This window comes from Haliotis rubra, unplaced genomic scaffold (assembly GCF_003918875.1).
Source record: "Haliotis rubra isolate DU_JTF1 unplaced genomic scaffold, ASM391887v1 Scf1876, whole genome shotgun sequence".
In the NCBI taxonomy this organism is placed as follows: domain Eukaryota; kingdom Metazoa; phylum Mollusca; class Gastropoda; order Lepetellida; family Haliotidae; genus Haliotis; species Haliotis rubra.
This window is the reverse complement of record NW_025765865.1, coordinates 20,871-92,959: the sequence shown is the minus strand read 5'-3', so window position 1 is coordinate 92,959 and position 72,089 is coordinate 20,871. Positions and strand designations below refer to the sequence as shown.

At 41.8% G+C, this 72,089-nt stretch overlaps 4 protein-coding genes and 3 long non-coding RNA genes across 7 annotated transcripts in view; 2 read left to right on the top strand and 5 right to left on the bottom strand.

Annotated features, from left to right (window-relative positions):
- Nucleotides 1-4,740: 4,740 nt before the first annotated feature.
- LOC124274093 lies at nucleotides 4,741-8,323 on the bottom strand. Its single transcript, XR_006897856.1, has 3 exons — nucleotides 8,309-8,323; nucleotides 7,687-7,710; nucleotides 4,741-5,047 (listed from the first exon to the last, which is right to left on the bottom strand). It is a non-coding gene; the product is annotated as an uncharacterized LOC124274093 (long non-coding RNA).
- A 9,957-nt stretch (nucleotides 8,324-18,280) lies between these two features.
- Nucleotides 18,281-19,466, top strand: LOC124274096 (protein ANTAGONIST OF LIKE HETEROCHROMATIN PROTEIN 1-like). Its single transcript, XM_046709412.1, has 2 exons — nucleotides 18,281-18,338; nucleotides 19,096-19,466. The coding sequence occupies exons 1-2, from the start codon at nucleotides 18,281-18,283 to the stop codon at nucleotides 19,464-19,466; spliced, it is 429 nt and encodes a 142-aa protein (XP_046565368.1).
- Nucleotides 19,467-30,991: 11,525 nt separating this feature from the next.
- Nucleotides 30,992-34,332, top strand: LOC124274095 (BTB/POZ domain-containing protein 6-like). Its single transcript, XM_046709411.1, has 2 exons — nucleotides 30,992-31,026; nucleotides 33,735-34,332. Exons 1-2 carry the CDS (start codon nucleotides 30,992-30,994, stop codon nucleotides 34,330-34,332), a joined length of 633 nt encoding a protein of 210 aa, XP_046565367.1.
- A 799-nt stretch (nucleotides 34,333-35,131) lies between these two features.
- LOC124274092 (alkaline phosphatase, tissue-nonspecific isozyme-like) lies at nucleotides 35,132-47,043 on the bottom strand. The gene is made up of 10 exons (XM_046709408.1): nucleotides 46,873-47,043; nucleotides 44,330-44,550; nucleotides 43,273-43,447; nucleotides 41,622-41,791; nucleotides 40,667-40,783; nucleotides 40,060-40,162; nucleotides 39,148-39,288; nucleotides 37,700-37,891; nucleotides 35,691-35,804; nucleotides 35,132-35,316 (listed from the first exon to the last, which is right to left on the bottom strand). The coding sequence occupies exons 2-10, from the start codon at nucleotides 44,495-44,497 to the stop codon at nucleotides 35,270-35,272; spliced, it is 1,227 nt and encodes a 408-aa protein (XP_046565364.1). The 5' UTR covers nucleotides 44,498-44,550; nucleotides 46,873-47,043; the 3' UTR covers nucleotides 35,132-35,269.
- A 6,694-nt stretch (nucleotides 47,044-53,737) lies between these two features.
- On the bottom strand, nucleotides 53,738-56,556 carry LOC124274091. Its single transcript, XR_006897855.1, has 2 exons — nucleotides 56,442-56,556; nucleotides 53,738-54,138 (listed from the first exon to the last, which is right to left on the bottom strand). It is a non-coding gene; the product is annotated as an uncharacterized LOC124274091 (long non-coding RNA).
- A 4,378-nt stretch (nucleotides 56,557-60,934) lies between these two features.
- LOC124274090 lies at nucleotides 60,935-62,171 on the bottom strand. The gene is made up of 2 exons (XR_006897854.1): nucleotides 61,971-62,171; nucleotides 60,935-61,270 (listed from the first exon to the last, which is right to left on the bottom strand). It is a non-coding gene; the product is annotated as an uncharacterized LOC124274090 (long non-coding RNA).
- An 8,300-nt stretch (nucleotides 62,172-70,471) lies between these two features.
- Nucleotides 70,472-72,089, bottom strand: part of LOC124274094 (toll-like receptor 4) — a 2,603-nt gene continuing 985 nt past the window's right edge. Inside the window, exon 1 of the mRNA XM_046709409.1 lies at nucleotides 70,472-72,089. This exon is cut by the window's right edge and continues 985 nt beyond it. Coding sequence (XP_046565365.1) covers nucleotides 70,472-72,089 — 1,618 coding nt within the window.

The following is a 72,089-nucleotide window of genomic DNA, read 5'->3' as shown; positions in this document are numbered from 1 at the left end:
GACACATAGATAGCGCACTGCAGTGGGCCGGCTTGATTATCTTTCTATTTTATGAGCTGACAAAACCAAGTGGGTGATCAATAGATACGAGCTGTCACGATCATGCATTGTGCGAAATGAGCTGACGCCTTTTCTGTTACTTCGTGTTATCTTTTCAATACTTCTTATTTAAAGGTGGGGTTGTCAGAGGCATTCAGGACAGGGTCAGCAAAGAATGACAGCATCTAGGGGTGTTTTATTTTTTTTAAAAACAAAACAAATAACCCATATGTTCTTGAAGCTTCCAGAAAACACCCGATCTAGTTGCTAACAAAAATGTGCTAGTTCCGGTAATACTTCCTGGATCGGGTGCATGAACAATATTTAAAAGGACACGAGGAAGAAAATAAAACACATCACAAAAATGTGGAGGGCATTATTGTCAGATTATCAGAATATAAATAACTAATTCAGAGACACCACCAAGCGAATATCAAAAACAAAATATGTCTATGCTGGCGTTGCTTTATACTGGATATTCCGTTTAATAAATATGTTGGTCAGAACAACACTACTTTACTGTCAATATATAATACCTCACAATCAGTAAATAAATCTCACTGTCACTATATACTACCTCACTATCACTATATACTACCTCACTATCACTTTATACCACCCCACTATCAGTATATACTACCTCACTATAAGTATACACTACCTCACCATCACTATATACCACCTCACTATCAGTATATACTGTCTTACATTCAGTAAATAAACCTCACTAACCGAGAAAGTGGTCCATGTAAGCGAGGAAGTGGTCCATGTAACCGAGAGAAGTGGTCCATGTAACCATGGAAGAGGTCCATATATTCAACGAAGTGGTCCATGTAACCGAGAAAGTGGTGCATGTAAGCTAGGAAGCAGTCCATATAACCTTGGAAGTGGTCTGTGTAAGCTGGGAAGTGCTCCATGTAACCAAGGAAGTGGTCCATGTAACCTAGGAAGTGGTCCATGTAACCGGGGAAAGAGGTCAATGTAACCGAGGAAGTGGTCCATGTAACCAAAGAAGTGGTCCATGTAACCAAGGAGGTAATCCATGTGACCAAGGAAGTGGCCCATATAACCGAGAAAGTGGTCCATTTAACCTAGGAAGTAGTCCATGTAAGCTAGGAAGTGGTCCGTGTAATTTAAGAAGTGGTCCATGTAACCAAGGAAGTGGTCCATGTAACTAAGAAAGTGGTCCATGTAACCATGGAAATGGTCCATATATTCAATTTAGTGATCCATGTAACCTAGGAAACGGTCCATGTAACCTTGGAAGTGGTCTGTGTAACCTAGGAAGCGGTCCATGTAACCTTGGAAGTGGTCTGTGTAACCTAAGAAGTGGTCCATGTAACCGAGGAAGTGCTCCATGTAACCAAGGAAGTGGTCCATGTAACCGAGGAAGTGATCCATGTAACCAAGGAAGTGGTCCATGTAGCCTAGGAAGTGGTCTGTGTAACCTAGAAAGTGGTCCATGTAACCAAGGAAGTGGTCCGTGTAACCGAGAAAGTGGTCAATGTAACCAAGGAAGTGGTCCATGTAGCCTAGGAAGTGGTCTGTGTAACCTATGAAGTGGTCCATGTAACCAAGGAAGTGGTCCTGTAACCTAGGAAGTGGTCCATGTAGCACAGGAAGTGGTCCATGTAACCAAGGAAGTGGTCCGTATAACCTAGGAAGTGGTCCATGTAACTAAGGAAGTGGTCAGTGAATGACAATTTTTTTCACAAAAATGCCTCTGATCACACAGCAGTTAATGGGTACCCAGTAGCATCAGATGTTAAGGTGACTATTGGGACCTTGTAGTGCATCACAAGACAGATAATGTATAGTATATACCCTTATGGATGGACTTGGCTCTCCACAATTCACATTAGTATTAGGTATATATGTATTAGGTATGTGGGGCGCGGTGGGCGAGCTGGATGAAACATCAGGCTAGTGATCCAGCGAGCTTAAGGTGACGGGATCGAGCCCACCTGTGACCGGGTGTAAAAACCTTGGAGTCAACTTTGTGTGCAGACACTTTCCGTGTTGTCACAGCCCCTAGTGTACAGTACACAACCCTGTGCACTTAAAAGAACCCATGAATACGTTGGTATATGAAGAGATGGTGGCCACATGAATACGTGCAAACACCTAGTTACGGGTACAGCTTGGACAAAGTACTGTGACTATGTGTCCCCGTCCACCCAGCTGTGAATGGGTACATCGTTAGGATGAGAAGCCACAATAAACTCGGTGCGCCTAGAGGCAGCAAGAGTTGTATACTCCCAAGGGAGTTGAGATTGACATCCAAAGATCGTGGAACAAAATACCAGCGCCTCGAGCAAGCACTAAGGATGGATAAATGTATATTACTTTAACAAACATGTAAACACAGGAATGATAAGGGTTACTTAAATAAATGAAACTGAAACAAATCATCACGTGACAATCGCGTCATTAATCAATCTGATTGGCTAATACAAGCTAACAAATTACCATCCAGTAATTGGACCTCTCCTGCAAAAATATACGGAGAAACCACAAAGCAACATATTCTTTCATTTCATTTGTTTCAAGCTGTCAGGAAAATATACCTTAAGGTTGAATTTTCAATGACACATGTCTGCAGAGTTAAAAAGAACCCACTAATGCCTTAGTATATGACCAGATGGTGGCCACATGAATAGGTGCAAACACCAGCAACGTGCAACGTGAACTTGGACAAAATACTGTGACTATGTGTCCCAGTCCACCCAGCCTAGAGGCAGCAAGAGTTGTATACCAGGAAAACAATACCAGCACCTAGAGCAAGCACTAGTTGCGTGGATTCGTGCGCTATATAAATATCCTATAATATAATAATTTTATAAAGCTGAAGATTGATCAGGACCAAGCATTTGGAGACATCATAACCACACGCTTTCTACCAATGCCTTTGGGCTATGACCTTTCCATTAAAAGGGCCCTTCAGAAGAAAACCATGGAAGACTGGACAATATATGATGTTAACAAACTTTCTGTAGTAGACATTAAAAAAATTAGTTATCTATTACAAACAAAACTGTAATGCAGTATCTATATTTAAGTATATGTAAAGACATCAAGTGTATATATTTCTACATATATTTTCACTTGTGTTACATACAGTATGATACAGCAGTGTTCAAGCTGTGTGATCTGAACATTCAAGTAATCACCTGACAAACCCTTGACTTATGTTATATTCATGAGTGATGAGCTGGATAAGTAGTGGTTTCTCTGGCACTAACTGAGGTATTACACAAAATACAAAGAACGTGTAAGCATATGTTAATAAACATAAACAAATGTATAAATAGCAACAATACAGTGTAAAGTAGAAACAAACAGATATTTCAGGAATACTATTTTGGATCAGTGGGGGTGTATTCACATACTTATAATAGTGAGTGGGTGAGTGAGTGAGTTTAGTGTTACGCCGCACTCAGCAATATTCCAGCTATATGGCGGCGGTATGTAAATAATGGAGTATGGACCAGACAATCTGGTGATCAACAGCATGAGCATCGATCTGCGCAATTGGGATACGATGACATGTGTCTACCAAGCCAGCGAGCCTGACCACCCGATTCCGTTAGTGGCCTCCTACGACAAGCATGGGTTACTGAAGACAAATTTTAACCCGGGCATTCTTGTGTCTACTTATAATAGACAGGTACTAACGTGTGTTTGGGAATGCCAAGATACAGCTTTGATTTATGTTTTTACTCACCTATATCATTCAGATGGGTGTCTAACTGTATTAGCACAAGTCTTTGAACAGCATTTAGAAGTCATACACTGTTGATCATCAAGTTGTCAAACTAATGGCTCAATGCCAGATATCTTCAGCTATGAAACGGTTAGAATTTGAGAAAGAAAAATAGAATAAAATACATGCACAGTTCATATTTTCATTAAAAACTCGACATGTGACAGCCCTAAGTATGTGTACACAGTTATTGCAACTGTCAGGCTCCTCCACTATACACTTAAGAACATGTCATATATGTAATAAGTGTTTGTGGGTGATTCTTCTTATAGATAGTCAAAAAATATTAAAATGACAAATTCTTTCAAACTTGAGAGGCAGAAATTCTGTTTTTCCCAATAAAATAACTATGTGATCAACTGAATTGCAAACCATACCAAAGCTGTGTTAGTACAAACTTTCAAGGAACAAATTGTTACTTTATTATTGCACCTTCCTCGAGGTTGGCAGCTTAAGAAATATGAATAAGCATTTGGGCCGGCCACATATTTGGCTGATTGGCTCGGTTTGGGACTACCACCTCTTCTGTCCCTGGCCCTTCGGTTTCCAATCCAAATCTGGAATTGATCGGCACGATTGTTTTATGAATAATATTCAGTAAAGCAATATTTTTGGATTTTAGCTCTGTGCTAGTTCACAGATATGTTTGAATTGACCTAAAACCCTAAATGATGGCCTATGACATAAGCTAAATATAGTGGAAACTTTTAAATTGATTACGCACAAAATTTGTAAAATAGGAAAAAATACATTCAAGGGGTATTGAGCCCAAGATCTGAATATAGAGCAAACTTTTAAATTAGTAACACATAATAATTGCAAAATAGGAAAGTAACATTTATGTGATAATACACAAACAAATATGGAAAATTACTTCATTGTAGAATCTGAATAAATGTATTGAGCAAACCTTAATGAGAAAAAATAAAACCTCACAATTTGTAATGTAAAACAATAGTTTGGACAGATGTTTTCAGAACTTTTGAAAATGTACAATTTGACACAAAATAATGGATGTGCTTGAATAAAAAGGTATCTGTAACAAATTATGATTAACAAATACCCATAAACATTACCTGAACCCAACAATATACTTGCTTTGATTCTGTCTTCAGACAGTCCTGTCTGAAGACTTAATTCTTTAAACCCATTCTGAAACTTTCTTCCAGCTGAAATTAAACCTTCAGAGAAAGCTGTTTCAAGAACAGTAACTTGCTGTTCATTTAGATCTTTTCTTTGTCGTTTCTGAAACATAGGAAAGTGTCCATGTGACCGAAACTAAAACATGACATAATTTAACACTTGGTTAACTTATATTTAATATACGGGAGTTAATGACAGATCAGCTTTTGAAAGCATCCAAAGCATCAAAGAGTTATTTCCTAATACTGGGTATTTACCATATAAAACACAAAATGGCTTGTTTACCACATAAGGTGATTATTCAGTTGTATAATGAAAATACTTCTTTTTCATCACAAACTTTATCTAGATTTAGGCATGATGGTATAATGTCACCATGTCGGCAAATATTGAGAACAATCTGAAACTGTGGTGTAAAGTATACAATAAAGACAAAAAGAACATTTCCTCTCATAATCCTTTAATCCACCCAGAGTAATTTCACTTTATCAAAAGAATGTTACTTCAGACTGTGAAATGACACAGTTGTTTATAATTTGCCTGTACTATAATATTGTTTCTTAGCAGGCTTAAAAAATGCAGTCAGATGTGTGACAAACTTACAAGAGTGGCTTAAAATATGGATAATACACAGATGTATGGGGAGTAAACCTCGCCCATAAAAAATGAAAGAAAAAAGTTTAGGTTGAATTGCACCAGACTAAGGAACAACAGGAAACCATAAACAAAGACTTGATAATCAATAAGTACCCCCAAAGTAACCAATATTCATATTTCTTATTTCCCCATGAACGAATTCTTCAACCATTTCTACCTAACAAATATATTTGATTTCTTGGGTGACATTGGTTTCCAAGATGAAGATTCATAGCACTTTCGATATTTGTAATATACCAATTTATTGACATAAAATATGAACATATACTCTGCAAAAAAAGAAACGCACAGGTGATAATGAAATTTAAAATTAACTTTATTTTATTTCTATGCAAACAAAACCCGGTTACTTTAACCAAACATAATGTATACTTGTTCATATCCATTAAGTATCGCTCAAACACACCATTTCATGAAATATTGTTGTTTGATGATGGTTTTTGAAAATATCATGAAATTTTCACGTGTAAATGACACTTCGAACGATATGCACGTGAAAGTTGCTTCACCTATGCACCAGTGTGTAGGGTATATGAGGAAGGCAGTTTAACGTGTTCAATTCACTTTCAACGCCAGTTTACTGACGAATTCAACATGCCACGACTTAGCGAAGCTGACCGGAACATCGCCATCGGACGTCTTGAGGCTGGCGAATCTCAGTCATCAGTTGCAAGACACTTCAACGTGCATCACACAACAATTTCCCGTTTATGGAGGCGCTACAATCAACTGGGCTCGACCCGCGACCGACCTCGGAGTGGTAGACCACGGGTAACCAATGCTGCACAGGACCGCTACATCCGGGTGTTTCATTTACGTAACCGGCCGTCCCAGCAACACAAACAGCAGAGAACGTCCCCAGGTCTTCGCCGCGTCTCCGCCCAGACCATCAGAAATCGCCTCAGACAGCACGGGATACGCCCTCGACGACCTCACGTAGGATGCACACTACGACTATCATCGCCTGCATGCACGTGTTCGATGGTGCAGGAACGTCCAGAGATGGAATTGGAGACATTGGCAGCGAATTTGGTTCAGCGACGAATCTCGTTTCCAACTTCAAAGACACGATGGTAGGACGAGGGTCTATAGACGGAGAAACGAACGTTACGCCCGTAATTGTAGTTGGAAGCGGACAGATTTGGAGGGGAAGTGATGGTATGGGGGGCCATTTCTTACAACGGAGAAGTGACTTGGTGCACGTCCGTGGTAACCTGACTGCAATTCGTTACAGGGATGAAATTCTGCAACGTCATCTTTTACCTGTCATCAACCCTCAACGTCCACGTTTTCCAACAGGACAACGCCAGACCGCACGTGGCTCGCATCACGATGGACTACCTGACGAATCAGAACATCACAGTTCTTCCTGGCCTTCAAAATCCCCGATTTGAACCCAATAGAGCATTTGTGGGACCAGCTTGGGAAACGCGTTCGACGTCGTCAGCCTCAACCCCAAACGTTGCAACAACTGTCTCAAGCCTTGCAGGAGGAATGGAGGAGGATCCCCCAAGCACGGATTCAAAGACTGATCATGTCCATGGACAGGAGGTGCCAAGCTGTGTTGCAAGCTCGAGGTGGTCACAACAGGTACTGACCTCCACGCCATCTGTACGCCCGGTGCAATGGTTTCAGAGACAAATGATAGCTGCATGTTGTAAAGCTGACTCTTGACAACATCCATGTGAAATTTTACGTTCGTGCGATCATTAGTTAAAGTTTTATTTGGAAACAAAATAAAGTGTTTACATTCCTGAGTTTTCACCTGTGCGTTTCTTTTTTTGCAGAGTATATCTTACTGGCCTGAACAAACAAAATAACATTGTGTTAATCAGCTACACATTACTGTTTTAGATACCGAATTCTTGTAGTGTGTGAGAAAAATACCTGAGATTGTTTTGTTTGTTGGTGTTATGTTTGTGTGTTTGTGTGTGTGTTTTTGTGTGTGTGTGTGTGTGTGTGTGTGTGTGTGTGTGTGTGTGTGTGTGTGTGTGTGTGTGTGTGTGTGTGTGTGTGTGTGTGTGTGTGTGTGTGTGTGTGTGCCAATTTCATTAAAAACCAAAGGCAGAGCAAAAGGAACTCACCTGAGTAGTGATGCCCATACTGACCTGTAAAAAGGTAGAAGAAATGGCAACACAAAGTGGGTTAGAATATATTATCTTTCATGAGAGGGAGGAGTGGTTAATAGCCTTACAAATTTTCCTTCCAACAATATAGAGTTACTAAAATAGCAAACACTTCCGTCCTATTTATACCACAAGATGATTATTATCGATACCTTTTCCCAGAGAAGCGAAGTTTTCAGTTTTATTAAATTTTAAAGAAGTGCTTCCTCACTCAGGTAGATAGTTACAAGACTGTTATGATGGAATACAAAATGGGTTGACTGAGTGAGAAAATATGCACAAGGTATAATTGACTTCATGATTTGACAACTTAAGAGATGATAAAGAGTAAAATATATTGAGCGGGATGTTTAACAATGGAGGCACGTTGTAAGATAGACTAGTTCTAAATACTGAGTTCTTAGGCCTCAATTATCCTACCAAGCTTAGGTAGAATGTTGATCAAAGACATTGCAATGATCTGCACAAGCAAGTGATACCAGTCAGAAACACAAATATACATATATCAACAAAAATCAAACTCGATAAGGCACTGTGCTTCATGATTTGTAAACTACGGTTAAATAACTACACAACCTACCGTGTGTTTCCTCGGCCCAATATGGCGTGCTTTGCATGCGAAATATAACGATGCCTAATATGGTCATAATATTTCATGTAGTGTCTGTTAGCTAGTAGTAGCAGTAATTGTTAGTCTCCAGGGGTGGAAAGGCTGTCTTTGTAACTGCTAGTAGCAGCTAACAGTTGCTAACAAAGACCTGCTAGTAGTAGGTAATATTTCCTGGATCGGGTGATAATTCACATTGGATGAAACGATAAAAAGCAACATCAGGAATTCCAAAGACTGACTGACTGACTGAGTTTGGTTTTACGCCGCTTTTAGCAATATTCCAGCAACATCACGGCGGGGGACACCAGAAAGGAATTCCAAAGAATACATGAATCTGAACAATACCGGATTTAATAAAAACAACAACACACAAACAAATAAAAGGATATTTAAATACTCATAACACATACACATTCGTGGAACATTATAGCTCTCGGAAATGGAACGTCTGTTGCAAAACTAAGAAATGCAGAAACTGAGGCAATTGCGAATCGTTTTATTTAGGTTTCGTAATAGCAAGCATAGGGGCGTGTCGCGCTTAAAAACAGCGTTAGTAAGACACATAGGTATATAGACCCTACCCTAGTAGTATCTAGTACTATATACAAGGAAAGGGGTGTAACGACGAAACCACCCCCTCCTCGATCAAAGTTATATTTCACCACGTAAAATATTTTAAGGCCCGCCGAGGCCTACGGATCGAAAGCTAGATGATTTCCCTACAAAATGATCTATAAATGGTCACAATCGGATCATTATTTCAAAAGTTATACGCCTCGACTCACCGAAAACAGCTATCTCCGCAATTCAACGCCAAAATCATGGTTCATCCAAGGCAGCAAAAAATCACCTTTTAAATTCGTTTACTAATTCCAGGCACGTTGACAGCACCCTTGTAGTACTAGATTCGAATGTGTGCTGGTGCTGTTTTCACTCATATGACGACTTTCAAGGCTTTGTGGACCGCGAAAGACGGATCCGGTATTTCAGAGTGGGTGCAATGTTGGGTTTGACCAATCACACGCAAAGACGTAAACCTTTTCCTTAACCGATTATACGCTCCCGACATATAAGCTGTCTGAAAGAGGGGTGTTGCCAGAACATCTAGCGTCAGAACCAGAGAGCAACCAGTCTCGATTACCCGAAGATAAGAGATTCCGAGTTCAGCCGTAACTGACTTAATAGTGATAATATTATATATGTGAATGCAAAATGGATGATCAGTGAAGACACCCGGTGTTGGCCTACATGAAACAGTTGCCCTTACCTTCCACGAAGAGGAAGTATCCCTTGGGGTTTTTCCTGAGTATCCGTATGGCCTTATCTGTCATTGCAGCTAAAGATGGCTCCTTGTTTGGATTCTGCTGCCTCTCAGCCTCAAACTGCATGTGGTCCTGGTTGAACAACCCTACAACAGCAATCACGTTACTATGATATTGCTGGAATATTGCTAAAAGTGACGTTTAACCACACACACCCATTCACCTCCTGACATCCTTTTTATGTACGACCACCCAAACCTGTAGCAGAACACCCACATCTTAACTCACAATGGCCATGAATATTAACTACGGTCATATGATCGGATATTGAGCATTATATATCAAAAGTTTCATTTCATGGGGGGTCGGTTGACAGACTTGTGGTTAAAGCGTTCGCTCGTCACACCGAAGACCCGGGCTCGATTCCCCACATGGGTACAATGTGTGAAGCCCTTTTCTCGTGTCACCCGCCGTGATATTGCTGTAATATTGCTAAAAACGGCGTAAAACCTCAAACACTCACTGACTCATTCACTCATTCATTCAATCAATAAACCTAACCTATTTATTACTCATTTATGGCAAAAATGTACACCCGCCTGGATCGGTTGACCAGGTCAACATGAATACATTAATGTCAGTCGGCCAGTGGCCATCCTATGTCATGCTGACCCAGATAACTGTCATGTCCGTGCGCTTGTCTGTTTCATAATCGTAACCCACTGCATTCGTGTCCAACTCGTGTTATACCGGGACAAGCCGAATAGCAGAGTTTACGGAAAGGGGCGAGTGGTGACGAATGGCCGAATGATGCTTCTTGGAGGTTACGGAAAGGAGCGAGTGGTGACGAATGTTTCCGTGAAAGTTCATTCGGCTGGTTTCGGTTAGTCCAAGCGCATCAGCGGGCAAGTTCAAGGCTGATTGTCGCGACACACATAATATCAATCTGCTTGGAAGGTAACAGTCACATTAAATTGTGCGATCAACTAAAGAATATTACAGGTGTCGCCATTCAGCTAAAGATCAGAGTGAAATGCGAGATACCCAGGTGCTTATTTGACGTGTTTATGTTTACTTTAACACTGTTGCATGACCCGTCTGGTATATACAAAACAAGTCATAATACTGACACGTTTCGACCATGCTAGCTGTACGATACATTGCAGGGTCAACGACTTTTGCTGTGTTTTAAAGACGCCCTGACACAAAGTGTTCAATAAGGCAGAATAAGTATCGGAAGGTGAAAATCTTGGGCGCAGTGTGGGAAACCGGAGCCACTGACAGTTCGCTTTGCACGCAGGTCTCGTGCGGAATGTGCCCACGTGCAGCGCGTGGTGTACGATTCCCTACAACCGTGCTTCTGTCAGACGACAATTGCCGCTGTGCGGATTATCTCAGACATACAGAGCAACTTGTTACAGATTCCGAATTCTGTGGACGGTGGGGGTAGCCCAGTAGTTAAAGCGTCCGCTCGTCACGCCGCATACCCGTGTTCGATTCCACATGGGTTCACTGTTAAGCCCACGTCTGGTGTCCCACGCCGTGATATTGCTGGAATATTGCTAGAAGAGGCGTAAAACCATACTCACTCACTCACTCACTGAATACTGGCATCTGGATATAAATTCCGCCAATTCACCAGAAATGAATATTGTTTTGCATAATATTGTTCTATGAATAATCATCCGCGATTATGGCGGATATTATACAAAACTGCGACAAACCCACAACAAATTCGGAGCTCGACAATCAAATGTGTTCATAACACCCGTATCGCTCAGCCATTTCTTTCCTTATTCCTGTAAGCGCGATCTCCCGTTATTCAATCAGTTTCCAAATGACGGGACAAGCTGTTATGACCGAATGGCCTTCATTCTTCAGCTCTCATTCGCCGTCAGTTATCAGCTTGTATATTTTGATTTCTTGATATATTTCAGTATAATATCCGCGTAAATTTGCAATAAGAGGTGATAAATACAGCCACGAGCATAACAATATATCACTTATGAACTATTATGTTAAATATTGCGCTTACATTTCACTTCATTGGGATATTGGCGCTCCAACAAATCAATATATTCAATATATCATCAAACATCGAAGGCAGATATCCTAAAGCGTTTATGACTTGAAATGGGTTTGAAATGAAGGGATTGTGTTTATGCATTTGTCTTTGTGCTATATACGCCGTGTCACAGGTAACACAACCTCATTATTACGAGGGGCGGTGGGGTAGCCTAATGGTTAAAGCATTGGCTCGTCACGCCGAAGACCCGGGTTTGAATCCCTACATGGGTACAATGTGTGAAGCCCATTTCTGGTGTCCCCCGCCGTGATGTTGCTGGAATATTGCTAAAAGCGGCGTAAAACCAAACTCAGTCAGTCAGGAAATTCATTTCTCAAGTTTACAGGTTTCCATGATGTTTACTGATTTCCATGATGTTTACTGATTTGAAATGACATAATTGTTGTGATTTTTAACACAACCTCATTATTCCGAACCCTCACATTTCGAATCCTGAATATTTCCTGCTAATGTCAGATTTCTTTTTCACAATATCGCCATCAATGATGACAGAATTGGTTCATGGGGGGAAATAATTAAATCTAAAAGCTTAAGACAGCTAAACTGGTTGATAATGTGTGTATAGATGTGTAGTTAAACATGCTACTTGATTGTTGAATCCGTTAATCCTCACCTTTTGTTTGGTAGCACGTTTATGAGCATGACTTTTAATTGCGCGAATCAAGTTTTCAGTTGCAAGAACCAGCTTTGACAGTTCGAGACAAAAGGGTTAGTTTGTACTTATAATGGCTTTTGGGGACCCTAAAATGAGTTCGAAACAACCACTATTCGACACATCCAGTACGAGACATCAGCGTAGCAATATAATAAATATAAGGAAATCGGCAAGGACCGAGAGATGAGTTTGACACAACCGAGAATTCGTCTCAACCGATTTCGAGACATAGGGGTTCGAATGTGCTTTAACTGGTCTTGTTTTAACAAATACTAACCTGTATTTGGACTTACTATCTTTATAGTTATGTATCGTTTTTATTGCCTATGCAAGGGGTGTGGGATCACATTTTAGGTTAATAAATGTCAGGGAACTTTGAAGAAGTTAATCTACACTCAACTGACATATTTTTCTTAAAACCATAAGTTTCGAAGAGGTTTCGAGTGCTTCTGTTATGTTTATTACTTTTGAAAATAAACAAAGAAACTGATCGTTTTTGTCTGAAGAATTTCTGGCCTTCAGGCGCCAATATGAAATCCTTCTGGAGGGGAACGAGTCGCTATTCAAATGTTCTGGAATATCATGAGTTGGTCATGAATGGTCGCAGAATAACACGAGGTGGTTACGAATGGTCCCGCTAACACGAATGGGCCACGAATGGCGTTATTCTGGAACCCGTCGCTCCACTTTCGTGGCCGTTTTGGGACTGGGTTGCGTCTCAGCGCAAATGGGCTTAGCTAAAATAATTGTCGTGGGACAACTTTTAACATGTCTGCACATACATTTGTACATATTTTTAACCACAGACGCTATCTAAAGCACTCTGGACGCCGAAGACCCGGGTTCGATTCCTAACCTGGGTACAATGTGTGAAGCCCATTCTGGTAGGCCGGAATGTTGCTGGAACATTACTAAAAGATACGTAAAACCAAACTGGCACACACACTGACTGGTTTGTGGTAATTTATAGGGGGTGGGCGATAATACCGGTTAACCGGTATATTGCAATTCGAACTTCACATTACGATATATTGCGGTACACTTTTCGCGAACCGGTTCACCCGATACGATCGGCAATTTCCGTAATGTAGTACAAAATACTACTAACATCCATTCGTGACCCACTCGTGTTATTCCGGGACAAGCCGTCTTGGAGGTTACGGAAAGGGGCGAGTGGTGACGAATGCTAACATTTGTGTTTCCTCTATATTATTATCCTTGAATAGTTTGGAGAATGTTTGTTGGTCATATAATTGCAGTTGCGTGACTTTAAACCATATAGATAAAAAGAAAATAGATTGGCACGGCACTCGTAGGGATAAACAAACCGAAACGCCACTGCATACGCGTTTTCTCCAGTTCCAAAGCGAAGTCTTCAGTTTGGAAACAGTTTCAATTGATCTCTTGTACAAACGCATCTGAGTTCTGACAATGGCCAGTGGCATTGTTTCAAAAGAAAGGAAGCCATGTGAACATTACACTTTCACAATATATTGCAATACGCCAACTCATGTCCCAATATAGGGCAATACGAAACAATTTTCAATACCTAACCCTAGTAATTTAACACACAGCTTCCTTCGACAGAGGGTGTTGATGTATTAGGACAACTCCTCCAACAAGATATAGTCAGTGTGGAGGAGGGTCAGGTAGTGGGAGTTGCAGCTGGCACAGGCTATGCAAGAATCGTGATATTGACCGCGCGTGTTCACGTCGAACGACCACAGTTCGATTGGTATATTTGCTTCTATGAATTAACTACAGGTTATATTTTCTTTTTGCGTTTAGATTTGCCATTTGATTATTCCTTTAGGGTCAATATATCCAGATGGTAATTTAAATTTGGGTTTAGGTGAGTATCTTTGCTATGGGTAATGGTAATATTACTTTGAATAAATGGGGTGTTGCGATACATTTTTCCATGTGTATATATACACATACCACACCACATCACAACACAACAGTATCACACAGATACTACATGACACCACAACACAACACGGACAAACCACACCACACCACACACATATCACATCACAGACAAGCCACACCACAACACACACATACCACACCACACCACAGACAAACCAAACCACAACACACACATGCCATACAACACCACATCACACACATACCACACAACACACATACCACACCACACACATACCACACCACACCACACACATGCCACACCACACACATACCACACCACACCACACACATGCCACACCACACCAAAGACAGGCCACTCCAGACCACACCCATACCGCATCACAACACCGCACCACACATACTACACCAAACACACACCACACCACACATACCACACCACACCACACCACACCACACACATACCACACCATACACATACCATACAACACATACCACACCACACCAAAGACGAGCCACTCCATACCACACACATACCACACCACACCACACCACACACATACAATAAAACACACATACCACACCACACCACATCACACACATACCACACCACACCAAAGACGAGCCACTCTACACCACACACATACCACACCACACCACACACATACCACACCACACAAATACAATAAAACAGACATATCACACCACACCAAAGACAAGCCACTCCACACCACACACATACCACACCACACACATACCACACCACACACATACAATAAAACACACATACCACACCACACAAATACAATAAAACAGACATACCACACCACACCAAAGACAAGCCACTCCACACCACACACATACCACATCACACCCACTCCACACCACACCACGCGTCATACCAAAAAGACGTTAAAATATGGTACTTCTTGGTCCCTTCCTGGCGCTCGGTACAACAAGGACTGGTCGGCTCGGAGTCAGTATAATGTGTCTGAGTGGGGTATTCATGCTTCACTGTGGCATGGTTTCTCAGTGGGCTAGCACTATAAAACCAGCTTAAGTCTGGGCTAGTACAAGCAGCCGCACATACACATACACATGCATGCACGTCGTCATATGAGCGAAATATTCTCAAGCACGACGTAAAAGCCAATTTCACCTCACCTCACACCACACCACACACATGCCATACAACACCACATCACACACATACCACACCACACACATTCCACACCACACACATACCACACCACACCACACACATACCACATCACACCACACACATACCGCACCACACATCACACCACACACATACCACACCACACACATACCACACCACACCACACACATACCACACCAAAGACAAGCCACACTACACCACACCACACATACCACATCACAGCACACCACACCACACACATACCACACCACACACATACCACACCACACCAAAGACAAGCCACACTACACCACACCACATCCATACCACATCACAGCACACCACATCACACAAATACCACACCACACCAAACACATACCACACCACACCACACACATACCACACCACACCAAAGACAAGCCACACTACACCACACCACACCACACCACACACATACCACACCACACCACGCGTCATACCAAAAAGACGTTAAAATATGGTACTTCTTGGTCCCTTCCTGGCGCTCGGTACAACAAGGACTGGTCGGCTCGGAGTCAGTATAATGTGTCTGAGTGGGGTATTCATGCTTCACTGTGGCATGGTTTCTCAGTGGGCTAGCACTATAAAACCAGCTTAAGTCTGGGCAAGTACAAGCAGCCGCACATACACATACACATGTACATGCACGTCGTCATTATAAGGAGCGAAATATTCTCAAGCACGACGTAAAAGCCAATTTCACCTCACCTCACACCACACCACACACATGCCATACAACACCACATCACACACATACCACACCACACACATTCCACACCACACACATACCACACCACACCACACACATACCACATCACACCACACACATACCGCACCACACATCACACCACACACATACCACAGCACACCACACACATACCACACCAAAGACAAGCCACACTACACCACACCACACATACCACATCACAGCACACCACACCACACACATACCACACCACACCAAAGACAAGCCACACTACACCACACCACATCCATACCACATCACAGCACACCACATCACACAAATACCACACCACACCACACACATACCACACCACACATATACCACACCACACCAAAGACAAGCCACACCACACCACACCACACCACACCACACACATACCACACCACACCACACACATACCACACCACACACATATCACACACATACCACTCCACACACATACCACACCACACACATATCACACACATACCACACCACATCACACACATACCACACCACACACATACCACACCACAGCAGAGCACAGACAAGCCACACCGTATCACACACATGCCACACACCCACCACACCACACCATACACATACCACAACATACCACACAAAAACCACAACACATCACTCACATGCCACACCACACCGCATCACACACATACAAGAACACATCAAACACACACCACAACACATCATCACACCATATTACTCACACACCACAACACATCAAACACACACCACAACACATCATCACACCATATTACTCACACACCACAGCACATCACACACATACCACACCACACAACCTCTCATACATACCACAACACACAGACACCACTCCACACCACATGCACACTTACTCTATTATTTACAGACCGCTACCATTTATCTGGTCTTTATCAACCCAGGCTTGTCGTAAGAGGCGACTAACGGGATCGTGTGGTCAGGCTCGCTGACTTGGTTGACCCATGTCATCGTATCCCAGTTACGTAGATCGATGAACATGTTGTTGATCACTGGATTGTCTGGTCTAGTCTCGATTATTTACAGACCGCCGCCATTCAGCTGAAATATTGCTGAGTGCGGCGCAAACTAAAACTCACTCACATGCACATGCTATACGGACCACATCACATCACACACGCCAAACCATACCACACAAAACACAAAGCTGTGTTAAATCCGATCATCGGACTCATTACTTCTTCTGCCTTTTTAATCTATCGGATTTACTTCTGTTTTTTCAGTTCATCCCACAGAAGACTGAACTTTCAAAATGGGTATTGGAGGCTTATGGACCTACTGCAGACAACCTTCATTCTTGTGGACAGAGAGTTGACTTGGTCCAAGTTGCCACGCAACGTGGTGGAATTATTCTCCTGGTGACAATCACTGGATTGTCTGGTCCAAACTCGATTTGTTTACAAACATCGTACAGTTGAAAAACTGCTGAAATAAATATATACTCATGATATAGTCACAACTGTACAATCGACTCTGCTTTTAGCAGAGATTTCTTATGGATGTGGAAAGGGTTTTGTCGCTTCTATTGTCTTGTATGGACTCGTGTGTTACCAAACCCGCGTCATATTGCTGAATAAAGGGCACTGCCAGGTAATTTTATGGATAATGAGGGGACGTTTACGCCGCGTTTAACAGTATTTCCGTAATAGTACGACATGTCCTCACTAACTCACTCACATTTGCCAAGAAGATGTGCAGGGGAACCTTCAACACTTTGAGCGATTTATTACCCATCAAAGAGATGTTAAAGTAGAGAAAGGTTACAAGAGAGAAGACTTCCTGTATATCTGAACAATATTTTACTAATCGCGGTTCCCATGTAAGGGTGGCAGTAGAAAAGGCTCCCTATATTTGTGAACAATGTTTTACTAATCGTTGTGTATCGCTGTTTATCAAAACCCATTTTTCTCTTCAGCCACCAAGTCCTGGTTTGAGCGCTATGGAAGGAGAACAGGCTTTCTGTGCCACATCCTGTTAGGCTGGATTTACACTACGTCCGCATTTTGTGACGCATGCGTTACCGAGTGCGTTTTTTTCCAATACACTAGGTGCGATCATCTGCGATATAAGCCAGTGCGTTTTGACTCTGTGATGGCGTCAAAGATTGCTTTTAAGCTACTAATAGATGAGGAGGAGGAGGAAGAAGAAGGTAAGTTAAGGTATGTTCAGGGCTTTTCACTGTTCCTTAAAAAGTAACAACTATATATATCGAATTTAAGAGCTCTTTAATTGTTACATTGGTACATAAAACGTAACAATTCAAATTAAACATCACCAACCTTTGATGTGTTTTCGAAACATTGAACTAAAAATAAGTAGAAAATATTCATTTTCATACCAACGTGTTATCATATACGGTACTTCCGTGCTAATTGTTCTCTCACACATTCAGGCATTACAAATTCCACATAGAATTTGAGCAGTACTGATTTCCCTGGGGAACATAGTTATAATCCTGAGGGTTCTGTTGACATGAACCAAATTGAGCATCATGAAATATTTGGGCAATTTTAATTTTTACAAGACTTTTGGAAGCATCTGGAAGTAGCTTTAAATCTTTTGCATAAGACATCATGAACATTTCATCACTGTCGTGCTCCTTGTGTAGTGCTGCCAAAGACTCTGCTAAGACCTTGTCTCTCGCCTCCTGTCTTGAACGGTTCCTCTCTCTTGTCTCCTCAAGAACACCAATTAATTTAGAACTGTTGTCCTCTGATTTCCGTGGTCTCTTTTTCGGTACGGGGACAACAGGTGAGACACATTTTGAGGTCGAAGGTGAAGGAGATACTTGACGTGAGGTCTGTCTGCAAGGCGCAAATATGCTTATTAAGTTATTGTTCATTTCAAAGAAAATTAATCAAATATATTAACAATAACTGTTTTACTTTTTAGGTTTTTGGCTACAGGAGAATCGTTTCAGTCACTGTCCTACACCTACAGAATAGCTGCCTGGACTATTGGAGCTATAGTCAAAGAGGTGTGCTCTGTGATTTGGGAAACACTGCAACCAGAAGTTATGAAAGTTCCTAATGCACACGAGGAGTGGAAACAGATTGCTGAGAGTTTTGAAGACACATGGCAATTTCCAAATTGCTGTGGGGCCATTGATGGCAAGCATATTGTGATGAAGGCACCAGCTAGGTCAGGTTCTGTATACTACAATTACAAAGGGACTTTTTCAATTGTGCTACTGGCTGTGGTTGATGCTTGCTACAAGTTTGTGATGATTGACGTGGGATCATATGGGATAAACAATGACTCAGGAGTCAGGCTTTGAGAAATGGTAATTTGTCCCTTCCATCGGACAGAACACTCCCACGAGCAGAGGAGTTTGGACCCCTCCAAAATGTGTTCATCACAGATGAAGGTTTGCCGCTCTTGAGAAATCTAATGAGACCTTATGGTGGACGGGGACGGAATGAAGAAGCGAGAATCTTCAACTATCGCCTCAGTCGGGCGAGGAGAATAGTTGAGAGCACCTTTGGCATTCTCGCCGCAAGATGGAGAGTTTTTCATTCCAGAATAGCAGTGGAGCCTGAAACGGGTAAACGCCTCGTTAAAGCAGCATGTGTACTCCACAATTATCTCCAGAGCTCTACGACACCAACACAGCAGAGACGTTCTGGTGAATCTGGTGAGTGTTCTCAAGAATGTGCAACATGGTCCAGTCTCCCTAGGCACAACAGGCGCGTTAGCCGAGAGGCAGAAAGTGTGAGGGATGCATTCAGACAATATGTTAACAACCAGGGCCAAGTACCATGGCAGACCGATGTTGTTAGGAGAGGACTGTTTCCAAACTAGATAAGTTGTCTTCTTACCTGCTGTTTCCTTCAGAACATCCACGGTCAACACTGTCTTCAGGGTTCACGTCATCGTCCTCCCGACCTTCCTCTGTGTCACTTGGCATGTTGCTCACTGTGCTGTATACGTAGAAAACAAGTGTTTGTTTTAAACATTAAAACCTTTTTCTTGATATCAAATAGCCAACCATTGCATGAAAAACACAATTGTTTGTTTTTCACAAATCATGTTGTTTGATATTTTGGAAGTAGAATAGGAACTTACTAGTCATCTTCCATGTATTCATCTAGAAAGCCCAACATTTTATACCAAGGCCATTTTGGTTCCTTAATATCATCTCTTCCTGAGCCACTTTTTTTGCTTTCTCTTAGTTCCCTTCGTTTTCTTATGTACGTGTCTTTAATGCTCCTCCAACGAGTCCTGGCTACAATTAAAGCACACGGAGTTGATAGACAATAAAAGAGCATAAACAAACACAATTTGTTTGTGATTATTTTACAATGTCTTTTACAATAAATCATAATATGATACGTATCTGCAACCTATAACATCATGCGAGAATATTGAGAGCTTTCCAAGTTTTTAGGGTTTTTCTTTAATACTAACACAAACCTGAGGAAAATAAGTTAACTTCTGAAACGCTGACACCAAGGGTCTTGGATATAGATGTCCAAATGTTATTGATTACATCCACATCTCTGTAGTTTCTGGATCTCTTATCGTACAGCGTGCTGTTTTGTTCAACAAGGGATATTAATTGTTCCGTATCGACGGAAGTGCGTTGACCTCTTTTTCCTGTCATTATGCTTGTTCTTAGAATGAAATAATTATCAAATATTTGTCATATTATTGCATGTTATATACAGACAGGCGCAGAAACACATTGTAGATAATATCTCATCAGAAACACAGCTTCTCTTCCGTTGGAATCGCGTATTTTTATCGAAAGATGAGGAAATAACCTTACCTGATTACCCACATGTTGGGGAAATACCTTATTGGAATGACGTCATCAGGGGAATTCCTCATGCGAGTTCATTTGCGTTGCGTCAAAAATAGGAGGCCTACCTATCTAAATAGCATCGGATCGCAACGCATGCAATATTCGCACCTAGTGTATTGCGTAAATGAAAAAAGTACTGCTTGCGATTTTTCCGACGCAACGCATGACGCAACGCAGAGAAAATCGGACGTAGTGTAAATCCAGCATTAGATTGGAAAACGCAGAAATGCGGGTTCCTTTTTATTGCTTTAAAAGACATTGACGGGTTACATTCCTCGCAGGTTGAACTCAAGTTAGTAAATCATACCTTACATTCTTCTGAACCGAGTCCATTGAGTGATTTTAATATATAATGAGCATGTGTCTGATACCAGGTGGTCTGGGAACAGTATTCTGCTCTACCGGTAACACGCATCACAAATACGTGCAAAGACAGGTCAATTATTAACCGAACATAATTTGTTTCACTGATACGTGAAATTTTGAAATGTCGTTCATAAAACATTTCAAGATTTTCCGAACCATTAAATGCTGTAACCGACTGTAAAGTCGTATAGCTACTGGTCAGAATATGTAACACTCTTGAATGTTTTGAAGAATAGTGTTAGAAGCTGGCAGGAATGGGATGTTTCATAATAGCTGTTTGTGCGAAAGGTCAGAATGTGTATCACTGTGGAATGTCTTGAAGAATAGTATTAGAAGCTGGTAGGAATGGGATGTTTCATAATAGCTGTTTGTGCGAAAGGTCAGAATATGTATCACTGTGGAATGTCTTGAAGAATAGTGTTAGAAGCTGGCAGGAATTGGATGTTTCATAATAGCTGTTTGTGCGAAAGGTCAGAATGTGTATCACAGTGGAATGTCTCGAAGAATAGTGTTAGAAACTGGTAGGAATTGGACGTTTCATAATAGCTGTTTGTGCGAAAGGTCAGAATGTGTATCACTGTGGAATGTCTTTGAAGAATAGTTTTAGAAGCTGGCAGGAATTGGATGTTTCATACTAGCTGTTTGTGCGAAAGGTCAGAATATGTATCGCTGTGGAATGTCTTGAAGAATAGTGTTAGAAGCTGGCAGGAATGGGCTGTTTGTGCGAAAGGTCAGAATGTGTATCACTGTGGAATGTCTTGAAGAATAGTGTTAGAAGCTGGCAGGAATGGGATGTTTCATAATAGCTGTTTGTGGGAAGGTCAGAATATGTATCACTGTGGAATGTCTTGAAGAATAGTGTTAGAAGCTGGTAGGAATGGGGTGTTTCATACTAGCTGTTTGTGCGAAAGGTCAGAATATGTATCACTGTGGAATGTCTTGAAGAATAGTGTTAGAAGCTGGCAGGAATTGGCTGTTTCATAATAGCGGTTTGTGCGAAAGGTCAGAATATGTTTCACTGTGGAATGTCTTTAAAGAGGCATTCACTGTTCTCGAAACAAAATAGTATAACAGCTGAGGGGAACTGGGTGTTTCATAGCAACTCTTTGTGCGAATCGCCAGTATATGTATCGCTGTTGAATGTCTTGAAAGAGGCATTCACTGTTCTTGCAAGAAGAATAGCATAACTGCCGACGGGAATTGGGTGTTTCCAAACAGCTGTCCACATACACATATCAACACAATCACGCGAGACTGAAAATCATATGTAGGCAACAGGTGGGCTCTGGGGTATAGTTTACTATTCTTCAAGATATGCGATCTGAGAAGTCAGATCAGTATACATGTGACAGATTTATGACCAGTATCTCCTATAGTTTGATGGATATATTAATATTTGTCTGAAATGCGATCAACCAATTGGCCTTTCTGGTCCAAATTATCAGTAGTATGGAAACTACTTGGAATATGAGCTGAAAAACATGTACAGTGTTGGGGTACAGAATACCGACTCCCAGTGTTTAACATATGGAATCTGTGGGGTTTGGTACTCTCCAAAACAAGTGATCTTCTATAAGACTAATCCATACTAAATACAACATTTACTCCAAAATAGAAGCGACAAAACGCTTTCCACACCGAAAACAAATCTCTGCTAAAAGTAGAGTCCATTGTGCCATTCTGATTATATCCTGTGTATGTATTTGTTTCCGTAGCATTACAGCTGTGCGATCCATCCGTGTGTGTTTGGCAGTTCTCTGCATATAAACCTTGGTGATGCTAAACGACAAGTTTAAGAAAACTGTTCTTTGTGTTCTCTTGTGTTCTCATCAGTCTTTCCCGTTGTCGTATATTAATCTTGACCCGTGAAGGCAAGACACATTCCACAACAATCTCAGCTTGTGCAACTGACCACAACAAAGGGACACTTTCTGTTAGTTTTATCAATATTGGGTCGTCGTTAATAATACATTGCAGTAGTGCTTTGTATAAACCACAGTCGTGAAAGTTTCAAACCTCCAAATTGAGTAATCTCCATGGAATCAATATGTTCAGACACACATAACCACTGTGGTGACTATGTGTTTCTGTGATTCAGGAAGGTTCTTGGCAGTATCACACTGAATGTGTCCGAGATCGAAACAATGTGTCTGAAGTTTCTAGAATCTAGATATTTGATGATGTGAACACTGGGATTTGATTAAATTAAGACCAACCTCCTGTCAGCACTTACTGTGTGCTTTAACCCTCGGGTCTTAGTTTTACAAAAGTGAAGAAAATATGGTCAGATGAAGCTTTTGCCACTCCAATTTACTGCTTCAAGGTATTAAACAACTATTAACATTAGTATACAAAGAGTAATGCTTCTTTAAACCTTCAAACTCCTTTGAAAGGGCCCTGAACAGAGCAAACAAAATACAACCTAAGTATTACCTGTCCTGTTTTGACAGATAACAGGGACTGAATATTCTCTGGATTTGATATTTTGCGCTACGTCTGATTTGGCTGTGGACAAGAACATGAAACACCATTGGCCAACATGTTCACGTGATCAGCAGCAGCTGTATAAAAAACGACTGATTTCACTCATAAATACGAGCACAAATGTGCGAGTCGACACTTCAGCGCTACCTTCTGACAAGGCATTCGAAGATCAGATCGACTTATCAAACTTGCATGATGCTTTGCAAATACCTCCTTCTCATTGCCGTTCTTCTCGTCGTTGTCGACAGCCGCAGACGAATTCAAAACACGGGTACCACCAGTAAGTATTTTCTTTTCGCGATTTTCCGTGAGCTATTCACAGACTTTTCACGTCTAATCTTCCCTTTACACCAAACGGAAGTTGCTTCTGATGATAGTCAAGACGGGGATTCTTTTGCTCTGACGTTCTGTATTTTGAAAATGTGCTATGTCAGAAAGAATCAACATGTCTGCATGGCAAGACGGATGACTATTCAGTTGTCAACTTTCCTATCACCGCCCGACATCAAGGATAAGTTGGGTATAAAATAGTTGAATTCATTCCTTTTATCATACAGTCTTATGGAGAGTGTTTTTTCATCTTCAAAATGTAAGCATTGATAAGTATAACATACATGAGACGGTCTCATCGGCCTTAAGTATTTCTAGTTAGGCGGGTGAATCAGTGGATGGGAATTAGCTGGTTGACCATCACTGACGACATCACATCACCGATATACCTGAAGCTTTATGTGTTTCTAGTTAGGTGGGTGAATCAGTGGATGGGAATTAGCTGGTTGACCATCACTGACGACATCTCATCATCGATATACCTGAAGCTTTATGTGTTTCTAGTTAGGTGGGTGAATCAGTGGAAGGGAATTAGCTGGTTGATCATCACTGACGACATCACATCATCGATATACTTGAAGCTTTAAGTATTTCTAGTTAGGTGGGAGAATCAGTGGCAGGGAATTAGCTGGTTGATCATCACTGACGACATCACATCATCGATACACTTGAAGCTTTAAGTATTTCTAGTTAGGTGGGAGATCAGTGGAAGGGAATTGGCTGGTTGATCATCACTGACGACATCACATCATCGATATACTTGAAGCTTTATGTGTTTCTAGTTAGGTGGGAGAATCAGTGGCAGGGAATTAGCTGTTTGATCATAACTGACGACATGACATCACCGATATACCTGAAGCTATATGTGTTTCTAGTTAGGTGGGTGAATCAGTGGATGGGAATTAGCTGGTTGATAATAACTGACGACATCTCATCATCGATATACCTGAAGCTTTATGTGTTTCTAGTTAGGTGGGTGAATCAGTGGCAGGGAATTAGCTGGTTGACCATCACTGACGACATCTCATCATCGATATACCTGAAGCTTTATGTGTTTCTAGTTAGGTGGGTGAATCAGTGGATGGGAATTAGCTGGTTGATCATCACTGACGACATCACATCATCGATACACTTGAAGCTTTAAGTATTTCTAGTTAGGTGGGAGATCAGTGGAAGGGAATTGGCTGGTTGACCATCACTGACGACATCACATCATCGATATACTTGAAGCTTTATGTGTTTCTAGTTAGGTGGGAGAATCAGTGGCAGGGAATTAGCTGGTTGATCATCACTGACGACATCACATCATCGATACACTTGAAGCTTTATGTGTTTCTAGTTAGGTGGGAGATCAGTGGAAGGGAATTAGCTGGTTGATCATCACTGACGACATGACATCATCGATATACTTGAAGCTTTAAGTATTTCTAGTTAGGCGGGTGAATCAGTGGAAGAGAATTAGCTGGTTGACCATCACTGACGACATGACATCATCGATATACTTGAAGCTTTATGTGTTTCTAGTTAGGCGGGTGAATCAGTGGAAGAGAATTAGCTGGTTGACCATCACTGACGACATGACATCATCGATATACTTGAAGCTTTAAGTATTTCTAGTTAGGCGGGTGAATCAGTGGAAGAGAATTAGCTGGTTGACCATCACTGACGACATCACATCATCGATATACTTGAAGCTTTAAGTATTTCTAGTTAGGCGGGTGAATCAGTGGAAGAGAATTAGCTGGTTGACCATCACTGACGACATGACATCATCGATATACTTGAAGCTTTATGTGTTTCTAGTTAGGCGGGTGAATCAGTGGAAGGGAATTAGCTGGTTGACCATCACTGACGACATCACATCATCGATATACTTGAAGCTTTAAGTATTTCTAGTTAGGCGGGTGAATCAGTGGAAGAGAATTAGCTGGTTGACCATCACTGACGACATGACATCATCGATATACTTGAAGCTTTATGTGTTTCTAGTTAGGTGGGAGAATCAGTGGCAGGGAATTAGCTGTTTGATCATAACTGACGACATGACATCACCGATATACTTGAAGCTTTATGTGTTTCTAGTTAGGTGGGAGAATCAGTGGCAGGGAATTAGCTGTTTGATCATAACTGACGACATGACATCACCGATATACCTGAAGCTTTATGTGTTTCTAGTTAGGTGGGAGAATCAGTGGCAGGGAATTAGCTGTTTGATCATAACTGACGACATGACATCGCCAATATACCAAAAGCTTCATGTGTTTCTAGTTAGGTTAGCTGTTTGATCATCACTGACGACATCTCATCATCGATAAAGTTGTGAAACAGCTGTGCCGCTAGTAGTATTGCATACTTTGATCATTCATGAGACACCTGTGAAAGTTTCAACACCTCACAACAAACATTATTAATATTGTGATGATTATGTTGTACGTGCCACATTGCACCGGGCTTGTACTCATGTTGTATGTTGTACATATTTGCAGTATCCTGCCGAAATGCTGGGGGAACATGCGCGAGGACATACCGTTGTGCGGTATTTTCTCAGTCCAGTTCAGCTAACTGCCCTCAATTTGGCTTGAAGTGCTGCTTGAAGCTAAAGAATTGATCTTACATCCACGTGTGACGCCACCTGGCTCTTCCCTGCACTACGTGTAGTCTGTCATGACTGATTAAATAATTTGACTGTTTCCTGTGTTGTGTTAAATTCATATTATTGCACTGATATCAGTATATCGTGTTCCCCAGATTTTATGAGCGCTTTAGTTTGTGCGCCTTGTCACTACTAGGGGTGGGAGTTATCTCCCCTGTCGGAAAACACGCCTGATGACCAACTTTCAATCACATACACGCGCGCACGCACGCACGCACGCACGCACACACACACACACACACATACACATACACACACTGATGTGTTGTGATTGATGTACGAATGTTGGCAAAGTTGCGGGTACAGATGTAACAGTTGATGAAGCATTATTCAGAAATGTGGCAACCAGTGAGCATGCAGTTCGTTCAGCCTTTTATACTCCCCTTTTATATGGAAAGGGTTTTGTCACTTTTGTCTGCATTTTGAAGTATAATATGTTTGTCAAACATAACATAGTATGCGAAGGCGGCCTGACGAATAAGGCAGCAGGAATGTCTTGTTTGCGTGACGTGGTTCTCAAGTACCGCGTAATGATTGCGGTCCTTTGATAAAAATAATCCCGAGTACGTCAATCGTTTATGACATTATGTCATTGTTTAAAAAATGAAACATTGGAATCAAACAGGGATAGAGTTATCGTTCTTGTTTAAAGTAGTTCTGATGTTCATGCGCCAATATGAAATCCATCGAGAGGGGCACGAGTCGCTATTCGGCTTGTCCAGGAATAACACGAGTGGGTCACGAATGATATGAGAAATCAGTTTATTGACGCAATAGGAGCGAAATACATGTGCCATTTTAGATCTCTGTGTGCCAATGCCGTAAGAGCACGTTCCAGGACATTTGACCATGAATCCTGAAACCTTTTCTACATGTTCTTTGCATTAGCATCATGTTCTGCGCCATTCGTCACCACTCGCCCCTTTCCGTAACCTGCAAGAAGACGGGCATTCGTCACCACTCGCCCCTTTCCGTAACCTCGCTATTCGGCTTGTCCCGGAATAACACGAGTGGGTCACGAATGGAAGAAGGGTTGTCCCGGAAAAACACGAGTTAGTCACGAATGAATCTGCGGTGCATGTTATTATGTCTTACTTCCTCATATTGTCTAATATGGAAGGAAAACTTTACATGTATCCATTTTCTATGTCCTTAGGGTTGAACCTTGAAAGTTGCTCGCAAGAGTTGATCTTCAGCAGCCCATGCTTGTTGTAAGAGGCGACTTACAGGATTGGGTGGTTACGCTGAGAGGTCACTGTATCCATTTGCGTAGATTAATGCTCATGTTGTTGATCACTGGATTGTCTTGTTCAGACTCGATTATTTACAGACCACAGCGAAATAGCTTGGACAATGCTGAGTGCTGTGTTAAACAACAAAGAAAAAAACAAAACAAAACCTTAGCATTGTCTGGAGTATCTGTCTGGAGAGTAAAAAGTTGGTACTTTGATCCCCAGCTGCACCATACAAAATAATGCACTTGTCACCCAGCCTGGCACTTAGATAAATAGAGATTATTAACCGAGTGTGTTTCCGTATCATTAATATCATATATTAGGACTAAAAATTGTATTATGCGAGCCTTTGTTACATGATCACACAATCCACACCGACCAATCAGCGCCTTGGTCTGTCACGCACATCTCTCGTGATTACAGTCCATTTCAAATCATCCGCACATGCATTCTGACGACTACACAAAGTCGGGTCTATAAGCTGTTTCACATATCATAGCTCGTGAGTCGTTAATACATATTAAAAATGTGTTGGTAATAACACTGAGTGAAAAATAATCTGAATGGTGTGGTTATCAAATTGTAAGGAGCCTAAAGAGGTGTTCGAATGGTCCATCGAAGGATCATTTTGCGTTGTTTGAACAGAAAAGGACAAAAAAAACGAAAAAGAAGCTTGATAGCAAGTAAAGGTGATTCATGGGCCATGCCCATGGTTAATGTTTGTGCCAACCTATTCTAAACCTAAAGAAAAGGAAACTGAGATCCACAGCTGGGCACGTCCCACAATAGCATCTTAGTGGTATTGTAACAGGTATTGTGACTGTTTTTCCTAGCCAAAATTGTGATTTTTTATCATGTTTATCTGTGACTTTCTTTCCGATCACCGCCAATATACCAGCGCCATAGGCTGGGCCCGGTGAGCCATGGCTTCACAAAATGTTCCTGCAAAATAACGAACTATTTGCAGACATCTTGGACAATAGTGCTATTGAAAACACCGCAATTTTCATTGATATTATTTGCCGATCGAGGCCAGAGTTCCTGTAAAATACAGTGTGTTCAGAACAGACTTTGAATATCCGAACATCGTTCCTAAACTAAATTCGTCGTAGCAGTAGTTTGAGAAAAGCTAAAGAAATCGAGGTTTATGGAATCGGTTGTGTTATATGTCATGCCAACAATAAGGGTGAAATAATAACCGCCAAGCTCGTGGTTCACTGTGATAACCACTTCGAGGAAACCGAGAGGTGGTTATCGAAGCGAATCACGAGCTTAAGGTTGTTATTTCGCATATACCACAAGGTCAAAAACATTCTTATTCTAGTTGTAATATTATTAACTGCAATGTGCATATATTATAATAAAATAGAAAAATGAATGGTTTAGTATTTATTTATTGAAGATGTTTCCAATAACAACATTGAGGTAGAGGCATAGGGTTGTCAACCCCGATCTGCCAAGGGAAAGTTCTTCTCGAGGTGCGATACCGGGAATAAGGTGAGGCGAAGCCGAGCCTTGTTCCAGGTATGGAACCGAGAGTTGGTCAGATAACACACACGCACACGTTCATGTGCAACTCAGCACAGCCAGGTGAGATGACCCCAGCTAGTCAGGCGCTGTTCCATCAGCCGTTTGTCATCCCCCGGTGTGAAGCGTGAAAATAGCACAATACTACATGATGGTTTCTTACTAAACAACTTTTACCGTGAGCAATAAAAAAACTTCCAATTTCAGATCCTGTTGGGTACAGAGGTTTCAGGACCATGTGTCTTACTTATGTTTTCTGCACTTTTCCAGATTTCGAGTTATTTAATCATTTGTCGTTCTCATTCGAACACCAAACGGACTATAAGTGTGCGAAATACGTTCCTGCACCAGAATCTCGTGCAAATCGAGCTCTAAACAATCACGTGCTATGTAAAACCACGTGATTGAAACTGCCATTACAGCAAATGAATTGCGACAAGGAGATGTCTTGACTTCTCAACGAGCTGCGACGACTCTGTTCCAGGCCAGAGTGGATTTTGAAGCAAACTGGTCTTCTGGTAAGTATCGTGCCCTACATAGCATTTGTCTTTATCTGTATTTGTACTCAGAAAAGCTATACTCATTACCGCCTATCTAGCGGTTCCTTTTTCGAAAATATTAGGATATTGGTAGTAATATTAAGCAAGTTAAATTCACAGATAATGAAGTAATGTAAATTAAGTTGAATTGCCTGTGAGGTGAAATTGGGTTTAACGTCGTTCTTGAGAATATTTCGCTCATATGACGACGTGCATGCGTGTGTATGTGTATGTGCCGCTGCTTGTACTAGCCCAGACTGAAGCTGGTTTTATAGTGCTAGCCCACTGAGATACTAGCCGCAGTGAAGCATGAATACCCCACTCAGACACATTATACTGACTCCGAGCCGACCAGTTTTTTATGAAAAGAAACCTACCCTAAACCCTAAACCTAATCCTAAACCCTACCCCTAAACCCTACCCCTAATCCTAAACCCTACCCCTAATCCTAAACCCTACCCCGTCGAAATAATCCTAATAGAATACATTTCAAGCATGGGTAACGGTTTAAAAAGATAACACTTTATATATAAAGTGGCCCCTCACCCCCCGCCTGCTTTTCACGTACAAAATTGCTGACCACGCCCACCCAACCCAACCCGTAGTGCATGTGTACAAAAATGTAGACACGCACACGCACACACACACAAAACAAACCTCCCCAGAACAAAACGGGTGACACGCCCCTCCCAGTCTTCATCTCTTCTTTCTCCCCCTAATTTGCGAATTTATCTGATTGTTCAATAGTACCATTGATTTTAATCAACTGTTGCAGGTGTACGGGCGTACAAGAGAGTAAATGAGAACCAATTAAGATGGTCAGCAGCATTCTCACCAGTAAGAAGCCAAAATCGAGGAAGTACGATGCAAAACGGAACACAAGGCTTCAACTCCAGATGGTATGTTTTGTTTCTCCCAGTGGAAACATAATTTTAGGGAAAAATTTAAAACGTTCTCATTACTAACTCTTCTAATGAAATTTAACGTTATTGGTCAGGGGAAATGGACTGCTCTCATAGGCCACAGGCGCCCACTGACCGAACTGTCATTCCATTGGTCAAGAGTTTGTACTAACCCCCAATGTATTGGTATTTGAGATTTTCATGAAAAATATGGTTGATACTGATAAATGCAATTTGTTGGTAAACGTTATGTTCACGTTCTGGGAATGTATCATCAAATTAATCATTGTTGTAACTATCTATGAGGATCCTGTATAAACATCTATTTCATTTTTCAGATGATTCAAGTGACCCTGAGGAGAATGGAAAAGGGGGAAGGAGGTCCTGCCGGTTCCAATTTATTAACGGCAGTGTGCAGATATTGTCAAAAAATACATCATTTTGAATGGTTCTGTATTTGTTTATTTATTGAAGATGTTTCCAACAAAAACATTGAGGTAGAGGCATAGGGTTGTAAGACCCGATCTGCCAAGGGAAAAGTTCTTCTCGAGGTGCGATACCGGGTATAAGGTGAGGCGAAGCCGAGCCTTGTTCCCGAGCCTTGTTCCCGGTATCGGTAACCAACCTTTTCTGGGAAGGTTGGTTATCTGATAACCAACCCCTTGAGAGGTCGTTCACAAAAATTAATAACCCCAGATATTGACCTGATAATCAACCCACGTGGTATATAGGGTGTTCATTACCTGTGGTCCAGTGTAACTTTTCACACCGACAGCCCGCTTATAATCCGGAACAAACGATTCGATCCCATCTCGCCTTAAAAGGCAACTGTTTTAGTTGTTTCGAATTTCATATTTATGACTGCAACTAATTAATGTTGTTTGTGGACAACTGCGGCATAAACCAATTTCTGAACCAAATCAGGAACGTCTGATCTTCCCCTACAACGTCATCTTTAAGATTAATAGACCCATCCAGTCCCGGCCGATAAGCCCCGCCCACTTCGTGTTTGACGTTAGAGAGAACAACCACTGACTAAATCACAATGGCGTCACCGCCGGCGAAACGTAAGTGATTGTGAACGTTGCATTGATGATTTATGCTTGTGGTACTTTGGTATCCGTCCTTTGTGAAGATGCAAGTTATAGGTATGTGATTTTTAATATATTTTAGTTGGCCGATTGCAATTGGCGAGTGAAAATGAGTTACATGCCCGATGAAAATCGTCTAGGCCAGCTGCTGAGAGAGTAGGAAGCGTATTTTCTTTCGAATCAATTAATCTATCGGGCAATTCACCTCTGTCAAAGATATCAGCAGGGGAAGGATAACTGAATTTTGATGTTTGGATTTTTTTTCCCCCAAAATACCCATCATAATTTTATAAAAACCGTGAAAACTTCCACATGTTCATGTTGCAGATCGTTTTGGTATCTATAAATAGATTGTCAACGTTGCGCGTGGCGCCTTTACTTAGTTATCCGTTGGCGTTGTTCAAATTTAGTTAAATAATCTGAAAACTACTACTTCGTGCAATATATTTGTCTGTATATAATTAATGTAAAAAAATCAATCACAGCATAACTAATTTGATCTTATTTGGAAATCTGGAAAATACCACTGGCCTTGGTAACAGTATGTTTTCATGGATGTATCTGGACATACCCAGAAGCAAATATTCAGCAGCAATTCTCAGTAAAAATGTCCCTCTTCAAAATATGTACACCATCCTAAAATGACACTGAATATAAGGAAATCCATTTTTAAATGATCCTTTACATTTTATTTTTCTATTCAATGTATGTAGTTTGTTGTGGAATCCTAACTTACATACACACTTTTACTTCCACAATACTGGACTTGTACAGTATGTCACAGCACCGGAACACAAAGAAGATCCAAGATACAGTCTGCACCTTTAATACCCACGTGGTCAACGTATGGGTAGTTGCATACTAATCTCGTACGTCACACGAGTGTCGTATCGCGTTGACCTGTGTCGTAACCACTTGACCTGAGATTCTAACGATTTGATTGGATAACCGATGACCTCTCAATTAGGTCACATACTGACGTAACTATTGTTTCATTCATAACAAACACGTGAACTCATTCATTCTACAACTTAAATGCATTGTGGGAATGTAAACATTGCGAACGTTGCCGTGTCGCTGTTTAATTGTGAGTCGAACTGAGACATTATATCCGTCGAAAAACATAAACGCAATGTTTCCACCAGTGATGTTAGCCGAATGACGCAACTGCAAACCAAGTAAAGGGGTGCTACGGAGTAGTTTACTGTAGGAGGCTGTACGAGGCGATGACAACTGACATGCATCCTGACGTCGGTTACCAAGGCAGTGACGTCATTACAGTGTGACGTCATGCAAATATTGTACTACAGTACAAAACTCTTCCGCAACCTCTTTATGAAACCTGTTTCGGTTTGAAACCAAAAAATAACAAAAATACGCTATTTTGTCAATTTAATGCATGTAAGAAGTGGGTAATAAATAAAATACCACACGAGGTCTCATTACATACGAATTATACGAAACTCGTGACCTCCCTATGTTATCTGACCTCGCTTTCGTTTTGTTTTTTTTTGTTGGTTATTTGTTTGTTGGTTTGTTTTGGGGGAGGATAATTCCCCAGGTCTATACTTTCTTTTGAACATCAGTTTAGATATTTTATACTGGCTATTTCAGCTACCTGTACTGTGATGAAGTACGCATTGACCCGGACAACGTGCTCTCCGTCCTTTACTGCTGCAAGAAGTACAACATCCAGTCTCTGTTGACCAAGTGCGTGGACTTCGTCAAGAACATGATGTCTGTCGACAACGTGTGTTCATTGTTCGAACAAGCTCACGTCTTTGACGAGAAGCAGTTGTACAAGAGTTGTCTCTCTTTCATTCACCAAAAGGGGAAGGAAGTGTTGCAAACAACCGGATTCATTCAGCTCTCGCGCGCATGCGTTTTTGACGTCATTTCCTCCGACTCTTTGGCTTGTGAGGAACGCTTCGTCTTCGAGGCTATGCTTCGCTGGGCAGAGGCGGAATGTAAACGTCAACACAAACCTGTACACGATTCGAATTTGAGGAACATTCTTGGTGAACTGGAGTTCCAAATTCGGTTTGGCCTGCTCGATATGTCGTATTATTCCTCAAAGGTTTCTACTTGCAAGATACTGACAGATGCTGAAAAGGTGATGCTTTTCCAGGCAATATCAGGCACTAAAGTTGACATGATGAAGTTTAATGGCAAAGAGAGAAACAAACCTGCTGGGAGGTATGGTTATCTGTAGGTCTGTCCCACCTTACTATATACACGGACTGCCTGTAGTTGTAGTCGGGTTTTACATGTTTAGTTGGTTTTTATCGTCACCACTTCTTGTATATTTCGACATTTAGCATAAATACACTGGAGGCATTATCAGGGATTGCCAAAGGCCGATATTCGAGCCCATGTCTTCATCAGATGTTATTAAATAGTTTCCGATCTATGTCAATAATACGTATACTGTGTATCATGGAATGTTGATTTTGAATATGAAATTTCCATCTGAACCTAAACAATGGCGCAGATGGAAAGTATTCCGGAAGTGAAAATACTGCTGAAATTGTTCAGGTATACATGTGCATAATTTCTGCAACGTTTCTATGAAACTGCATCCAATGTAATTTTAGAAGTTGAGGGATGAAGAATGATTTATGGGTATCCAACTGTAGTCTATGAGGAAACGTCGCCTTCACAGAATAAAAGTTGTATTTCCATCAATTATTATTATCATATTCTGCATCCAGTAATGTTAACTGTAAATTTGTCTGTATATTAGGGCAGTGGTATCTTTTAGAGAATAGACTGTTTGTCTTTGTGTAATTTCTTTATCTTTTGAAAGGACTTCGCGCAAAAAATACTTTTACGAAAACTTCCTCAAATCGGTTTTAAGCTTCGATTAAGATGCCATAACTTTGTAAACAGGTCACATTCAGAGTTCTAGTATCACAGTAATGAGAAGTATCAGGTTCCAGTGGTTGGATGACGCCGTGTTGATGCAGGGTTTCTGAGGTCGCACCGTTGGAGCCGAGAGCAGGGACGCGCATTGTCTGTCTTCAACATATGGTCCCACGCAGGAAGCATACATCATGACATGCGCAATGTAGTTCTGTTCGTGGACACCGTGGAAGAGATGGGACATCGGCCCCCGTGCATAAATACCAACATCTTCACCTCCGTGTGTTTCAATATTGTGCCGCACTGCTGCCCTCAGAGGTATAATTCACATTGGCTGAAACGATAAAAAAGCATCAGGAATTCCAAAGAATACATGAAGACTGAACAATACCAGATTTATTAAAAAGCACACAAACAAATAAAATGATATTAAATAATCATGACTCGTAAACATTAGTGGAACATAATAGCTCTCGGAAATAAAACGTCTGTTGCAAAGCTAAGAAATGCAGAAACTAGAGGCAACTGCAAAATTTTATGGTTAAGGTTTCGTAATAGCAAGGGTGATGTTTATCGCGCCCTTTCAACCATTTAGTGCGAGGTCATCTAGTTGGAGGAAGCTTCCCAGAAGTAAGTGGGTATTAATTAGAACAGAATGTTTTCGACTAAATTCATTGACAATTTTAGTTCCACTTCTGCATTACTCACTCGTTACATCATTCGTGAGGTTTCGCCGGCCTCCGTAGTTGACGTTTCGGCCATTTCCGTAGATCAGCGTTGTGTATGTCAGGTTGTCATCGTCAAGAGACGTGTCCACCACACCTAGCCAAACATGGACATACTTGTTACTGAGGTTGTCACTTCTGTTTCAGGGCACACGTATATTAAAACGTCTTGGCGAAATAAATTTCAGTGACATAATACGTTTTTAACTTTCATGAGTGAATGTTGTTTTAACCTGGCAGCACCATTGTGGCCCGTCCATGGCTGCCTGTGTATCAACGAGTCTAGGTATTATGCAAAAGCGGCTTAGAAAAAAAAGGTCATCTTGATACAAATCACCAGGCGAATCTCATTAAAGTCAGCATCAACGATATATAGTGTGTACCAGGGAAGGCTTCCTGTAGATTACATACTAGATATTCCAAATTCAGCGTACAAAACGTATTCAGTTCATGTTATACCGCTGAATAGGCCTCAGTTGTTTCGGGAGATGTATTTTGTCTGTGTCAAAATTGAGAAGGGAAATGTTGTATCCGTCGTAAACGAGTACATATATTTATTTTGGTTTCGTTACAGTATATGCCAACCTGCGTTGGGCTAAGACGGCTGACTAACCGTGCAGGTCCGGGTAAGAATGAACTAACCGTGCAGGAACCCATGCTTGTCGTAAGAGGCGACTAACGGGATCGGGTGGTCAGACTCGCTGACTTGGTTGACACATGTCATCGGTTCCCAATTGCGCAGATCGATGCTCATGCTGTTGATCACTGGCTTGTCTGGTCAAGACTCAATTATATACAGACCGCCGCCATATAGCTCGAATATTGCTGAGTGCGGCGTAACACTAAACTCACTCACTCACTCACTTCGAGATGGCTGACCGCTTCCCGCGTATACACTTGGTCGCAAGTGGGGATTATGCACATGATCCCATGCCCATTTCAAAAGAACGATCACATTTTTATTGTTAAATGCCAGGGAAGATTGAAGAAGATATTTTACTTTTTTAAAACTTTAAAACGAGTCGCTATTCGGATGTTCTGGAATATCATGAGTTGGTCATGAATGGTCGCAGAATAACACGAGCTTGTTATTCTGAACAAAACCCTGGTCCCGCTAACACGAGTGGGCCAAATGAAGCAGCAAGAATTGCGTTACACGTCTGGGAACAAAACCCCCGTTCCGCTATTAGAATGAAAAGCCCTCTTTCTTGGCTATTTTGGGACTGGGTCGCGACTCGTTGACACAAATGGGTTTAGCTTTGCGCAAAGATGCTGTGTCGTTGGACAGATATATCAACACGTCTGCACGTATATATCATTTCAACTGCAGACCCTCTTAAAACACTCTGGACTTTGAGATAAAGTGTGACTTAACACAATGAACTACATCGTGGGTATACTGTAAGCTACAAGACATATATAACATTATAAAACGTATTGCTGAAGAACGTCAGGCGCGGATTCTGATAGGGTTGGGGCGGTAGGGTAGCTTAGTGGTTAAAACGTTCGCTCGTTACGCTGAAGACCCGGGTTCGATTCTTCGCATGGTTACAATGTGTGAAGCCCATTTCCGGTGTCCCCCGTCGTGTTATTGCTGGAATATTGCTAAAAGCGCACTCACTGACTTCATACATGAAAGACAGTTACCTCCCCTGAGTTTTTGCGCAGCTATGCCACAGGAAGGAGCGACTTAGATGCTTTGTTTGTTTTTCTTTTGTTATTTACAAGTCAAGTAAAAAAAAAAGAACTTTAGAAAATATACTAATCATAGTATATTTCCTCTCCCTCTTCGGCGGAAGAGACAACATGGTGACAACTGGTCACTCAGGGGATCTGCCACAATATATGCAAAGTCAGAAACACGGAATTTCTTGCTTAAACAATAAAACAATTTTCAGGGCGCCCACGTATTTTAAGGACGCCATGGCTAAAAGAAACCAAATAATCACTTTGATAAATTCTATCCCATTGTGACCCGGTTAACGCACCTACCAAGGATGTTGTTGCCTCTGGAAGGGTATCCGGCCATCATCATGGTGTGGGAGTGGTCAGCTGTGGTCACTATCAACGTGTCCCTGTGATTGGTCAGATTGTCAGCACGTGACACAGCTTCAGAAAATGCTACAGTGTCCGACAATGCCAGAGCGACTCTGTTCACATGATGCGCATGGTCGATGCGACCGCCTGAAAGATGGTTTGATTTTCGTTAAATTTTAAACTTTATTCCGGTTCTGTTATGACTGGTGACTTTTCCATTAAGGCTTGCTGTCTGATGTGAACGATCAATGTATCTGAGGTAAAACAAACTGTTTAATGATGCTTAATAAGATCGCAGTGGTAGGGACGTTTGAAGTCGGTTGTAGGGCTTTCAAGGTTAGGTGAGGTGAGGTGAAATTGGGTTTAACGTCGTGCTTGAGAATATTTCGCTCATATGACGACGTGCATGCATGTGTATGTGTATGTGAGGCTGCTTGTACTAGCCCAGACTGAAGCTGGTTTTATAGTGCTAGCCCACTGAGATACCATGCCGCAGTGAAGCATGAATACCCCACTCAGACACATTATACTGACTCCGAGCCGAACAGTCCTTGATGTACCCATTAATGCCGAGCGCCAGGCAGGGACCAACACTATTACCATATTTTAACGTTTTTTGGTATGACGCGGTCGGGGATCGAACCCGCGACCTGACGCTCTAACCACTACACCACGGAGGCGGTCTCAAGGTTAGGTGAAGTGAAATGGGACTTAACGTCGTACTTAAGAATATTTACGTTCATATGACGGCTTTCAAGGCTTTGTGGATCTCGAAAGACGGATCCGGTCTTACAGAAGTGGGTGCAATGGTGGGTTTGATCAATCATCCACAAAGACGGCGTCGGCTTTGGCCAATCACTCACAAAACGTAAACTTTATCTAAAACCGTTAATAAATTACGTTCCCGACATGTAAGCTGTCTGAAAGAGGAGTGTTGCCAGAACATCTAGCGTCAGAACCAGAGAGTTACCAGTCTCGATTACCCGAAGATAAGAGATTCCTTCAGCCGTAACTGACTTAATAGTGATTAAATATATTTAAATCCAAATGGATGATCAATAAAGACACCCGGTGTTGGCCTACAGTTGCATGAAACAGTTGCCCTTACCTTCCACGAAGAGGAAGTATCCCTTGGGGTTTTCCACGAAGAGAGTCCTGAGTATACGTATGGCCTTGTCTGTCAATACATGAAATAGTTGCCCTTACCTTCCACGAAGAGGAAGTATCCCTGGGGTTCTTCCTGAGTATCCGTATGGCCTTGTCTGTCACTACATGAAACAGCTGCCCTTACCTCACCTTCGAAGAGGAAGTATCCCTTGGGGTTTTACCTTGTCTGAGTATCCACGAAGGAAGTATCCCTGGGGTTGGCCTTGTCTGTCAATACATGAAACAGTTGCCCTTACCTTCCACGAAGAGGAAGTATCCCTTGGGGTTTTTCCTCAGTATCCGTATGGCCTTATCTGTCATGTCAGCTAAAGATGGCTCCTTGTTTGGATTCTGCTGCCTCTCAGCCTCAAACTGCATGTGGTCCTGGTTGAACAACCCTACAATGGCAACACCGTCACTACAGAATCAGGAGGTGGTGAGGTAGCTTTGTGGTTAAAACGTTTGCTCGTCACGCCGAAGACCCGGGTTCGATTCCCCACATGGGTACAATGTGTCAAGCCTATCTCTTCTGGTGTCCGCCGCCGTGATATTGCTGGATATTGCTAGTGATCAACAGCATGAGCATCGATCTATGTAATTGGGACACGATGGCATGTGTCAAACCAAGTCAGCGAGCCTGATCACCAGTTCCTGTTGAGCATGGGTGGCTGAAGAACAACTCTAACCCGGATCTTCACCGGTACATCGCATTCAAGGTTATAACACAAACACAGAGACAAGTCAGTGCTTTCCCCGCGGACTGTAACCGGTTTTATACCATGCCACAGCTTAACATTGATACCCAACCGGTGCGGCAGTGCCTATAACATCCTTCTTATGCCGAGCGACAATTCCCGAACCATATACCTTCCGTTCACCTGGAAGATGCTCTGTCCACTAGACTAGACGAGGTGCTTCGATTCTTGATTATCACATCGCTTTAAGTGGTACATTTAACAAGTAGACATTTATGTAAAGATGAAATGATGTTTTTTCTGGTTAAATGCCCTTAATTCGAATAAACTGGCAATGTGGATTTTAGAAAGAAAGGACTTAGGTTTGAATCCCATCACAGGAGGTAAGAAACCCTTCATTGGTACCCCTGTTATATGGCAGGAAACCAAGAGAAACGCTTTTCTGACTTTCCCGTGCAACAAATTGTACTCTACCCAACAGGAAATCTGTCTCGAGCGGGTCGACGTTGTTGAAGTCGGTGAGGTTGGTGACGTATCGGTACTTCTGTTTATTTGCTGCCATTCGATTTTTCCACGCCTGAAGTTCAACATGTTTATATCTTACTGTATACATAAAAGTCATTAAATTCCTGAATAAGGACGGCATCTCGTAAACGCAGATAATAGCATGATTATGAAAAGTGGCCAATGGATTATTAAACAACAGATAAATTACAAAAGATTCCTTAACATTTTAATTGTATATATACATATATAAGAACTGACTTCAATAGTTTTTGCGTTAACGGAATTATCCCCAAGGTCAAATGTGCCCTCATTGCTTTTATCTGTGTAGTATACACACTGGTCTTTACATTTATGATCAGTATATAAACATGAGTCCAGACAAAACAAACCAGTGATTGATATTATGAGCACGATAGTTCCACGCAGTCGAGCAACATGGACTCAACCAAATCACGGACACCGGTTTGGTCAATGAGAGGTAGGAGGTCAACGGATCCTGACTTTGCTAAGGGGCGCAACTCCTAACAGCACTGGGCTAAGAATACAGAAAATAGACGCAAATGTGTCAACTTACGTCTATCAAATTCCTCTCATCCCTTCTGCCATGTTCTCTCTGTGCCTCGTTGTTGCCCTCGTCTGGGTCTAGGGCGGTGTTGGGGGTGAAGAACATCCGTCCTCCCCTTAGGAGTACCTGCAGCGACATTGCGTATACACACTCACCATTACATCGGATCCATCGGTGCGTGAAACACTATGTCTTGCATTTTTGTTATTTTTCAACAAAATGTCTTTAAAAAATTATCTAAACAAATTTATTGAAACATAATTTAAAATGCATATGAGCTACCCATTCACCCAGTTTACTTGATATTGCTATCAGTCGTTAAACAAAAACATTGATATTTCAAACAAATTCATATTTGTCGGCTCCCAGTCATCCAAGGCACCGCAAGTCGCTGTGCAGTCAAGGGTTCGAACCCCAGAATCACTCCAATTATAACCCAACCACTCCACCCTGACAAAGAGTGAGTGAGTATGGTTTTACGCCGCTTTTAGGGACCGTTCATAATTTATGGCTAGGGGATGATGATGATTTTTAAGCTGGTTCGGGGTGGAAAGGGGAGGGGGTGTTGTTTGTCACCCATTTGTTCTGGGGAGGTAGGGGGGTCATCAATTTTGTACATATGCTTGGGGGGGGGCAGCAATATTGTACATAAGAATATTTAAGAATCATGCTTTAATAATATGGAAAGGAGAGGGGGGTCACTTACTTTGTACATAAATTTTTATTGGGGGGGGGGGTCATTCACAGTGTACATGCTTCTCCATAAAAATTATCATCATCCCCCCCTAGCCATAAATTATGAACGGTCCCTTAGCAATATTCCAACAATATCACGGCGGGGGACACCAGAATGGGCTTCAGACATTGTACCCATGCGGGGAATCGAACCTGGGTCTTCAGCGTGACGACCGAACGTTTTAACCACTAGGCTACCCCACTGCCCCCTTAACAAAGAAATATTCACCTGTATATCTGGATTGTCCTCAACCAGCTGTTGTGCTATGTCCTTACATCCGCCGGTCACCCCCACCATCTTTGAATCTCCCTCCCAGTTCCGGTTAGTCACGTGGGCGTAGCTGGCGGCAGGGGTGGCGTGTGTGATGCGTGTCGTCGTGATGACGCCGGCAGATTTCCCTAAGAAACGTAGATTTGTTGGTTTATTTTCTGTTTAATGTCGCACTTAGCAATATCCGAGCTATATGTATATGGCGGTATGTAAATAATCGAGTCTGGCCCAGACAATTTAGTGATCGACATTATGAGCATCGATCTGCATGGATCAAGAAAGTCAGCGAGTCTGTTCGTAGCCTCTTACAACAAGCATGGGTTTCTGAAGACCAAGACAAGCCCAGATCTTCACGGGTCAGAAACGTGTATGATTCTCACTTATCACAACGATTAATTAGGAAGTTTTGAAAAATCAAATTCGGTTGTACAAAGTAAATAAGGTTTCTCTTTGCGGAAAAGCCAGATGTAAGGCGCGCTTGTAAACCTGAGTAGTTGCGGAAACCGCACGTAAAATCTCAAAATAATCATCATCATCATCGGGGTAGTTCAATCTCTCCTGTGGTGTCAACGGAACATCTGGTCTGTTTTTCTTTTACTTTAATATCAGTATGCATTATGACCATGATCATTTTCTGTTGCCAGGTGGGGCATACTCGAATGTTGTCATAGTGGCAACGGCTCTGAACTGCAAGTATGAGTGGATGAGGGTATATGTATCTTACAGTAAGATGGTTGGTTTTCCGTTTGTTACGCTGGTGCCTCGACGAGTGCCACAGGAGAAGCCACAATGTGTTCTCGTTCTATATCTAAATTAGCAGGGTTTGTAAGAGAATGGTCCCATGTCCTTGTTAATATTTATTAGGGGTGGGTATTGCAGAGAATTTTCATATTGCGATGCGAAAGCTTATATTGCGATATGTATTGCAATATATTGCAAGAAGTTTTTCTTAACAATAAACTACTAATGGTCAAGTTAACGCTTTTTTTATAAGGCAAAAACACAACAAAATCACTATGATTCATTAAGCTTTAATAAAAACTTTTAATCATGACAAAATAAGAATATAGATAATATTTAAATGTAATTTTCACCACGATCATTCCCACCACCATTACCACAATTGCCACAATCATCAAGGTTTCCGAGTGTTACGAAGTTTTCCGAATACAAGTCAAAATACTGGTTTTCTATCAGCGTATCGCAATACGTATCGTTTTCATGTCTGAACCGGTTAATACCGGTAAACCGGTTATATTGCGCAGCCCTAATATTTATGATATATTATGAGACAGATAGCTAGATATACAAATATATAGATACGTGTACACACACACACACACACACACACACACACACACACACATTATACATGACCTACGCCACTGAGGCAATATTAATAAACAAAATGAACGCTGTCGAGCAAACCCACGGTTGATCTCATGAGCGATCATGTGACACATTGTTTCCATCTGATCCCCATTGTCATAGTGTAGGACTGCAACAGCTCAGTGAGTAATGCTGCTTTAATATAAACCTATAAATTACTGTTTAACAATTCAGTCGTCGTACATGCATTATGCTCAACCTTGTAGTAATCTGTACTTACCCTGTTGGAGCGAAAACCTGAGTATAGACAGAACCTCGTTTCCTTCGACTGACTCGCACTTGTTGTATTCAGCATTACCGTTAACGCCGAGGGTGTTTGAGTTGGCCTTGACCCCAGTCAGGAACGCCGTTCCCGTCGCTGCAGAGTCGGGAGTTTGTTTATCGACGCTGTACGTCTGCAGCAGACAGTGACCATTTAGAGGTCAAGTGACATCTGCCAAACTGGACAGAGTGGTTTCATGTGACTTTGATGAGCACTCTACATACACTATACATGCTTGTATTATTTTGCATATATACTGCACAAATTTTTAAAGGGAAATTTTGATTAATCAGCAACACAATTCAATATACGCTTTGGTTTTGTGTGTCACGGAAAGATGACAATTCATATCCCTGAGAAACAACCTAGAATGAGACGAAATTAATAATATTTTGTCAAACAATTAAGTCGTCTGCTTGTCGACTTAAAGATGAAGTGTTGTTTCCCATTAAGACATAATTATATTCACTCCAGTAACTGTAGAAATTGTAGACAGAAGTGCAATGATGAACCGACTCATTTTTCACACAGTATAAAAAGATTATATGGTGGCCGTCTGTAAATGATCGAGTCTGGACCAGACAATCCAGTGATCAACAGCATAAGCATCGATTTATCGAATGATGCTTCCAAGTGTGATTAGTTTATTGTGTCGGTAGCAATGTCCATTATATATAATGATAATTTCAACTAGACTCCCGTCGATCCTATAGTTACTTCATGTTTGCGTTAAATGATGAATGGCTGCTTTTGCTTTTTCTTGAGTTTCCACGTTGGTTGACAATTTCAATGTCAGCAGGGAAAAGTTCTTTTCTTCATCTATCACGGAGATAAACCTGTCATCCCGGTTATGCATTTCTAACGTTGCTCAGTATATGATAAACGTATGTATTCAGGAAAGTGGAGAGACATGAGAACAACATGGTCAAAAATCAGTACTGAAATATTCACCAAAGGTCGCTTTTCTTCCTAGTTACTTCACGAAATTAGTTATTTTTTAAATCAATCAACAAACCTTTGCCAACGCAACATGCGGAAACTTGTCAAAACTGAGCGAATTTTCTTCTCCTGATTGACCTTTGACCTGCCCAGCAAAAATCCGACTAGCTGTGACCGTTGGGATCCCCATACCGTCGCCCAAGAAGAGAATGACGTTGTGAGCGACCCCTACGGTGGACTCCATATTTAGTGCTGCGTGGAGTTCGTCAAGAGCACTTTTGGTCCAATACTCTGGATCTGAAAAATGGAAGAAACAGATTTCTTGCACAACAGCTAATGATGCTGTCATTGTCAGTACATCACCAGACAAACGGCAACATTCACGACGTCGTGCATGTTTTAAATTTGTAGAAAAATAAAATAAAATTATTATGCGTCTATAAATACATAAACTGCAAATGACCGGTTGCATTCGGTCAACCAAACGCCCCCAAAAAACAATGTTCTTCCAAAAGAAGGGGGAACCGTTGGCTCAGTCGCCAAAGGTACCGCTATTGGTTGTGCCGAGTTATGCTCCTTGCTCGTACCAGAACCTTGTGATCGTGGGTTTTACCTAAATGGTAAACCTCTATGATTGCACGATTTCGGACATTCCTCTCACTGAAGCTGACGTTCTGTGATAATACTGAAATCACATAGAAAGCCAAATGACACAATCGTAAAGCAAAACGCCAACGATTTGGTGACAAGACTGCTCACTCGTCGAATGATTTGTTATTTAGGTACATGTATTTTATTATTGTGAGAGCTAGATATAGTAGGTGAACACAGGGCCCGTCAGTTCTCACAACCTCTGACAACTTCATATATCCATGGCCTATAAACAGTCTCTTCATAGTGAGCATACTCCAAGTGACGTCGTCGTTAAGCTGATTAGATTTATTGATCGGACCTTGAATAGGATCACCAGTGAATACAATTAACTAGGTTGGGATAGTTTATGTGCATTCTGACATGAGTCAGGGGAATTTAATGTTTAAACATGTGCATACTTAAGAATTAAAAAATGATGTTGACGATTGTGCCTCAGTTGTTTATCTTGTTATTTTAAACCTTTTGAGGTTTTTCATACTTTAGATAGAAAAGGTATTGTGACATTATGTGAAACAAAACATTCGTGCTTCACTCACAATTGTGTGTTATGGCAATAGAAATATCTGTTTTGTTTCGCTTTCTACTGGATGTGCATAGATGTGTGTTGGGGATAGCCTAGTTTTAAAGTGTTCCCTCGTTTCGCCGAATTCCTGGGTTCTATTCCCAACATGGGCACTATGTGTTAGGCCCATTTCTGGTGTCCTCCGCCATGATATTAGTGTAATATTGCTAAAAGTGGCGTATAACCACACTCACTCATTAACCTCCTGACAGCCTTTCTATGTACTACTATCCAAACCTGTAGCAGAACACTTACACCTTAACTCACAAAGTCCATGATCAACTTTAGTCATGTTTGGGTATTCTTAACTTCTGTTGAGCATTATATATCCATTGTTTCATTTTATGCGTGGTATTTCAGGTACTGCCCTTGATCTACGCCAGTTAAAGTTGAATATGGTGACTAACTTACTGACTGAGTTTGGTTTTACACCGCTTTTAGCAATATTCCAGCTACATCACGGCGGGGGAACACCAGAAATGGGCTTCACACATTGTACCCATGTGGAGATTCGAACCCGGGTCTTCGGCGTGACGAGCCAACGCTTTTAACCACTAGGCTACCCCACCGCCCCTTGAATCTGGTGAAGCTCATTTGACTCGGTTTACACAAATGTAAGAATCGAGAGTGTATTCGTTAATATTACTGTTAATACTGTATTACGTTACTAATCACTCTTCACGTCTACGTATATTTTATCAAATTTACCAAATTTATGGACATCCTGTCACTGGTTCCTTGAAACATCTTTCAGAGATTGGTTTGGGATCCTAGCACCTTGTCGTAAGAGTGAACATAATGGATTGGGTGGCCAGGCTCGGTGACCTGTGTGTCAGTGTCCCAACAGGATGCTCGGTGATCATAATATCAACCGCTGGTTTTGAATTCACAAGGCCCTTTCGAAAGTGGTCAAATGTGACATATGTTATACTTGTTGGTTGCTTGGTTGTTTAACGCCACACTCAGCAATAGCCCCGCTATATGGAGGCTTTCAGTAAAATAATCGAGTCTGGACCAGACAATCCAGTGATCAACATCATGAGCAACGATCTACGCAATTGGGATGCCATTACCTGTGGCAACCAAGTTACCGAGCCTGACCACCCGATCCCGTTAGACGCGATTTACGACAAGCATGGGTTACTGAAGATCAATATTCTAACCCGGATGTTCAGGGGTCTGTTATGTACGATATATGATTGTACGTGATCTAGACTATCAGCTGTTTTTTTTTGAAGCCTAAGTGGGTTAGATCGCTAACTTTGTGTGCTGGTGATTAGGTGCGTGACTCTGAGAATGTCGGTTCGAATCATGATGGGACTCAACCGAAAAGTTAAAATTGAATCAGTGTTACACAAAAAGAAATCACAGAAAACAAAAAACAACCAGACAGCCTGACCCACCTTTGTCGTGTGTGTCCTTCCTGAAAGCCTGGGAATCGGGGAAAGGACATATTGATGGGACAGCCAGACCGACGTCACCAGGAGACACGCCGAGAGAAGTCCCTCCATGGCTGCACAAGGATTGAGGAGGAGCAGTGCAGACAACGTACCTCAGATATGGGTATACCCGGTCTGTATCCACCCGTATCTTGGTAGCTAATGTATGTGAGCAGTTTATTTATTTAACCTGTTTAAACAATTAGAGATTGCACTTCTTCACTGCGTTACTTGAAACACCTGTCGTGGTGTTACCGTGTAAATTTTGTAATGTTTATAATCAAGGGAGGTAAGTTTATTTCATTACTCTGACGAGTTCGGTGCTGTGGTACTTAGTCAGTTCAGGGGCGGCGGGGTAGCCGAGTGGTTAAAGCGTTCGTTCGTCACGCCGAAGACCCGGGTCCGATTCCCCACATGGGTACAACGTGTGAAGCCCATTTCTGGTGTCCTCAGCTGCGATATTGCTTGAATATTGCTAAAAGTGGCGTAAAACTTAACTCACTCACTCAGTTCAATTTAGTGAGTGCGCTTAGTTAATTCCATTAACACCACCAGAAATGGGCTTCACACATTGTACCCATGCCATGTGGGGAATCGAACCTGGGTCTTCGTCGTGACTACCCAAGATCAATTTAGGTCATACGCAGGAATTCTCTTTCTAAAAAATTGAATTGAGTTGTGTTGAATTGAGATGAGTGTCAAATGACTGTCGCTAACATGTTTTATGTTGAATGCTCCAGTAAAGGTTGTAAAATGTTTTGTGCAGACATCCGCTGGACATTTCCAGGACTTGTGAAGATCTGTGTCGTTATGCTTGTCGTAAGAGGTTCCATTCCCCCCATTGGCACAGTGTGTGAAGCCGCTGTCATATTGCCGGAATATTGCTAAAAGCGACGTAAAACCTCACTCACTAATTCATTCATTCTTTCATTCAATAAACCTAACCTATTATCACGCACGCATTCATTCATCCATTCGTTCTTTCATTCTATAACCTAACCCATCCATTCATCCATTCATCCATTCATTCAATAAACCTAACCTATTTATTACTCATTGGTGGCAAAAATGTTCACCCGCCGGATCGGTTGACCATGTCAACATGAATACATTAAGACAATGATACATTCATGCTGACCCAGATAACGGTCGCGTCCGTGCGCTTGTCTGTTTTACATTCGTGTCCCACTGGTCTTATTCCGGGACAAGCCGAATGATGCAACTTGGAGGTTACGGAAATGGGCGAGAGCATTCGTGACCCACTCGTGTTATTCCGGGACAAGCCGAATAGCGACTCGTGCCCCTCATTCGTGACCCACTCGTGTTATTCCGGGACAAGCCGAATAGCCTTCTTGGAGGTTACGGAAAAGGGCGAGTGGTGACGAATGGGGCGAGAGGTGACGAATGTTTCCGTGAAAGTTCATTCGGCTAGTTTCGGTTAGTCCAAGAGCATCAGGTTCAAGGCCAATCTGTTTGGAAGGTAACAGTCACATTAAATTATGTCATAATAACTAAAGAACATAACAGGTGTCGGCATTCAGCTAAAGATCAGAGTGAAATGCGATATACCCAGGTGTTTATTTGGCGTGTTTAACACTGTTGCATGAGCCGTCTGGTATAAACTAAACAAGTCATATTATTGACATTATGGTGTGTTAGCTGTATGATACATTGCAGAGTCATTGACTTTTGCCTTGATTTGAAGTCGCCCTGGCTCAGAGTGTTCCAAAAGGCAGAATAAGTATCGGAAGGTGAAAATCTGAGGTAGGCCTACTATGTTGGAAACTGGAGCCAGTGACAGTTAGCTTTGCACGCAGGTCTCGTGCGGAACATGCCCGCGTGCAGCACGTGCTGTACAGTTCCCCGCAACCGTGCTTCTGGCAGACGACAATTGCCGCTGTGCGGATTATCTCAGCTAATCACGTAATGTTCGGTATCACGTGAGGACTTACTTAAGATAAGCTGATAGAATCCCGGTCAACATCAACTTACAGGTAAGCCTAGTTTAACAATTATCTCAGATACATGCAGGACAACTTGTTACACATTCTGAATTCGGGGGTTGGTCGGGAAGCCTTGTGGTTAAAGCGTCCGCTCGTACGCACACACGTACGCTGATGTGTTCTGATTGATGTACGAATGCTGGTTAAGTTGCGGGCACAGATGCTGCGGTTGGTGAAGCTGTGAACATTACCTAGGCGTTCAATATTTTTCTGGTTAAATTGTAGGATTGACATTATTCAGAAATGTGGCAAGAAAACCTTGATGAAGATGTACTTTACAACTTTATCATCACTTTTTGATAGTAATTCATAATACAAGTGACAAAACCCTTTCATATTCATAAGAAATCTATGGGTCCATTGGATAATTCCGACAACATCGGAATGTGGTTATGAGTGAGTGAGTGAGTTTGGTTTTACGCCCCTTTGACAATATTCTAGCAATATCACGGCGGGGTACACCAGAAATGGGCTTCACACATTGTACCCATGTGGGGAATCGAACCCGGGTCTTCAGCGTGACGAGCGGACGCTTTAACCATTAGGCTACCCCACCGCCCCTGTTTATGAATATCTCCTACAAATAATGATAAAACAAATGCCCACTATACAGTTCGTTTAGCTGAATGTTTTCGCTTTGCTGACTATTTGATAGGTTGATAGATGGTTCTTGTATTGAATTATAATAGCAGTATGTATTTTCCCAAAGTAACTTCACTTTGTGCTTTGTTTTTATATGGTAAGTCGAATAAATACAATTTCTGTTAAATCAATGGAACTGGTCCTTGGGCCATTTGTGAATGGACCCTTGAAGTTCCGGTTTAGTACTGATCTTCAGTAACCCATGCTTGTCGTAAGAGGCGACTTACGGTATCGGGCTCGCTGACTTGGTTCACACATGGGATCAGGCCAGTTATCTTAGCCAAATTCCGTGGTCTTTAGGTTTGCCGACCCGGGTAAAGTTCTGATTTCTATGTATCAGGAAACGGATAAACGATGAAGGGAGCATAGTGGTGCCCGTGGGGATGCCTTCATGTGGCGTAAATGTCCCCAAAATACAGCATAGATTCTATCAATGAGGAAGACCAGTATTTCAGCTGCGCCTTGTTTTGAGTTTGCCATATCGATCTCAGCAGCAAGTTAGTGAAAAGGGAAGATGGTTCCCAAAGGGATGATTAGATATTGACACTTTCAACTGAAAAGTCTCTCACTAACTATAACTTTGAAGATTTAGTAAATTCGTGTGTGCATTTTTTGCAGGAAGTCAATCAAGTGTCCTGTCAAATAACTTGGGGTCTTCTGTTTTTAACATTTTCAAGGGTTATGGTAAGGGGATCCCCTGTCAGCTTGATCAGTGATGTTGAACACCAATAACATGAGTTGTTGGTGATACTAATTGTATACAGATAGTCCCTGAAACTTTCTGCAAGCAGTGATGCACTTATCAAGAACCTTTGCTCGTTTCTCATGCTTGAACGTATAATACAACAAATATTTCAGAAATTGTAACCTTGATCTTGATTGCATGAAACATAAAGGTACATATTAACATTTCTGGTATATTTTCGCAATATGACGCCCTTTGGGAAGAAACCGTATATTTAAATCATTTTAAACAGGGGCGGTGGGGTAGCCTAGTGGTTAAAGCGTAGGCTCGTAACGCCGAAGACCCGGGTTTGATTCCCCACATGGGATCAATGTGTTAAGACTTCTTTTTTTTTTCATCTCCGTGATATTGCTGGAATATTACTAAAAGCAGCGTAAACCCATCCTAACTCACACACTCCAGAAGTAAACCAAAACTATCTTTACGAAGCACCCGTAAAATACCCACTGAGCTGTAAACATCGTCATTGTCATGATACAAATGAGACAAACGATTTCAAATACTGAACAAACAAGAAAAACTAACAAATGAAACCAAACGTTGTTGTAAATAATGATACAGCAGTTTAGAAATTAATGGAGAAAATAAAAGCGACAAAATCCTTTCCACATCCATAAGCCATATCTGCTAATATCAGAGCCGATTGCCTAATTCCGACGATATCCTGAGCATGATCTAATAGTGACGACACCAGGTGTTCCGGAAAAGGTGAGCCTATGATGCCCCACCGGTGGCACCTGTCATAAACACATGCAAAGGCTAGTCAATTGTTCACGTGTGAAATACATATAAAAAGGGGAATTGCATCAAAACAATGTTAGAACCAGAGAGATATTTGAAAGCTGTGAATATTCCAAAATTCAGGCGTATACTGGCTAACGTTAGATGTGGTGTATTACCACTGGAAATTGAAAAGGGAAGGCATTGGGTATCTTTTGTGGGGCGCGGTGGGCGAGCTGGCTAAGGCGCCAGGCTAGTGATGCAGCGAGGTTGTGGTGTCGGGATCGAACCCACCTGTGACCGGGTTTAAAAACCTTGTAGTCAACTTTGTGTTCAGACTCGTTCAGTGTTGTCACAACCCCCAGTGTACAGTACACAACCCTGTGCACTTAAAATAACACAGGAATCCGTTGGAACATGACCAGATGGTGGCCATATGAATACGTGCAAACACCTCGTTGCGGGTACAGCAACGTGCAGTGAACTTTGACCAAATACTGACTATGTATCCCAGTCCACCCAGCTGTGAATGGGTACCTCGTTAGGATGAGAAAGCCACAATAACTCGGTGCGCCTAGTGGCTGCAAGAGTTGCAGACTCCCAAGGGATTTGAGATTGATAACACGATGTGCCGTTGAGATAGACATCCAATCATCGAGGGGAAATATACCAGCGCCTTGAGCAAGCACTAGTTGCCTGGATATGTGCGCTATATGAATATCGTATAATAATAAAAAAAGATATTGTAAGCTTTGTGAAGATGGAAGTGTTGATTATGAATTTCATGTTCTTGTGTAAGGCATTTATAGATTTGAGACAAACTTATATCCCCAAAAGGTTCTTTAAAACATTGTTTCATTTTTCCTCATGTAATTGGTGGCCTTAAGTTATAATAAACGATGGAGATGATGAAGAAGCATCAGACATCATTATTGTCACTGAACCTTTAAATTTTAAATTTCCTCGATGTGCAGCATAAACTTTTTAAAGTTTTACTGATGCCTTGAATGTTGTAACCTTGATCGAGCAACTTAGCAAGAGTCGTATGACGCTTTTTGAAATCGTGGTGAAAACAACATGCTCGTTTGTTCCTCCAAAGTTGTGAAATGTAAACACCAAAGGCTGGAGCTGTTTGAATTATGGCTCGACATGAAGGTAAGGTTGACTGTTGGGAAGTTGGTATCGTCCCTTCACTCATACAGTCTTGTGGAGTGTTTGTTTGTCATTCTGAATCTTTAAGCATGGAGTGAGTGAGTGGGGTTTTACGCCGCTTTTAGCAATATTCCAGCAATATCACGGCGGGGGGACATCCGAAATGGACTTCACACATTATACCCATGTGAGGTATGGAACCCTGATCATCGGCGTGACGAGCGAACCATTTAACCACTAGGCTACCCCATCGCCCCTTTAAGCATAGATCTATGAAACAGTTGAGGCGGTTTCAGTTGTATCCTTTATTTCAAGTTCAGGTGGGTAAATCAGGGTAGGCTATTCTGACGACCTTCAGAAACAGTGAAACAGATCTCTCTTACCTGTGTTCCACAGACTGACTGACTGAGTTTGGTTTTACGCCGCTTTTAGCAATATTCCAGCAACATCACGGCGGGGGACACCAGAAATGGGCTTCACTTATTGTACCCATGTGGGGATTCGAACCCGGGTCTTCGGCGTGACGAGCCAACGCTTTAACCACTAGACTACCCCACCGCCCCAAACCTGTGTTCCAAGGTTCATAAACCTAAACATAATTAAGACTTTGTCGACCGATATCTTTACTAAATACATACTGTAAGATGACATCATTATGCATTTCTGATAGAATAAAATCGATTCCACCTTTATAAATTATCGATTTATATATTTTTAAAAAGCAGTAGATGTTCTTTTAGAGGCGTCAGTAGACCTTATTAAGCATTCCAATAAATAGCATTTGTAACGAATTATCGGTTTTATTTCTCCTCCCCTAACCTTTCGACTTTATGATTTATGTGCACCTCTTCTGCAAAATCCTCGATCCGACCCTGCTGATTACAGACCCGTGAAGATCCGGGGTAGAATAGGTCTTCAGCAACCCATTCTTGTCATAAAAGCGACTATGCTTGTCGTAAAAGGCGACTAACGGGATCGGGTGGTCATGCGCGCTGACTTGGTTGACACATGTCGTCGGTTCCAAATTGCGCAGATCGATTCTCATGCTGTTGATCACTGGCTTGTCTGGTCCAGACTCGATTATTTACAGACCGCCGTTATATAGCTGGAATATTGCTGAGTGCGGCGTAAAACTAAACTCAATCACTCACCCTGCTGATTACATATACCGTTATCTGACTTGTATAGTGAATAAGGAGTCTGGCGTTGTAGACTATTGGCTGAAGACACGTATTCATGTCTATGCCTATACTCTGCAGGAGTACAATGTGTGCTCATGGATTGTACCCGTGAAAGTTCGGGTTAGAATATTGATCTTCAGTAACCCATGCTTGTCATAAGAGGCGACAAACGGGATCGGGTGGTGAGGCTCGCTGACTTGGTTGACACATGTCATCGGTTCCCAATTGCGCAGATCGATGCTCCTGCTGTTAATCACTGGATTGTCTGGTCCAGACTCGATTATGTACAGACCGCCGCCATATAGCTGGAATATTGCTGAGTGTGGCGTTAAACAATAAACAAACAAATCATACAAAAGTAAGAAAAAAGACAACAAAATTCATGATCTTTGTTATATCTTTCACTTGCATGCTTTACGTTCAGAATGCAATAGAGAAATATGAGACGATTTTCAATGACCACAAATTGTTTCAATAGCTGATCGACAAAGGATGGATCTACATTCATTTCCAAATAGAACATTCCTTTATCCTTAACAAGGGTTACAGTGAGAACAGTTATACAGTTTGACGGCACTAGTGTATTAACATCATGTATTTGTGTGGATTTCACAACTCTTTCATGGATTGGTCGGCTACAGGAGTCTGTGGTGTGTGCTTAGAAAGTCCTTACAACAGAATTGTTGCGGGTCTTCACAAAACGCCCATTCTGGGAGAAGAACGTTGATACAGTTATCTTTCTGTGATTCAGGCATGCAGTGCTCGCCATATTCCGGGTCACAGGGATCTGTGAATTACAATTTGATCCTATAAAAGTGCATCAGTTCCAAAGAAATTAACCCGGGAAAAGCCGAGTTGTGAGTGAGTTTACTTCACGCCCTCTTTAGCAATATTACAGCAATATTCCAGCAATATCACGGCGGGAGACACCAGAAATGGGCTTCACACGTTGTACCCATGTGGGGAATCGAAACCGGGTCTTCGGTGTGATAGGCAAACGCTTTAACCACTACCCCACCGCCCACCAAGTTGTGTAGATCGATCCTCATGGTGTCAATTTTTAGATTATATGCTTCAAACTTCATTATTGACGTATACAGACCGCCGCCATATAGAGGATACACATCCGCAAGTGGTGTAAACAACAAACGCACACACGCACGCACACACACACACACATGAACACACAGAGTGGTGCTTCGCCTGCAGTGTCCGTGTGTGTGATTAAAACTACCAACGGTAGTCTGAAGTACACTGTAGATTCTGTATAGTCCGCCGTGTTAGTTTTTTAGTTTAACGACATACTAGAGGGCTATGCTGAAGCATTCGGGCATCTTGTGTCATCCAATATGTGTTGCCAAATTGCCGAATGCGTCTTCCATGGAAAGAACGACAGAAATAGTGTTGTACAAAATCATTATTCACCATTGACACCATGAAATGTCACATCCGGAAATAACCAGTCTCGGTTATCAGCTCAAAAACATTCTACTGTGCGTAAACATGCAATGACAGCTTACATACATGGATCCCTGATAACACCAGGTGTCCATGGCTAGCATGTCCTGTAATATAAGTAGCATCTATAGGTAGATGTCTTGGTTAGCTTTTAGTTTCATTTTTGGAAGTCGACATGTGGGTGCGTAATGCGAGGACCATGTTATGCTGGTATTGTTGTAAAATAAACATATCAGGGATTGCATTTGACCATATGAACTAGTCATAAAGTGGTTTTGAAACAAAATTCCAAGTAACATTGAAACGTCGACCGCTAATTTGTGTTTTACTCCCAATGGAATCTGTTTCCTGAGACAACATTTCTTTTGGAGTTTTATATGTCATCTGCTTGTTGTACGAGGGAGCTATTCTAATATATAATGAGCATGTGTCTGATACCAGGTGCTCTTGGAACAGTATTCTGCTCTACCGGTAACACGCATCACAAATAAGTGCAAAGACAGGTCAATTATTAATCGAACGTCAAATTGTGAAGGGTGTGGTAGTCTAGTGGTTAAAGCTTCCGCCCGTAACGCTGAAGACCTGGGTTCGATTCCCCACATGGTTACAATGTGTGAAGCCCATTTCTGGTATACCCCGCTGTGGTATTGGTAGAATATTGCTAAAAGCGTCGTAAAACCATACTCACTCAATCAATCACTCCCTCAAATGATTGCTAAAAATGGCGTAAAATTTTACTCACTCACTGTACTGTTTTGGCGCTTTAAAGCAGTTAGGTATTATACAAGGCATCTTAGTTAATAGCAGCAATGGCTATTTTTTTTTCTTTTACGTCCGGTACTATCTATTTCTGGGAAATGATTTAGATGAATTATTTTGTGGCTCTTATGTTTTGAATTTTCCCGGCTGGTTATAATGTTGGTGTGGTGCCATTGATGCTTGTGTAATTCATCCTTTTCATTTCTCCATTTAAATGTGTGTTCTAATAGGCATTGAGGGTGAATACGGGACTACTCAGATAAAAACCTACACATTGGCGTTTAGAAACAAAGTAGATGGTCTTTGAGATGTGTCAGTACACCTTAAATGTGTATGTTTTTAAGAATTCCGGTGAATAATATTTGCAATGAATAGATGAATAGAAGTTGCAGGATAAAAGCATAATGATAGATATCAATCAAGATACATAACGCCAGATGTCGCGTCAACGAGGCGATAGTGATAGAGATCTCGTCTGAACTCAGTCCATATACTGTCACATGATTACAGTGAGTGAATGCGTTGATTTCAGCAACAGCCCGCTTTCAGCAATATTCCAGCAATATCACGGCAGGGGTAACACGTTGTACCGACATGTATGATGGGACCATACCCGGGGCTTCGGTGACAAGGGAATAAGTGACCCACTGGTGTTATTCCGGAACAAGCCAAATCTTCTTTTAGGTTACGGAGAGGGGCGAGTAGTGACGGGAATATATTAATAATAACCACTCGGTCTTTTCCGATTGCTTCCTGGGCAATGAAGGTATTGCATGACACAGACACATAACGAAAGGCTGTTCACGACAAGACAACAAGTGGAATGATCTGAACCATGGAAACATGGCTGTACCATCACTAAATTGTACTTACATGGCAAGTGCGAGGGGTCATATTTGAACGCATACACATCGGCAACGTGGACGATGGCGACGGCGACGATGATTACGAGACTGCGGTTCATTGTTGCCACACGTGGATGACGATGTGGCGTGTATCGTGTATGCAGCAGCTTTTCATGTATGTTAATATTCATGTAAATATGTAACACTTTCGTTTATAGTTTATGTATGGCACTTTGCGGCATCTGGTTCTTACACATTTGGAATCAATACGTTCATAGATCAAAATCAAAACTTCCAGAGATCACTCTGGAGTCATTTAGGCCAAGGCTGTGATCACTGGAGTAATTCGAGCCAAGGCTGTGATCACTCTGGAGTCATTTGGGCCAAGGCTGTGATCACTCTGGAGTCATTTGGGCCAAAGCTGTGATCACTGGAGTCTTTCGGGCAAAGGCTGTGATCACTGGAGTCATTCCGGCCAAGGCTGTGATCACTGAAGTCATTCGGGCCAAGGCTGTGATTACTGGAGTCTTTCGGGCCAAGGCTGTGATCACTCTGGAGTCATTTAGGCCAAGGCTGTGATCACTGGAGTCATTCGGGCCAAGGCTGTGATCACTGGAGTTATTCGGGCCAAGGCTGTGATTACTGGAGTCATTCGGGCCAAGGCTGTGATTACTGGAGTCTTTCGGGCCAAGGCTGTGATCACTGGAGTCATTCCGGCCAAGGCTGTGATCACTGGAGTCTTTCGGGCCAAGGCTGTGATCACTGGAGTCATTTGGGCCAAGGCTGTGATCACTGGAATCATTTAGGCCAAGGCTGTGATCACTGGAGTTATTTAGGCCAAGGCTGTGATCACTGGAGTCATTCGGACCAAGGCTGTGATTACTGGAGTCTTTCGGGTCAAGGCTGTGATCACTCTGGAGTCATTTGGACCAAGGCTGTGATCACTGGAGTTATTCGGGCCAAGACTGTGATCACTGGGGTCATTCGGGCCAAGGCTGTGATCACTCTGGAGTCTTTCGGGCCAAGGCTGTGATCACTCTGGAGTCATTTTGGCCAAGGCTGAGATCACTCTGGAGTCATTTGGGCCAAGGCTGTGATCACTCTGGAGTCATTTGGGCCAAGGCTGAGGTCGCTCGAGAGTGACTTGGGCCAAGGTTGAGATCGCTCTAGAGTAACTTGGGCTAAGGCTGAGATTGCTTAAGGGTGACTTGGGCCAAGGTTGAGATCGCTCTAGAGTAACTTGGGCTAAGGCTGAGATCGCTTAAGAGTGACTTGGGCCAAGGCCGAAATCGCTTAAGAGTGACTTGGGCCAAGGCTGCGATCGCTCGATAGTAACTTGGGCCAAGGGTGAGATCGCTCGAGAGTCACTTCGACTCATTTGGGCCAAGGCGGTGATCACTCTGGAGTCATTTTGGCCAAGGCTGAGATCACTTTAGAGTCGTTTCGGACAAGGCTGAGATCACTCGAGAGTCACTTCGACCGAGGCCGGGATCGCTCGAGGGTCGCTTCGGCCATTGGTGAGATCGCTCGAGAGTGACTTGGGCCAAGGCTGAGATCGCTCGGGAGTAATTGGGCTAAGGCTGAGATCGCTCGAGAGTGACTTGAGCAAGGCTGGGATCGCTCGGGAGTGACTTGGGCCAAGGGTGAAATCTTTCGAGAGTGACTTGGGCCAAGGCAGAGATCGCGTGAGAGTGACTTGAGCAAGGCTGAGATCGCTCGAGAGTGACTTAGACCAAGGCTGAGATCGCTAGAGAGTAACTTGGGCTAAGGATGAGATCGCTCGAGAGTGACTTGGGCCAAGGCTGAGATCGCTTAAGAGTGACTTGGGCCAAGGCTGCGATCGCTCGAGAGTAACTTGGGCCAAGGGTGAGATCGCTCGAGAGTGACTTGGGCCAAGGCTGAGATCACTCTAGAGTGATCTGGACCTGGCCTCAGATCATCTGTTTGTTGAACACTTGGCATCAGTACGTTAACTAGATACCCGCGGGATATACGGGGACGTGAGGGAGATATGTTTGATGAGGCTTACAACATACAAAGTAGTTTTTGAAACGTTTCACGGAGACATGGGGTGGACTTTTGCAAATGTTCCCCGAATTTGGGCTCACTAAAATGAACTTTCATCACTTTCAGCCAGTGAAATCAATAATCGAGATCGAGGCAACTGAGAATGATTGTTCTCTGGAGGTGACGTTTTACGTGATTTGTGATCCAAACTGTAGATACATCTGATATATGTTTCTGTTGCGTAACTATCTATTGATTTGGTGTTTTCTGAGTGATTACGATCACCTGTTGGTGTCCAGATGTCATTTTCAGTCATGTGACTCCTGTTGCTTGTAATGTATGTCTGGCTATGTCAAACCAAATCGATATATCAGCCAAGGAAGTCTCAAAAACTATTTTATTGATCCTAATTTAGAAAACAAAACTCAATAATATAACCTCAAAACAACGAATCCCTTTGTCCGAATCCCTTGGTTTTCAGTTTGCCTACCCCAGGTGAATTCTGATTCGTATGTATAGGGATACGGGTTAGCGAGGAAGGGGACATAGTGGTGCCCATGGGGATACCTTATCCCCCTAAATATATCATGGGTGTTTTTAATGAGAAAGACTAGAATTTAACATATTGTTTTCTCAGTAAACTTGAGATGACGTTTATATTTGTTTTTGCCAATCTAAGCTGAGGTCCCTCTAACGTGTCAGAGACCATTCTGGAGTGGTTTGGTCCAAGGTTGAGATCACTCCCTCGACGCCCGGAGCAATCACCCCCTCGTAGGCTTTCCGGGTTCACATTTGTGCTCATACTGGTTCCTTGTATCCTCTGGTATGTTTGAGAATATTTGTTTTAGATTATTGGAGGCGTGATGTGGGGTTTGGGTTCTGTTTGAATGACACTTGTGCCAAACCGCCATACTGTTTCGTCCGTTTCTCAGACGTTTAACAAAGATAATTTTTGCATGCTTGCGGGCTTTGATTGACATAAATATTTTATATCGGCATCATTAATGATCATGTTTCACTCTTTGTGCAAATGCAGTGACGTAACATCATATTGGAGGAGAATATTGCCCGCCCACATACTGCACGTGTTGTACGTGAAAACGACTTTGTGAGGCAGAATATATTGTATGACTGCCACGGCCGGCTATTATCACGGGTGGTTATGTCAATATTGATTAAACAGAGACAAGTAGCCATATATTTAGTTGTTTGGGGGATTTGTTTAACGCCGCACTCAGCAATATTCCAGCTCTATGGCGGTGGTCTGTAAATAATCGAGTCTGGACCAGACAATCCAGCCAAACCGAAACATGATTCTCATTAACCTATTCAGACAATGACCTACTCCTTGTTTCATACGAAAATGGTATTTACAATTTTAATTTTAAACTTTAATAATTTCTATATTTTATGGCGAGGTGTAGGCAGCACGACCTTAACTAAGACTTCACAGACTGCCCCTGTTTGATGAGGTCGTAAAATAATTGACAATCAATCTGGCTCACTGGTTACACCTGTTATGTCTTTCTTTGCACTTATTCAATGTAGTTCTGTAACGCACAATGTGATTGATATAACATCAGTTCCGTACCAGACCGCCAAACTTTTCTAACGGCAGAGCCTCGTTTTGAGATTTCCACGATTTTCAGGTTTCCGTTTGTCAGAGCTCGCTGTACGACAGAGCACGCTGCACGACGTGTTTGCAAGAATTTTAAGGAGTGTAGTGTTGCAATATACAAGTGCTTAGGAAACGAGACTGTTGTGTAAATAATATGTTTTGACTTGACCAGTTATAAACAGCATGAGCATCCATCTACGCAATTGGGATACGATGACATGTGTCAACTAAGCCAGCAAGCCTGACCACCTATACCGTTAGTCACCTCTTACGACAAGCGGGGCGGTGGGGTAGCCTAATGGTTAAAGCGTTGGCTCGTCGCGCCGAAGACCCGAGTTCGATTCCCCACGTGGGCACAATGCGTGAAGCCCATTTCTGGTGTCCCCAGTCGTGATATTGCTGGAATATTGCTAAAAGCGACGTAAAACCCAACTCACTCACTCATTCACTCTTACGACAAGCATGGGTTAGTGAAGACCAATTCTAACCCGGGAAGCCAGAGGAGCTGAGACCGCTCTACTGAAATCAATCAATCAAGAAATAAATATGCCCCCTTTTCGAATATGTCTCCAAATCAATAACTCAAATATGTCAGTATAAATATTTTGTCGATTTCCATAATGACTATGATATTTTCAGTTTTCTTGAAACCTAAGGAAACCCGGACACTCCGATATTCCAAAGAATATTTAAGAATATACAACGGACTTGACATTACTGACATGAAAGTCAAAGTACTGTAGTCATAACTAGAGGAGAATCCAACAAATTGTCGGGCTCGGATTCACATTTGAGATTACCGGAGTCGTCATGATCGTTTATGGTATTTAACAGGAACCAACTGTACAGAGCAGTTGCTGTTAATTCGCTATGGTAGTGATTGAGCAAAACAAAAGAAGTTGTCATACTCTTTAATCAGCCAAGACAGTGGAGTTTATGTGACAGAAAGATTCGTGTTGGTTGTAGCTTTAAGGGAATATCACAGACAGCCTTGACAGATGACCTAGAAAGTCTTGACAGGTGACCTAGAAAGTGTAGATAGATGACCCATGGTACAGGCATGTCCCGGCCAGACACGGATGTCCGATTGGACCCTGTTTACTTTGGCCCGTCGACTGTCTCGATTCCTCGACAACAGACAGCGCCTTTAGGACACGTGGCAAACGTCGGACCAATCACATCCTTACAGGGCCTGATTGAGATGCATGTCGCGTCCCATCTATCACAGGGATCTGCAAACGTACAAGCTCTGTATTATGAAGATCACATTTACATTCATCGATAGGAGTGTAACGATTGTAACGATGTACAGATTTTCGATGTACGTGGTGGCAATCAACAGTAACCTTCAATATCGACTATGATATCGATACTGGGTTGTGTTGTGAAGTTCTATTGGAGTTGAGAAATGAGACGAGAACCAAAATAGTTATACTTGGGCGGCGAGGAAGTCTTGTGGTTAAAGAGTTCGCTCGTCACGCCGATGACTCGGGTTCGATTCCCTATTTGATCCAATGCGTGAAGCCCATTTCTGTCCCCCTCCGTGATGTTGCTAACAGCGGCGTAAAAACCAATTCACTAACTCACTCAAAAATTCACCTTGCTTTAAAATACACGTCTCAGAAGTTAATTATCTTCATAGCAAAAAAATCAAACATAGCATCAAACTGTACAATGAGAAAGCTGTTTAACAAGGAAATCTACATTCTTCTAACAAAACTCTTCCGACTTCAGTAAGGAACAAAATTCTCCTTAAAACGTCAAATAACATTTTTAGGTACATATGAAATATGTCGTAATTATACTTGAAGAAATGATTTCATTTTTACAAATATTCTGAAAATAATTGTAAATACTTAGTTTCCCGAAATGTTTAGTTCCATGGTCTCGCGATCTGTACAACTAGGAGATTACATAATGATAAATACTTACATGGTATCTTTGCATCCACTGGGCGGCTGAACTCGACTACAGCGAGGAGAACAAAGACTGTAATGAGGAGACTGTGTTTCCAAAACATACTGAAGTTTGTTCAGGCGGCCTGTTGTGTTAGTGTCGTGGTGTTCAAGTGTCGACTTGATCAGGTGTGTTCCTATTTATGTCAGTCAGCAGATGTTTTCTAATTCGCAGGCGTGGAGCAACTTGACATGTTGATTGATTGTGTGGTACATCCTTGTTTACAGTTTAAACAGCCGTCGGCAGTTTTCATGACCGAATTATTTGGTCTTGTGTTTGCCAACCCGGGTAAAAAATATGTTTTGTATGTATAAGGAATGGGATGGGCGATGGTGGGAGCAGAGGGGTGTCTATGGGGATGTTGCCTAAATGTCTTATCCCCCTAAATATATCATGGGTGTGACCAATATTTCACATATTGTTTTCCATGTGACCTTGAGATGACGTTTTCTTGGCAAAATGTCCCGAATCTCTGAAGATAGACGTAGCACATGCTACGTTTGGGAGTACACTTCTCAGTGAAGTACAATTTCTAGTTCTGTATTGGAGTCACATTCTGGATTCGAACCCATACTCTCAGATTCAGGCAACACACAAAGTGAGCTGTCTAACCCACTCATCCACCGCGGCGTTCATAAATATGGAAGTCGGACAACTGTCGACTTTGGAGTGACATGGAAGTGGGATGATATCACTCTGGAGTGACTTATAACTCGACTGATATCACCCTGAAGTGACATGGAACTATGATGATATCACTCTGGAGTGACTTGGAACTAGGGTGATATCACTCTGGAGTGACTTGCACTATGGTGATATCACTCTGGAGTGACATGGAAATAGAGTGATTCGCACTTGGGTGATATAGCGATATAGTAACGGGTGATATCACACTGGGCGACGCATAACTCTGGTGATATCACTCTGGGTGTCGTATAACTCGGGTGATATCACTCTGAGCGATTAGCACTGGGGTGATATAATGGCTCTGGAGTAACTTAGAACTGGTGTGATATCGATCTGGAGTGACATGAAACGGGGTTCATAATACTTTGGATAGACTTATAACTTGGGTGATATCACTCTGGAGCGATTTGCACTGGGGTGATACAGCTCTGGAGTGAATTCCACTGTGGTAATATCACTCTTGAGTGAATTAGAACTTGGGTGATATAGCTCTGAAGCAACTAAGAACAAGGGTGATATCACTCTGGATTGACATGGAACTGGGTTGATATCACTTTCGAGTGACAAGGAGCTAGGGTGATATCACTCCTGGGTGACTTGGAACTGGGGTGATATAACTCTGGAGCAACTAAGAACTAGGATGATATCACTCTGGATTGACATGGAACGGATGATATCACTTTCGAGTGACAAGGAACTAGGGTGATATCATTCCTCGGTGACTTGGAACTATAATGATATCACTCTAGAGTGGCATGGAATTAGAGTGATATCACTCTAAAGTAACTTGGAACAGAGTTGACCTCTCTCTGGAGTCACTTCCAATTCGGTGATATCACTCTGGAATGACTTGGAACCAGGGTGATATCACTCTGGAGTGACTTGGAACCAGGGTGATATCACCCTGGAGTGACTTGGAACTAGGGTGATATCACTCTGGAGTGACTTGAAACCAGGGTGATATCACCCTGGAGTGACTTGGAACTAGGGTGATATCACTCTGGAGTGACTTGAAACCAGGGTGATATCACTCTGGAGTGACTTGTAACTATGGTGATATCACTCTGGAGTGACTTGGGACAAGTGTGATTTCACTCTGGGGTGACTTGGAACCAGGATGATATCACTCTGGAGTGACTTGTAACTATGGTGATATCACTCTGGAGTGACTTGGGACAAGGGTGATATCGCTTTGGGACTGGACTGTGATCACTCGAGAGATACTTTGGTCTGGGCTGTGATCACTCTGGAGTGACTTGTCCCTGAGCTGTGATCACTCTGGAGTGACTTGTCCCTGAGCTGTGATCACTCTGGAGTGACTTGTCCCTGAGCTGTGTTCACTCTGGAGTGACTTGTCCCTGAGCTGTGATCACTACCTCTTGGCCCAAGGCGCTCTCTCCTCGTAGGCGTCAATGACGGGTTCGATTCCTTCATGTGTCACCCAAAAATGAAATATTTCCTGCTTTCTTGTGTAGTATATTTATAAATGTATAACAGGTTGTCGAATCGTCTATAGTTCTGATGTGTAGTTTAATGTTTATAGGAACAGTGGGTTAGCCTAATGATTACAGCGCCCGCTCGTCACACTAAAGACCTGAGTTCGATTCCCCTGGGTGTGGTAGCCGGTGAAAGCATGTGCTCGTCATGCTGAAGAACAGGGTTCGATTCCCCACATAGGTACAATGTGTGAAGCCCATTTCTCGTGTCCCCCTCCGTGATATTGCTGGAAAATTGCTAAAAGTGGCGTAAAACCATACTCACTCACTCACAATTGTTTATAGATACCTCTGGTAATATTTCATAACTACACAGATAATAGATGGCATATGGTAACTTTCCTTGCGCGTGGGCGTATGTTGGGATGAAAATAGTCGGTGCTAGTTCTTGTAAAACGCAATCACTTTTAATAAAATACAACATGGAAATACATGTGATACATGGTATATTGACAAGGTCCAAGTTAAACATTGGCGTTATATATTTTTACTATAATGGTTGTTTACATGAGGACTGGTGATAGTAGCATCTGGTGTACAGCAAATAAAAATTGTGCAAGTCTGTTAAGTTGGGTTTTGATTGGCACCAAAAATATTATATTGACTGGACCACACATTTCATGAAAATGTTTAGCAAATGTGATTTAAATAGAATTTCACTCAGGAAACGAAGGTGGAAATTAGTGACAAGAATAGACAATTAATTATTTTTGTTTTAATACACAAATATGTCCAAAATACAAAGTTGATGTTTACCGTTCTACTTGGTTTCAATACAGGTGAGGGGCGGTGGGATGGCCTAGTGGTTAAAGCGTTCGCTCGTCACGCCACATGACCGGGTTTGATTCCCCACATGGGCACAATGTGTGAAGCCCATTTGCCATTTCTGGTGTCGTGATATTGCTGGAATATTGCTAAAAGCGGCGTAATCCTTTGCCAGAAAGTGGTCACAGTCCAGAGAGTTACTGGACAATTGGGTTTCCAGAATGAAATTGTGACTTATCAATTTTTAAATGCCGAGTATCCCAAGATGGCGAATTCCATGGACTTACGATCTGTACAACCAGGAGATTACGTCTGTACGTACGGAATGAGCTATGCCGTAGTTACACTTGAAGAAATGATTTCATATTTATCAAAACCCATCTCGTTTATTTTGGAAATAATTTTAAATGGCGAATTCCATGGTCTCTGCATTTGTGCAAGCCTGACATTGCATAATGATAAATACTTACATGGTATCTCTGCAACCACTCGGCGGTTAAACTCGACAACAGAAAGCAGGGCAGAGACCGTAATGAGAAGACTACGTTTGCAAAACATATTGAAGCTGTTTCATACTTTCGACAGATGTTTTCTAAAACGTATGCATGGAGCATTGGCAGGTTGATTGATTGTGAACAGTTATAACAGACTAAGACATTTTGAAAAAGAAACCATCCTTTCTTTTTTCACTTTCGGTCTAAATAATACGTTGAGTTTTTTAACTTTCTTTAACAATCATTCTTTTGGTTCCCGGGTTGTGTTTTGGTTTTAGTGGTTTGGGTTTTTTTCCATTCGTGTGCACCCGTGAAATCCGGGTTGGAATTGATCTCCAGATCCCATGCTTGTCGTAAGAGGAAACTAACGGGATCGGTTGGTCAGGCTTGCTGACTTGGATGACACATTTCACCGTATCCAGTTGCGTAGATCTGTGTTCATGCTGTTAATCACTGGATTGTATGGTCCAGACTCGATTATTTCAGGGCGCCGCCATATGGCTGGAATATTGCTGAGTGCGGCGTAAAACTAAACTCACTCACTCACTCACTCACTCAATTTACACCTAACACTGACACTGATACTGAGACAGACTTCAGATGAAAACCGTTCATCCATGGTTCAGACAACCCGATGATTTCATGTCATTTTATAAACCGACAACAGTCGGTAATCCTCAGGCTTTGATAAAGCTACATTCCAGAATACAAACTTAATGTTTGAGGAAGTATTTACACACCTATTGGCACAATGTGTTGAACGAAGTGCCGTAGAATTACATAGGTCATGACGTTAAAGGGTAGAGTGGGATTTTGATACATAGATCAACTAACACAATGTGTTGAACGAAGTGCCGTAGAATCACAGAGGCCCTGGCGTTAAGGAGTAGAGTGGGATTTTGATACAAAGATCAACTAACACATTGTGTTGAACGAAGTGCCGTAGAATCACAGAGGCCCTGGCGTTAAAGGGTTGAGTGGGATTTTGATACATAGATCAACTAACACAATGTGTTGAAGGAAGTGCCGTAGAATCACAGAGGCCCTGACGTTAAAGGATAGAGTGGGATTTTGGTACGTAAGTCAACTAACACAATGTGTTGAAGGAAGTGCAGTAGAATCACAGAGGCCCTGACGTTAAAGAGTAGAGTGGGATTTTGATTCATGGATCAACTAAACCACCCATTCATCTAGGTGTTCTGTTGTAAAGTTCATAAGTAATGCAGAAGATGTCCTTAATGACGCGTTTCGGACTTAAACTAAACATTATATTTTACATGTAAACTACAACGAACAGAAGGGGGCACTAATTATAGTTTATTGTAACTGACGTTCGTTCTCTGCATTTCGAGTAAAATATTAATATACATGGCCTTTCAAAAATGGACAAACTTGAGGAATGTGCAGTGATCAAGTACTGGCAGCAAGGGGTTAACGTCTCCATTGATAAAGCCGGTCGGGCCTTTAATACTAAACGTGCACTGCAGAATGTTAAACCAAGCGTGTGTGTCAAATGTACATATCCAGCGTTCACAAATGCATTCCTATTTGAAACCTCACTGCATGCATAGACCCGAGAATGAAAACACTAACAAGACTGCGACAGGAGAAGTGACTTTATAACAGTCGGCTGTTCCATGTGTGTCGGACATTTCAGCAGGTTGTCTACATTTCATTACTTTGGAGGTACATTTTGTGTGCTCTTTCTGAGGAAGTAATGCTACTCGTGGTCAAAAAGGTTTCATGTGTCAGTGAAGTACATTTCAAAGATGACACTTCGGCAACAAACAAACGTAGCCAATGTAATTTGAACTTGTACCATATATCCCCGTGTTTGTATCCAGGGGACCAATTGCCTTGCCTTTGCATGTGTGATTAGTGCAACCGGAGTGTCAGGATAAGCTAAACTTTTCGCCATCACTGGTATCACTGTGTGATGGTGGTGTTGATGCTTTCGTCAAATATATTTTGAAAATGCTTTTAAATGGCCCCAAAAGTAGGGAAAGCTATTTTCACTGAAAGATTTTGCTTCAAATAACACGATTTGTGACACTGTTCACAGGTAGTATTTCGTATTCTGAACATGTAGATAGGTTTGATGAAATTGAATTTTACATTTTGTAAACTACGGCTATAAGGATTTCATATTGGCGCATGAACCATCACATCTACTCTAAACAAGAACGATAACTCTATTCCTGTTTCATGCAGTAATATCACCGAAGCACTGTATATATATAGTACTGCTGGTTTTGTTTTGGTTTGTATTTATTTATTTATTTTAAAGAATTAAACCTCTAAAACACTTACAACTAAAAGAAGGGTGTGGGGGGGATATATTTGTTAAACACACATTCTAACGTTACCATTACCAGCTGTTCACCTTATATTTCCAAATGTATATTTCTAAATAGGGTTTAGGAATCACAAATGGCATTTGTTTTAATGAATCTGCAAATGAAACTATCTGTTTTGTAGCTCAAAGTTGATACTAAAAAATGACGTTAAAATGTATCTCAAACTGAACATTCGTGTTACCTTCCTGCCATACCCCTGCAGGAATTAAAATTAAAATGAATACATCCATGGAGGTCCGGGTTAGAATTGATCTTCAGTAACCCATGCTTGTAGTAAGAGGTGACTAACGGGATCGGGTGGTCAGGCTTAACTTAATTCTGTGGAATATCTGTGTTAAGCACAGAATACCCTGTATTCACACCTACCTTGTTGTCCGTTGTGTTATGGACATAGTAGAAGAGGATAATGGTTTGTTCGAAAAGAATACCACTCAAAGTAGAATTACTCACTCGATCTGTCTTTTCCTTATTTTTGAATCTGTTTGATGCAGTCGAAGGTGTCTAATGTTTCATGTAGTCGAAGGTGTCTAATGTTTGATGTAGTCGAAGGTGTCTAATGTTTGATGCAGTCCAAGGTGCCTAATGTTTGATGCAGTCCAAGGTGCCTAATGTTTGATGCAGTCCAAGGTGCCTAATGTTTGATGCAGTCGAAGGTGTCTAATGTTTCATGTAGTCGAAGGTGTCTAATGTTTGATGCAGTCCAAGGTGCCTAATGTTTGATGCAGTCCAAGGTGCCTAATGTTTGATGCAGTCCAAGGTGCCTAATGTTTGATGCAGTCGAAGGTGTCTAATGTTTGAAGAAGGCAAAGGTGTCTAATGCTTGAAGAAGTCGAAGATGTCTAATATTTGATGCAGTCCAAGGTGTCTCATGTTTGATGCAGTCCAAGGTGTCTATTGTGTGATGCAGTCCAAGATGTCTCATGTTTGATACAGTCCAAGGTGTCTCATGTTTGATACAGTCCAAGGTGTCTCATGTTTGATTCAGTCCAAGGTGTCTATTGTTTGATGCAGTGCAAGGTGTCTCATGTTTGATAGACTCCAAGGTGTCTTATGTTCGAAGCAGTCGAAGGTGTCTAATGTTTGAAGAAGTCGAAGGTGTCTAATGTTTGAGGAAGTCGAAGATGTCTAATATTTGATGAAGTCCAAAGTGTCTAATGTTTGATGCAGTCCAAGGTGCCTAATATTTGATGCAGTCGAAGGTGTCTTATGTTTGAAGAAGTCGAAGATGTCTAATGTTTGATGCATTCCAAGGTGTCTAATGTTTGATGCATTCCAAGGTGTCTATTGTTTGATGCAGTCTAAGGTGCCTAATGTTTGATACATTCCAAGGTGTCTAATGTTTGAAGCAGTCGAAGGTGTCTAATGTTTGATGCAGTCCAAGGTGTCGAATGTTTGATGCAGTCCAATGTGTCGAATGTTTGATGCAGTTGAAGGTGTGCTCCTAACATGTCGCACATCACCTCCATGCTCATGGACTTCACCAAAGTGGTAAACTTCTGAGACATGCATCACTTCAGGCTTTCCTCCTGCACAAAGTAACACAGCATGATATAACTGCAATATTGGAAATTGGTGCCCTTAAATCTAACTCATCCTTTCTTCTTTCCTAAGGTTTTGAACCCAGTACAATATGTCCTCTGACTTTAAGGACTAGAAGTCCTGAGTGGTCAAACGCAAAACATCTATCAGAGGACCTGAGGTGACCTGCATTGGAATATTCTACCAACTCCAGGACAAGTCCTTCTGGGTTTCAGGCAGGTATTCCGGGTCTAGTTCCAGATGACTGTTCAAACACAGGAGTCCGTCTGTGGATCCACTACACTTTATTTCTCGATATAGCCTTACATCAACGGCCAGGCAGCATTCATGTGCTTGCTGTCCGAGGGTCAAATGCAGACTGCTACAAAGATTCCCTGAGAGCCAAATCCTGGTCAGACTGCCATGTGTCACATGTATGGTATGCCTGCGGTATCCCGCACCTCATCCACAATGTCATTCTTCTGGGGCCAAACGGCCATTTTCTAACTTTGATTATGGACAGCGCACCTGCAAAAGTCCCATGTGAGATGCTCGAGGCAGGACAGTTCCCCATACATACAAACATGAAGTGTTTGTTCTGGAACTTTCGGAACTTTCGGAAAACACTCAGACTACGGGAGACCTAAGCCACACACAAATGTCTGATGTAACACAGAAATCCACACATATTGTGCATAGCAATATTTTGGCTGCCCAAGACGTTTCCACTATAGTAGCTATAGTAACCAGCACACAACTACAGTCTTCGGAATCTTAACAGAAGCAAAGCAATACAATTATGTAATTGTTCCACAATGAATAACAACTGAACAAGCACAAAAATATCCCTCGGTGAATATTCTATGAAATATTCCATTTGCAATTAGTAAGCGTCATGTACAGCTTCCAGCTTCCATATGAGTCATCCCAATTTTGACATTGCAATATTTTATATCAATGAGCTACCCAAAGTGAATATGTATCAAAGGTTCACGTATATTAGAATGGTGATTTGAAATAGCCAGTGTTCTTCAATACTTCAAATACAAACACAATACAATAAGGTACATTATAGTAATATGGTGATTTGAAATAGTCAGTGTTCTTAAATACATCAAATACAAACACAATGCACTCTTTGCAATTGCTAATCGATTGTATCAGAATGTTATGGCTGCCTTGATCTTCTGCCAGAACTCTTCTCTGTCCACATCTTCTGCTGGGTATTTGATGTAGGTACCATGTTCAATTTCATCTAAGACGTCTCTGCTGATCCTTCTGGTATCAGGTACATCAATGAGCCATACTACACAAAAGATGTCTCTCCCTGAGTGGATGCTCTCAAATTTGGCCATGTGGACCTCATATTCACACCAGGAACTCTCGAGGAAGCTCGGAGTTAAAAGGATGATAGTCTTCCTGCTCGACTGTATTGCGTTTACTACGTTGGCAGTGATTGGCTCACCAACCATGAAGTCCCTCTGGTGTATACAGAGTCTTAAGCCAAATCTCTTCTCCAAGATACTCTGCATGTCCTGCACAACAAACTCCCTGTCCTCTTCTGCATATGAGACAAAGGCGTCGTATATGAAGTGTTCTTCTTCACCTATCTGTTTCTGGTAACCTCTGTACTTTCTTCTGGTTGTGTAGTACAAATATCTCAGCTTCCATCGGTAGCGATATATGACGCCACCTACTACCACTGACAGAAACAAAATGAGTCCCGTGGCTGCTCCACTTATCACTGGAATGACAGTCTTGCATTTCTCTTGAAGATCAAGTACAAGGTTGTTCAGATTGCCCAAAGACGTCTCGGTTCCATCTGATAGGCTGCATGTGGTATCAGATGCGTCATCTATGGCTATATATGGTTTCAACATCCACCACAAGTCATCTAAAGTATTGCATGTACACTTAAGGTTGGTGCCCCTCATTCTGATGTGAAATTTGTCTTTCCTTTCCATCATAATTACATCAATCTGATTCCGAAGACGTATTGGAACAGCTTCAAATCTGTTGTAGGACAAGTCTAACATCCACAAATGTTTCATTTGATGTATGTCAACAACCCAAGAACTCATCATATTCCAGCTCAAATCAAGGACTTTCAGTTTACCCATGCTTGCAAAAATCGAAGAGGGCAAATCACGAATCATATTTGTAGAAATTCTGAATGTTTCTACATTTCTTTGATTCATAAATATCTCCCCTTTTGTGTCATTTTCAAGGGATTCAGCGAGGTAATTCTTGCTGATATTCAGTATTTGTAGACCACTTGCATGCTCCAGAAACGTTGGGGCAATGAATTTGCAAAAGTTGTTTGATAGATCCAGAAAGTTAAGGTTTTCAGTCTGATAAACTGGGCCTACCCATTTTGTTAAAATGTTGGATGATAAATCAAGAGTTTGCAATTTATTTGGCCAAAATGAAAAGTTCCAAATTTCTCCTTGGATATTCCTCTGACTGGCATTAACAAATATCACGTTTGGAGCAATGGGTATTTTAAGAGTGACTGAATAATGAATCTCGTCCTTCATTTGTTTCCTCCTGATTCCATTTGGATCTGAAGATAATTGTTTGCTTTTTGATTGTGACAGTTCCACCTCATTGACATCACCATTGTAGTCTCTTTGAAACGTATTCTTGCGTTTAACTGTTTCATCTGTTCCATCCACTGAAGATCTTCTTTGGCTTCTTTGAACAGTGCTCACCTCATTATTTGTCTCCGGATACAAACTGAATACCTTATTCTGATCATGCTCTCTGTCAACGCATGAA

Bases quoted from the DNA above. Each gene is read 5' to 3' on its own strand.
- LOC124274096 (XM_046709412.1), top strand. From the start codon at position 18,281: ATGGCGTCAAAGATTGCTTTTAAGCTACTAATAGATGAGGAGGAGGAG. The intron at 18,339-19,095 runs GTAAGTTAAGGT...TTTTGGCTACAG, and splicing joins GGAGGAGGAGGAAGAAGAAG to GAGAATCGTTTCAGTCACTG.
- LOC124274095 (XM_046709411.1), top strand. From the start codon at position 30,992: ATGCAAAACGGAACACAAGGCTTCAACTCCAGATG. The intron at 31,027-33,734 runs GTATGTTTTGTT...TGGCTATTTCAG, and splicing joins CAAGGCTTCAACTCCAGATG to CTACCTGTACTGTGATGAAG.
- LOC124274092 (XM_046709408.1), bottom strand. From the start codon at position 44,497: ATGGAGTCCACCGTAGGGGTCGCTCACAACGTCATTCTCTTCTTGGGC. The intron at 40,784-41,621 runs GTGAATATTTCT...ATGTCGCTGCAG, and splicing joins AGGACAATCCAGATATACAG to GTACTCCTAAGGGGAGGACG. The intron at 39,289-40,059 runs GTAGAGTACAAT...TTGCCATTGTAG, and splicing joins CGAGACAGATTTCCTGTTGG to GGTTGTTCAACCAGGACCAC.